Source organism: Trichosurus vulpecula, chromosome 4 (genome assembly GCF_011100635.1).
Source record: "Trichosurus vulpecula isolate mTriVul1 chromosome 4, mTriVul1.pri, whole genome shotgun sequence".
Taxonomy (NCBI): domain Eukaryota; kingdom Metazoa; phylum Chordata; class Mammalia; order Diprotodontia; family Phalangeridae; genus Trichosurus; species Trichosurus vulpecula.
In genome coordinates, this window is record NC_050576.1 from 149,463,865 (window position 1) to 149,528,303 (window position 64,439).

At 37.7% G+C, this 64,439-nt stretch overlaps 1 protein-coding gene across 1 annotated transcript; it reads left to right on the forward strand.

Moving 5' to 3' along the window:
* Positions 1 to 43,428: 43,428 nt before the first annotated feature.
* LOC118846855 (adhesion G protein-coupled receptor E1-like) lies at positions 43,429 to 46,053 on the forward strand. Its single transcript, XM_036755553.1, is given in 3 exon segments — positions 43,429 to 43,494; positions 44,684 to 44,728; positions 44,731 to 46,053. Coding segments are annotated over 3 exon segments (1,434 nt in total).
* Positions 46,054 to 64,439: the final 18,386 nt, after the last annotated feature.

Consider the following 64,439-nt stretch of genomic DNA (forward strand, 5'->3'; position numbering starts at 1 on the left):
TATTTCACCAAGATTTTCAAATTTATTGGCATACAATTGGGCAAAATAGCTCCTAATTATTGTTTTAAGTTCTTCTTCATTAGTGGTGAATTCACTCTTTGCATTTTTCTAAGCCCTCTGATCTTTTAATGTAGAGGCTGCAATGTCCTACCTAAGCTTGACTGTGGTTCCATTATATTTAAATTGTTTCTTTCTGGCTGCTTGCAGTATTTTCTCTTTGACCTGATAATTCTGTAATTTAGCTACAATATCCCTTGGCTTTTTCAGTTTGGGATATCTTTCAGGGGGTGACCAGTGAATTCTTTTGATGTCTATTTTACCATCTGGTTTTAGGACCTCAGGGCAGTTTTTTCTTGATAATTTATTGCAAGATGCTGTCCAGGCTCTTTTTTTGATTGTGGCTTTCAGGTAGACCAATAATTTTTACATTATCTCTTCTGGATCTATTTTCTGGTTGAGTTTTTTTTTTTCCCAATGAAGTATTTTAATTGTTTTTTTTTCCATTTTTTCATTCTTTGGATTTTCTTTGATACTTGATTTCTCACAGAGTCATTAGGTTCCACTTGTCCAATTCTAATTTTAACAAGTTATTTTCTTCAGTTAGTTTCTATATCTCTTTTTCCTTTTAGTCAATTCTACTTTTTAAGGAGTTCTTCTGTTCAGTGAGTTTTTGTGCCTCGTTTTCCATTTAGCCAATTCTACTTTTTAAGTAATTGTTTTTTTCAATGTACTTTTTTCCATTTGACCAATTGTACTTTTTAAGAAATTGTTTTCTTTCTTTTATTTAATATATTTAGTTTTCAGCATTGATTTTCACAAGAGTTTGAATTACAGATTTTCTCCCCATTTCTACGCTCCCCCCCACTCCAAGATGGCATATATTCTGGTTGCCCTGTTCCCCAGTCAGCCCTCCCTTCTGTCACCCCACTCCCCTCCCATCCCCTTTGCCCTTTCTTTCTTGTAGGGCAATATAAATTTCTACACCCCATTGCCTGTGTATCTTATTTTCTAGTTGCATGCAAAAAAACTTTTTTTTTTTTGTTTTTGAACATCTGTTTTTAAAACTTTGAGTTCCAAATTCTCTCCCCTCTTCCCTTCCCACCCACCCTCCCTAAGAAGTCAAGCAATTCAACATAGGCCACATGTGTATCATTATGTATAACCCTTCCACAATACTCATGTTGTGAAAAACTCACTATATTTTGCTCCTTCCTAACCTATCCCCCTTTATTGAATTTTCTCCCTTGATCATATCCCCTTTTGAAAGTGTTTGTTTTTGATTACCTCCACCCCCATCTGCCCTCTCTTCTATCATCCCTCCCTTTTTTTTGTCTTCTTCTTCCTCCTTTTTCCTGTGGAGTAAGTTACCCAACTGAGTATGTATGGTATTCCCTCCTCAGGCCAAATCTGATGACAGCAAGATTCACTCATTCCCCCTCACCTGATTTCTCTTCCCTTCCTACAGAACTGCTTTTTCTTGCCACTTTTATGCAACATAATTTACCCCATTCTAAATCACCCTATCTCCCTCTCTCAATATATTCCTCTCTCATCCCTTAATTTAATTTTATTTATTTTAGATATCTTCCCTTCATCTTCAACTCACCCTGTGCCTGCTCTGCCTGCTCTCTCTCTTTCTATATATATATATATATATGTGTATATATATATATACATATATACATATATATACACATATACACACACACATATATACATATATACATACATATATATGTATATATGTATGTATATGTATGTACATACATACATATATATACACACCTGCACACACACACATATATACATACATACACGCTCACATATACATATATAAACATATATATATATATATATATATATATATATATATATATATATATATATATATGTATATATATGCACATTCCCCTCAGTTACCCTAATACTGAGGTGTTACAAATCATACACATCATCTTCCCACGAAGGAATGTAAACAAAACAGTTCAACTTTAGTAAGTCCCTTGAAATTTCTTTTTCTTGTTCTTTTTCTTGATTACCTTTTCATGCTTCTCTTGATTCTTGTGTTTGAAAGTCAAATTTTCTATTCCGCTCTGGTCTTTTCACTGAGAAAGCTTGAAAGTCCTCTATTTTATTGAAAATCAATATTTTGCCTTGGAGCATGATACTCAGTTTTGCTGGGTAGGTGATTCTTGGTTTTCATCCTAGCTCCATTGACCTCTGGAATATCATATTCCAAGCCTTTCGATTTCTTGATGTAGAAGCTGCCAGATGTTGGGTTATTCTGATTGGGTTTCCACAATACTCAAATTGTTTCTTTCTGGCTGCTTGCAATATTTTCTCCTTGATCTGGGAGCTCTGGAATTTGGCGACAATATTCCTAGGAGATTTCTTTTTGGGATCTATTTTTGAGGAGGTGATCGGTGGATTCTTTCAATTTCTATTTTGCCCTGTGGCTCTAGAATATCAGGGCAGTTCTCCTTGACAATTTCTTGAAAGATGATATCTAGGCTCTTTTTTGGATCATGGCTTTCAGGTAGTCCAATAATTTTTAAATTATCCCTCCAGGATCTATTTTCCATGTCAGTGGTTTTTCCAATGAGATATTTCATATTGTCTTCCATTTTTTCATTCCTTTGGTTCTGTTTTATAATATCTTGATTTCTCCTAAAGTCACTAGCTTCCACTTGCTCCAATCTAATTTTTAAGGTAGTGTGTTCTTCAGTGGTCTTTTGGACCTCCTTTTCCATTTGGCTAACTCTGCCTTTCAAGGCATTCTTCTCCTCATTGGCTTTTTGGAGATCTTTTGCCACTTGAGTTAGTCTATTTTTTAGGGTGTTGTTTTCTTCAGTGTATTTTTCACCATTTTTTTGGGTCTCCTTTAGCAAGGCATTGACTTGTTTTTCATGGTTTTCTCTCATCCTTCTCATTTCTCCTCCCAATTTTTCCTCTACTTCTCTAACTTGCTTTTCCAACTTCTTTTTGAGCTCTTCCATGGCCTGAGACCAGTTCATGTTTTTCTTGGAGGCTTTTGGTGTAGGCGATTTGACTTTGTCGACTTTTTCTGGCTGTATGTTTTGGTCTTCTTTGTCACCAAAGTAAGATTCCAAAGTCTGAGACTGAATATGGGTGAGTTTTCACTGCCTGGCCATATTCCCAACCAACTAACTTGACCCTTGAGTTTTTCAGCGGCGTATGACTGCTTGTAGACTAAAGAGTTCTACGTTCCACGCTTGGAGGGATGCACCAGCTCTGCCACACCAGCACTCCTCCTCCCCAAGAACCCCCAACCTGGACTGGACTTAGATCTTCAGCAGACTCTGTACTCCTGCTCTGATCTGCCACTTAATTCCTCCCACCAGGTGGGCCTGGGGCCAGAAGCAACTGCCGCTGTACTTCTGTAGCTGCCACACCTCCGCTGCCTCCAGGGCAGTAGCCAAACTGCGAACTCCTTCCACTCATGCAGCTTTTCCCACTAACCTTCTCTGTTGTCTTTGGTGTTTGTGGGTTGAGAAGTCTGGTAACTGCTGCAGCTCACTGATTCAGGGTGCTAGGGCACACTCCGCCTGGCTCCTGGTCTGGTTGGTCCACACTGCCCAGACTGGGCTCTGCTCTACTCCACTTGGCTCCCAGCTCCGTGTGGGATAGACCTCACCCAGAGACCATCCAGGTTGTCCTGGGCTGGAGCCCTGCTTCCCTCTGCTATTCTGTGGGTTCTGCAGTTCTAGAATTGGTTCAGAGCCATTTTTATAGGTTTTTGGAAGGACTCGGCAGGGAGCTCATGCTAGACCCTGCTTTTCAGCCCAAGAAATTGTTTTCTACAGTCAATTTTTGTCCTCTCTTTTCCAAGCTATTGACTCTCTCTTGCATACCTCGCATTTTTTTTCCCAATTTTTTTCTACTTCTTTTATTTTACTTTTAAAATCCTTCTTGAGCTCTTCCAAGAAGGCTTTTGGGGTTTGAGACCCCTTTTAGGTTTCATATGTGGATATATTGACAATGTTGTCCTCTTCTGAATTTGTATTTTGATCTTTATGGTCTCCGGAGAAAGAATAGAGATCATGCCATATGAGAATTAGCTTAAAGAACTGGGGATATTTGGCTTGGAAAAGAAATTCTTGTGGGAAGGGGAGAGAGGATGATAGCCTTCTTGAAGTATTCAAAGGATTGTCACATGAAAAGGATTCAACTTTTTCTACTTGGCCATAGAGCATAAAACAATGAGTAGAAATTACAGAGAGGAAGATTTAAGCCTAATGACAGGAAAGACTTCTCAACTACAAGAGACACCTTAGTCTGGAAAAAGCTGATTCAGAAGGAAATAGAGTCCCCCTCACTTGAAGTCTTCAAGTGATAGCTAGATGATGACTTGTTGATTGGGACAGCTGATCTCTGTGGTTCCCTCCAACTTTGAGATTTGGTGATTCTCTAAAATCTCTCCCAGCTTTAACATTTCACAAGTCTGCAATAGTAAGCTCACTTTGTCCAGTTGCTTTGTTTCAAGATGATTTTATTAGAGTGAATGTTTTCATTTCTATCTAGCAAACAAGCTGTCTCTATCCATATATTAAAATAATTCAGGATTCTTTGAAAGATATAAAAACAGAAATAAGCTAGTTCAATAATCCTCTTATCATAAACATTAGGCAAAATATAAAACAGGAAAGAACATATTCCACAAAGATGTTTAGCACTTTGATGGAGGAGATCCAATACAGAGGCCAGGTTAGTGAGGGATTCCCTGGCGATTATCGGTGTCAAACTAAAACAGAAATGGATCCTTGCCACTGGATATTGACTTAGAAAACCATAAATAAGCATTATCTACATTGTATTGCATGTATAATTATTTTCTTAAACATTTCTCAATTACATATCAATCTGGTTCTACAACACTTAGGAGTTTTGTGGACTTTGAGTTTGACACCTCTGCTTATGGGCAATGAGTTCCCTTAAATGTTCCTTTTTACAAATAAAATTGTCCTGACTTCATCAAGGCTAGGATATTGCAGAGGCTCATAGAAGAGATCTCTAATCACTCTAAAGAGTCTGATTTGTCCATCCACCCAGGGGAAAAAATGGGTGAAGAAATCTATTTAGACACCCTTACAGCTCATCCAACTGTAGATAGATATAAAGATATATATGAATGAGTATGTGTGTATGCACATGCACATATATACACACATATGTATGTGGTTGTATATATATATATACATATATACATGTATATACACATCCTATGAATTATACCACTGACAAGTTTGGATTGCATGACATGATCTGTGAGTAGCACCATAATAGATTTTCTAAAAGAACTGGTGAGTAAAGGGGATCAGCTAAACAGCATGGGACCCCTAAGACATTCCTCTCCCCTAAAGGTGTGATCTTGAGCAAACCACTCAGCCTTTTTCAGGCTCCACACTCACTTTGGTAAAATAGTGATGATAATTCTTGCACTGCCTGTTTCATAATGCTGTTAAGAGAAGGGTCCTTGGTAAAACATAATTTTTTGTTATTGTTGAAGCCTTTGGTTGAGTATTTATATGGTATCTGGAGGGCAATGTGAGGTCTTTGGAGGATTTTTTTCCACTCAGGTGCTCAGCATTGCATATGTATTTGTGTACTACCAGGCTGCTAAGCCCTAGAAGAGGGCTCAGGTACCTAGCTTGCTTTGAGCCTGACATATGGAATCATTATAGACTAAATCTTTAGGGGTACAACATATGTCTGGACCTCATGACAATTTAAACTCCACAGACAAATCTTTAGAATATATATATTCCTGATTGCCTATCAGTGATTAGGCGATAACCTAGGAGTATGCACACTGCAGACAAAATGTTTCAGAAGCCTGGGTCTCAAACTTCCCCACCATTCTGAAGACTTGTCCCTTCTTTCCCTCAATTTAGATTGTCCTGTGACTATATAATTTTGAGAGCTAACCCATGCATGAAGCTAATTCCATTAGTCTTTTATGTTTAAATGTAATGGCTGTACATAACCTTACTGTGAGTGGGAAAAGATGGTTTGCTGTTCTGTTGCAGATCTTACATCTGCTCCCTTTCCTACCTTATGGTTCATCTGAATTGCCTTTCCTACTATGTTTATCATTTGCTCTGCAACGTTTTGCAAATAATTACATTCTGGTTAAATTTGGCCAAGATGAAATGTAAACTCAATTTGTGTGTCAGTGCAATGGGGAAAAAAGTGGGGTCATACAAGTTTTCAAGCGATCAACATGTTTTTTAAACTGGATCTATCTTTCCCAGGCTGAAAGTATAGGGTCACTCACAGGCCTGATTCCACTACAACTGCCAAGAGAACATTAATCTGCTCTGTTTCCAACCTGGGCTCACTCCTTAAACATATCTTCCACACCTAAGGACCGACCATATTAATATTGACCTTACTGTGAATGCCTGTTCAGTTTAGCTCTCTGCAGCCCAGAACTCCCAAGTTTAAAAGATCTACTACCCTCAACCCTACCTAGTAGCAGGGAGTATAGACATATGCTACCATAGCGAGCCAAATATATATATTTTTAGACAAATTTTGTATATAGATAAAAATTGAAGAGCGATGTGATTTCACTGAGTGAAGACTATAGTTCAAAGAACTATTAAATGAATTCTAATTAGAAATAGTCAAAGCAGCATATTAGAAACACAATTTTATCAGTAATGTGCAGAAGATATCAGAACAAGAAGTCTTATTTAACATAGAGTCCATAGTTGCCATGGAAAATAATAAAGTGACAAGAGTAGTGGAAACCTTTCCCTCTAAGGGAAACTAAGGAACAAAGCCAGCCATGGAGAGCCTTACACTCACATAAATCCCTAGATTCAGTGAGTTCAGAATTAAAATAACCACATAGTACTGACCCCTTAAATTATTGAACCTTGAACCTCATTTCTTTCTAGCCACTTTGGATTTGGCTATGATCAGGGGAACTGCTATAGGAAAGGTGGGGCCAGCATGAATCAGTTTACAAGAATCTGTCTTTAAATTTTCAGTGTGAACATTTCAGAGCACTTGGGAAATCAGCAAATGCTACAAATCAGGGTTTGATTTATTGCTTTGCTGTCTAGACTTTTAAAATGGAGAAAATGGTAATAACATAGATTAGATTGAAAGGTGTGTCTTGTGTACATTTTTCCCCCTGACATCTGGTTGTTAAACATTTACCAGTACAACACTCACTGGCTACGAGCCTGGTTTTGATCAGGCTCCTGCCCAAAACACAACTAATATTTCTGATCCTTTAGACTATAGAATCCATAACCTCTACAAATCACCATGGCTTCCACATCACACACCATTGCAGTTTCTAGGTGCTTCAGTTCCAAAATGCGTATTATCCTCAGATATCTATCTCCTCTAGTTCATGATATGGTCCTATAAATTCTTAATAGGCTGATCCAAAGAGAAAATACTGGGGATGTTACCTGATTGAAGAATCTATAAGACAAGATGACCAGGATTTAAAAAGAAACAATTTAGTTTGATAGATGCCAAAGGAGTCTAAGGAAATAGTACAAAAGTCGAGCCTAACGGAAGTTTACAAAAGAAAAGGGGAAAAAGTGGATAAAGAGAAACATTGGGAGAGGTAGTAACAGACAGAATTTTGTCCAGAATTTCAAAGAGTACAAGCAATAAAGAAAAGAACTTTACTCCTTTAAGATACTCCACTGGAAAAAAGAGAGAGTAGATGTATGGCAGACTAGTACAAATCAAAATAAGACCAAAAATCAGGGCCTGGATCCGGGTTTCTTAACCTGAAATATGTGAACTTTTAAATTCATATATATATATATATATATAATTACTTTCTTTTGTTTGCTTCCCAAAGACTGCCAAAGAGGTTCCTGACACAGAAAAAGCTTAAGAACTCCTGGCCTAGATGAATGTTAATACCCACAAGGCATACCTAGACCTGTTTAATGACTTAAACCTCTCAAATTAACTGAATAATGTAATTCTGTATTGTGAGCTATCTTAACACTATGCCACAGTAACCCTCATACTACAGGCAAATGTAAAGTTGTACAAGGAACCAGCTATCATGCTGGACTACAACAAACATGGTGGGGAGAAAGAAACACCAGTGTAGAAGAAATGGGGCGCAGTAAGATTCTAAGGATACATTATTGGGTGCAGAAATCCTCCACTCTTTTTTGTTCCATGTGATTTTGGAAGTAGACATTTAAGGCTGGAATATAGCAAATGATTGACCAACAGAGTCATAATAACTGTGAATTATCATACCGGGGGCAAATTCTTTTAGGATGAGGAAGAAAGAGAAAAAGGAGCCATGGCCCAAAGGAAAGTCAACCATGGGCATGTGCACCCCACAGTAGGGGGCATCTATGATCTAGAGACAGTCTAGTCCTTGTGTATTCAGGTATTAGTGGAGAGAAGGCAGACCAAGGTTATATGCACCAACTGGACAAGCAAAGTCAGACTGCCGCATAGGGAGTAGCAAAAGATATGAGAGCTGAACAGCAGAAAGCAAAAGCTAATGAGTGCCATCTCCTGGAGGACAATGAAATTGTCAGACTGTGGAAGACAAGATGATCAAACAAGAATTTAGCTACTTGAAAGCATGAAGGACTGCAAGGAAAAGATGATTGCCCCCTTCTGGGGAATTTTAACAACCTGGGATAAAAGGGCAGGACAATTTGGCAGAAAAATAGGAACCACAAACATTTCACTATATCTTGAAAGTCTCCCAACTACCTGGTGGTCTAATATAGGAAAATTCCCAACCTTGATATGATGACATGGTAAAAAGGATTGTCCCCTCTACTGTTGTAACAACTACTTGCTATCCTTGGAAGTAAAAAAGACCCTGCAGTTTTACCTAAAAGGACTGCTTTCACAATTGTAAAAGTATTTAGTTTCTTGCCCTTGTTTCCTGTCTTGACCTCTTAACCTGAAATAAGTGAGCTTTTAAAATATATTTTGACAATTGTATTTCAGTATAATTAAGAAGTCCTGGCCTAGATGAAGGTAAATGCCTGTAAAGTACAGCTGGACCTGCATAATGATTTAAACCTTGAACAGGGAATGTTGTCTTACTCTAATAAAAACTCATTGCCACTTGCATTCCAGAGACTCCCCTTTTCTCTTGACTGATCCCCTGCTTTGTCTATCCTTCCCTCTCCTATGAGCTATTTTATCTTTCTATCCCAAGTTGCCACAGAATCCTGATAATTGACTGGATATTCTAAGAAGACCTTAAAGGTTATCAAAAACAAAATCTGTACTCTAGGAACCTGAATTTACTATTTGTGAGATTAGATTCTTTAGCATGCTAACAAATCTCTCTACTTTCATTTTGGCCTCCTATCTTTGAACCACAATCAATAGCCTACCTCTCCCTTGCCCTCCTCTGATAGTTTTTCATCTACCTAGAGGTGGAAAGAATTCCTTAACAACAACTAGGCTTCTTGGAGTTGTGGCCCTAAAGAGGCAGTGTTACATTCAGATGGGGGTCCATGATTTACTACAAGGCAATGTTCTGGGATGTTGGTCCCTACAGTGAGCCAATCCGGGATGTTGACACCCTGCAAAAAAATCTAATTTTTCTCATGATAGAGATTTCTCTTTCAGTCCATTGGGCATCTACCCACTTTCTTCACCTTGTCTCTTCCATTTTCCAAATAGCTCCTGTAACACTGTGCATATCACCATGAAACAGCCAGCAAGGCCAACACAGTCCCCTACTCGTACCCCTCCCACTATAATTGGTGAGGCTGTCAGAGGACAAGGTTTGTGAAAACTGATCTATCCCATTGATCGGTGTAATAAGGGGAGAGAAACAGAAGCACAAAAGACAGAAATAAAATTAAGGCATGCCTTACCAACTGCCATCACAAATAGAAGGTCATTATTTTTGGTGGGTGGTTTGATTAGTTAGTTACTTCAGCAAATTTCCTAGATAAAGTATTAAATGTTATAAGAAACCTCCCAAAGAGTTTTTACTCTGACACTATCTGAAAAGAGCTAATTCTCCACCAATTTTTTTTGACAAATACCTTCCTTTTTTTTCTTCTCATTGATTGTGTGGCCTCTCTTACCTACCATAATGATAAATTTGGTGCTGTCATCTCTAAAACTTGCATCCTGAGACATTGAACATAAAGATTTTCAGTAATTCCCAATGGCCTATGAAACAAAATTCAAATTACTTTAGCTTAGTGTTTAAGGCTCTCTGCAAGCAACTTATCCTGTAGCTATGCCTGCTCTGTAAAATTGATAAAGATGATTCCAATCACAGAATTGTGAGGAAAGTGCTTTGCAAAGTATAAAATGCTATTGAAATTGGAATAATCATTAACCTTTCAAACAACAGTGTAGTTAGCTTTGTACATGTGATATCTCTCCTGCTGGATGATGAACTCCTTGAAGGAAAGAGCCTCGTCTCACTGATCTTTGTGTAACCTATGCCAGAGGCCCTCTCTTGACTTAAAGAACTTCAGGGACCACTAATTTCCCTAGTTTATTGCTATCTTCTTTTCTTTCTCTTCCCACCCCCACCTTCTCTGTGTCTGTTTGTCTCTCTCTCCCTCTCTCTCCCCTTTCTCCCTCTCTCTCTCTCCCTCTCTCCATCTCTCCCTCTTTCCTTCTCTTTCTTCCTCCCTCTCTCCCTGTCTCCCTGTCTCCCTCCCTCCCTCCCTCTCTCTCTCTCTCTCTCTCTCTCTCTCTCTCTCTCTCTCTCTGATGATCTGGGAATTTCAGTATTTGACACCCCCCAGGGATATTCCCCAGTTCTCTTTATAAGCACATAGTCTCATAAGTCTCAAAACATGAAGAGTTTTATTTGCAATTTAATGGGGGGAATAATGATGGCACTTACATTTGAGCTGATAGAAAGAAACAATATACCATAGAGTAAAAGCAACCATGCCTCTGAAATCAATACAGTCCCATGACTTACAGTCCTCTCCTGAGTAGACTCCATTCTAGAAGGATGGAAATCTATTTCCCTGAATTGGTTGCCTCTGTTTCATATGGCTTGTTTCTGGCAGCTCTGGCTTCCTTCCTCTCTGTGCACATCACTAGTCAGTGTTCCCTCTCAGGCTGCTGGCTGCTGTCCACCTCTGTGGCTTCGCTGGAGATCTCAGTTCCCGAAAGGTGGCAATCATTGTTTCAGAGGGGTGTTCTACAGTGTCTCCTTCATGCAGGTTTTTCTTCTTCACTCCACTGTCCTCTCTTCTGAGCTTTGGTACCTTCCTTCCAATAGTTTAAAAATGTCATTGTCAGATGGAACTCATCATCCTCTGTTTCCTGCCATTCTTTTCTCACACCTTTTGCAATTTCCCATGGTATGACAACTTGACTTTTCTTTATCAGTTGGCACTTGTAATTTTCCCAGGGACTAGATCTCTTGTAGGGATAAGTCTTTGGAAGTGTCTCTTATAGTTATATACATATATCTGTATGTGTATACATATATACATAGATATTTTTACATATATATTGTTATTGTCCTGTCATTTCAGTTGTGTCTGACTCTTTGTGACCACATTTGGAGTTTTCTTGACAAAGATACTAGAGTGGTTTGCCATTTACTTTTCCAGCTCATTTTATAGATGAGGAAACTGAGGTAAATAGATTTAAGTGATTTGCCCAAGATCACACGGCTAGTGTCTGAGGCTGTATTTGAACTTGGGTCTTCCTGACTCCAAGTCTGGTGCTCTCTCTATTGTTCCACCTAGCTGCTCTTTCAAATATATTCACATATATGTATGTAGATATATGTATATATACACACATGTGTATGTATATTATATATATATCATAAATACACACACAATTTGATTATTTCAAATCTGTCTTTGCATTTTTTTCAAAATAAATATCTGACCCTTCCCCCTTCTCCCACATTAAGAAAGCAAGATAAATAAAAATCACCTGTTAGTAACATGTATAGTAAAGAAAAAAAATACCTATTTGGCCATGCCCACAAAAATATGTCAATATGCATTCTAATTCCATCACCTCTCTATTAGGAGATGGGTAGTCTCTTTCATCACGAGTACTCTGGAATCTTGGTTTATATTTGTGTTGATCAGCGTTCCTAAGATTTTGAAAATTTATTGTCTTTACAACATTGTTATCTATTAAACAGATCGTTCTCCTGGTTATGCTCATTTTATTCTGCACTAGTTCAAACAAGACTTCCCAGAGTTCTCTAAAACTATCCCTCTTATATCTTACAACACAATAGTATTACCTTACATTCATATACCATAGCTTGTTGCTTCTTTGCCACTGCAAACAAAGCTACTATAAATATGTTTGCACATATTGTATCTTTTCTTCTTTCTTTGTTCTCTTTGTACTCAGTATAGACTGAGTAATGGTATCACTGCATAAAAGGGTATACACAGTTTAATAGGTTTTTGGGCGTAGTTCCAAATTGCTTACTAAAATGACCAGACCAGTTCACAGCTCCGCTAACAGCATATTAATGCACCTGTTTCTCCACAACATTTATCATTTTTCTTTTCTAATCCTACGGGAGTGAGATGGAACCTTAGAGTTGTTTTAATTTACATTTCTCTAATTATGAGTGATTTAGGGCTTTTTCATATGGCTATTAGTAGCTTATATTTCTTCCTCAGAAAACTACCTATTCAGATCCTTTGACCACTTATCATTTGGGGAACGGTTCTTATTCTTATAAATTTGAATCAGTTCTCACTTACAAGTGAGACCTTTATCAGCTTTCCCCTCCAATTACCTGCTACTCTTGTAGTTTTACTTGTATTAGTTTTGTTTATGCAAAAACTTTTTAAATTTTATATAATCAAAACTGTCTATTTTACCTTCTGTGACCCTATCTCTTGTTTGATAATGAACTCTTTTTCCTCCATAGTCATAATAGATAATTTCTTCCTTGGTCCTTTAATTTGTCTGTAATATTATCCCTTATGCCAAAATCGTGTGCCCATTTTGAGCTTGTCTTGGTTTATGGTCTGAGATATTAGAATACTTAGTTTCTTTCAAGTTGCTTTTCACTTTTCCCAATGCTTTTTGTCTAGTAGTGAGTTGTTGCTCCAAATAACTGGTATCTTTGGGTTTATCAATCACTAGGCTGCTGTGCTCATCTATTTCTGCATTTTGTGTACTTAATCTCTTCCACTGATCAAATTCTCTGTTTCTTAACCAGTACCCAATCATTTTGACGATTATTGTTTCATAGCATCGTTTGAGATCTGGTACAACTAGACTCCTTTCTTTCTCACTTTTTGCCATTAATTTCTTTGAGATTCTTAGCCTTTTGCTCCTTTAAATGAATTTTATTATCATTTTTTTCTGGTCTTATGAATTAATGCATAGGTAATTCTAAGCTTTAGTCCCCAAACTTCATAGAAGATCTATATTGTGAGGGGAAGAGGTCCCTTTAGGAGCCCTTCTTGCACCAATCAAGCAAGCTTCTGTCTCCAATAGCATACAGGCTTATGGTGAATTATTAAGTTGATTCTATTATCTCAAGCCCAAGAGTATGCCTCTGTCAACACTACCCACTGTATCTGGAAGTTTGGGGGACACAATTTCACTCTCATCTCTTTATTCCCCAGCCTGACCAGGGTAGCTGGGCTAGGTTCTTAAAATGACCTAGGGCTGCTTCTTGAAAAACATCGAAGCAGACTGGGAAAGCACTGGAAGGATCTGTAATCCTGATCTGCTACATCTGTAACGCTAGTTCCTGCCTTGTGTACTTCTATAGACTACATGCTAGTGGAGGAATCCTACAGGTAAAAGAAAATACTCCACAGTGAAGCTCTGAGCATTAACTGTATGTTTTGTAAGCATCTTAAACTCAGCATTTCCAAAATTGAATTCATTGTCTTCCCCCCAAACCTTCACCTCTTTTGAACTTCTTTATTAATGTAGAAGGCCCTACAATACTCCTAGTCACCCAATCTCACAATCTAGGTGTCATTCTCAATTTATCACTCTCTCTCCCTGTTTCTATATTCAATCTGTTACCAACTATCAATTTTCCCTTCAAAATATCTCTTGTATACATCCCCTTCTCTTCATTGACACTGCCATCAATCACACTGGTATAAGTCCTCATCACTTCACAACTGTAATATTGCAATAGTCTGCTATTGGTCTCCCTGTCTCAAGTCTCTCCCCACTACAGTCCCTCCTGCATTCAACTGGCAAATGGATCTTCCTAAAGTACAGATCTGATCATGTGAACCTAGTACCATCTGCCCAAAATTTCAGTGCCTCCGTATCACCTACAGGATGAAATATAAAATTCACAATTTTGCATTCAAATCCCTTTATAACTTGGCAATTCATCTCCAAACTTTGTAGTCTTCTTACACTTTACTCTCTTCCACTGATCCAGTGACACTGGCCTCCTTGCTATTATTTGTACCTTATAGCTTGGTACAGAACCATTTGCAATATTTCTTTCTGCTCTGGATGACCCGAGTGCTCTAAATAATATAAAGTTAAATTAAAAGGAATAACTGTGCTATTGCCACTGGTCTCTTTTGGTGTTTCTCTGCTTTCATGCTATGATTAATACAGAAAACTCATTTCTTTTATCAGTCCCATCACTTTGCCTTTATGAAACGATGTAATCTTTTGCAAGTTCATGCTGTTTATATCTTGACTTTCATAAAGCTTTGGGGACTTACCAATATAAAGTTTATTAAATATTAGTTTATTATGAATGTCTACAAGGGCACAAAGGCTGAAAAACTGATCTCACCTTTTTCCATGCAACACCATTTGAAATTGCTGTAAAGTGACCATATTTTTAAGCCTTTCCATCTTTGCTGGTTATCACATTCTGTAACTGTACACATGAAAGCAATATGATTTACATGCTTGGAGACATTCCAGATTTATGAAGCTTTTACTCTGAACAGCCAAGAGCTTTGTACTTGTTCACTACAAAGAAAGCCCTGATAGTAGCTGAAGTGACTCAGTACTGTGAGAACTGCTAGTTTCAAGCCAGTCATGAAATGACAGAAGTCATAGAGAACTGTCTCCTCCAACTAACAAAAGAGTCAAATTTTGTTTGTTTTTTAGGTCTTGAAAAGAAAGTCAATATTAATCTTGCAATATAACACTATATAGTAGATAAAGAGCTGGCTTTGGAGATAAGAAATTCTGGGTTCAAGTCCTATCCCTGACATATACTGGTTGTAAGATTGTAGCCAAGTCAATCTTTCATGCTCTAGATAACTCTTAGACTCTAAGTTGCATATAAGGTGTTGACCTGCTTGGGTAGAAAGAATTTCTTCCCTCAGTGTTCTTTCTACCAGTAAAATCACAAGTCTAGTACCTATCTTTGTGCTTGGAATTTTATTTAATTAGGAGCTATAAATTATATCATACACTTTAAAATGCCCTTGAAGTAATTACCAAAACTGATGTATAATAGTCACAGTGCTTTGACCATATTTGAGGCATCCCGCATGACCATAATGCCGGTAATGAAGAGGGATGAGAACTGGTACTCATTTCAGGAACCATGATGCTACCCAGTCATAATGAGAAGTCAGAATATTGTAAGATTTTTACTGGAACTTGGGGATTGTGCCAGAGCAGACAGACCTGAAGAGAAGATAGAAGAGAAAGAGAGAAGCTGATGCCCCTTGTCATGATGGTATCCATTACTAGAATGGTCCCATAACCAGAGTTGTTCTCTAGGCCCTAAGTATACTGAAAAAGGCAGAAGTAGAAAGAGAGCTGAGGATATTGTCTGAGAAGTTCTTGGGTTAAAGTTACATTCAGTGCTTATAGACCAGAGCCTGAGATAACCTAGGAACCTAGGAAATTGACTCCACATGAAGACAGCTGGTACTCCAAAGGCAACATATTGATATGTTGATACTAAAGCCCTAATTTTGACCACTAGTGGCTTAAGCTGTCATGGGAATATAGTTATTTCCCCAATAGTCTGGGCAGTATAAGAGAAAGTATTCATTTGTGTATAAGGTGAGGCAATGATTGCAGACTATTTTATTACCAATTCTCCTATCGATTGCCTTGCTATGTTGTACCAGGTTAAATTTTTCTATTTGATTTATGGTTTCTACCTGATCTGAGAATAGAGAGATTGATTGTGGAGGAGGGTGGGGTTGGAATGAACCGTGATTTCTATGATGTGTACCCCATAGGAAGCTAAGGCAATGAGGAAGTCCAAAATTTTGATTTACCCCCTCTCACACTCAGATTGAATTAAAAGGGACTACCTTGCTACCTCCACTCATTTTACAGATAAGGCAAATCACATCCTAAGAGGATGAGTGACTGACCCAAGGTGACATGGTTCTTAAGTGACTCATTCTGGCATTGAGATCACATGTGCTAATGCTAAACCTAGGGCTCTACCATACCATGTTCAACATATTAAAAACTGTATTCAAATATGTCTCATTTTAGGCAAGCAATATATGCCTATAAGGCTGTGTGCTTCCATTGACTTGCATTAATATTTCCAACAATTTTTTATTCATTTCTGATTGATTTTCAGTTACCAATTACTCCTTACATGCCTTAAGTTTCAGTGAAAATAGAGAAGCTTAGTCACTTTTCCAAAAAGTCAAGGATGAGTCCTTTTTATAGAACAAATAATCATCTTCTTAGTTTTTCTGTTTATTACATGGAGTCTCTGAATGGGGTTCTCCATAGAGATACACCTCTAGCTTTAAGAGAAAACGAAATAACATATGGGTATCAGCTGAAGCATTTTCTGCTTTTAAATTTTTGGAATGAATTTAATTGTATCTTGTTAGCCTTAATGAATAGGCTCAACTGAGAGTCTTTTTCACTTAGTGGTCAAAGCCAGACTTCTAGGATTTCTTTTTGATAATAAGTATTAACCTTGATAAGAAGAACTCTTTCATTCTATCTCAATCTTGCCAGTTTGGGAATGTGACTACTTAGCACTTCTTTTTCAATTTCAGGAGCAAGTAGTCCCTGCAAACTAAAGAATTCATCACTTGCTAATGGATGGAAACTTGCGCCTGACAGCAGACCTTTGGCAACATTTCAGACCTTCAACTAAGATCATTTTCTAGATAACTTGTCTCTGTGTATAGTGTTAACACGCACAGGGCAGCTCAGTTCCAGGAGGAAAAGTTGCCAAGAAGGCGGAGACTGATGTTATGTGGTTCTGCAAGTCTTGGTTGGTGGGGAAACAATCAACCAAATTGACCTATGGCTATGACAGTAATATGAGTTTTGAATAGGGAAAAATCCTAAAATAAAGACAGTAAAAATGACCCAGCAACATAATTGTCTTTACTAATGGTTTTCAACTGAAAATGAGTATAAGTGTATTGAAAGAGAAAGATTGGTGACCATGTGAATCCCCAGTAAAGGATGGTAGTAGGCAAATGAAAATAACTGATACAGTATATAGCACTTTGAAATATACAAAACACTTTCATTATGTCATATGAATCTCAGAAGAATGCTGAAACAAGTATTAGTGTCCCCACTTTACTGATGACAAAACTGAGGCTCACAGAGTTAAATGATAAGCCTGTGGTTATACAACTAGCAAATGTCTGAAGCAGACTATGAACTTATTCCAAATTTAAAAATACTCCGTCTCCTAGCCATACAGCCTCTCAGTAATCAGTCTTGATCAATGGTATAATCTTAATATTATGAATCTTGTTTTCTTAATTTTTTATAAATAGTATTTTATTTTTCCCAATTACATGTAAAAAAATAGTTTTCAAAGTTCATTTCTATAGGATTTTGAGTTCCAATCTTTTTTCTCCCTTTTCCCTCCCACCCCTCTTCCCCAAGATGGTAAACAACCTGATATAGGTTATACAGGTACAATCATGTGAACATATTTCCATCTTAGTCGTGCTGTGAAAGAAGAAATGGAACAAAGGAAAAAAACACACACAAAAAGATGAAAATAGTATGCTTTGATTTGCATTCAGACTCCATCAGTTCTTTTTCTGGATGTGGATAGCATTTTCCATCACGAGCTTTTTGGAGTTGTCTTGGATCATTGTATTGCTGAGAAGAGCTAAGTCAATCACAAGTTGATCATCAGGCAGTGTTACTTTTACTGTATACAATGTTCTCCTGGTTCTGCTCACTTCACTCAGCATCAGGTCAAGTAGGTCTTTCCAGATTTTTCTGAAATCTTCCTGCTCATCATTTCTTATGGGACATATTCCATCACATTCCTATTTATTTACTTGTTTGTTTGTTTTTAGTTTTCACCAGTCACTGTTATAAGATTTTGAATTCCAAATTTTCCACCTCTCTTCCCTGCCCCCTCTCCAAGATGACACATAATCTGATGTAGGCTATATATGTATATACATATATATTTTATATGACTTTATATATATATGACATATATATAAAATCATATTAAATGTACTTCCACATTAGTTATGTTGTAAAAGAAAAATCAGAACAAAAGGGAAAAGCCACAAGAAAGAAAAAGCAAAACAACAAAACAAGAGAAAATAGTATGTTTTGATCTGCATTTGACTTGTTCATCATTTCTTACAGAACAATAGCATTCCATTACATTCATATACCACAAATTGTTCAGCCATTCCCCAATTGATGGGCATCCCTTCAATTTCCAATTCTTGGCCACCATGAAAGGAGCTGCTATAAATATTTTTGAATATATGGGTCCTTTCCCCTCTTTTATGATCTCTTTTGCATATAGACCTAGTAGAAATATTGCTGTATCAAAGGGTATGCAAAGTTTTATATCCTTTTGGGCATAGTTCCAAATTGCTCTCCAGGATGGTTGGATCAGTTTACAATGCCACCAACATTGCATTAATGTTCCAATTTTCCCACATCTCCAAAATTTATCATTTTCCTTTTCTGTCATATTATCCACTCTGACAGATATGATGTTGTACCTCAGAGTTGCTTTAATTTGCATTTCTCTACTCAATAGTGATGTAGAGCATTTTTTCATTTAACTATAGATAGTTTTAATTTCTTCATCTAAAAACTGCCTCTTCATATCCTTTGACCATTTATGATTTGGGGAATGACTTGTATTCTCATTAATTTGATTCTGTTCTCTATATATTTAAGAAATGAGGCCTTTATCAGAGATACTTCCTGTAAAGATTGTTTCCCAGTTTTCTGCTTTACTTCTAATCTTGGTTGCATTGGGGTTTTTGTACAAAAACTTTTTAATTTAATATGATCAAAATTATTTATTCTACATTTTGTAATACTCTAGAGAGTATTGTTTGGTCTTATTTGGTCATGAATTCTTCCCCTCTCCATAGATCTGACAAGTAGACTATTGCTTGCTTGCCTAATTTGATTGCTTTATTGTCTATTGCACATTTTAGCAAGATGTGGTTTCCTTCCTTATCTTTTAATTAGATGTATTTTGGCTTTTACTTTTTCTAGGATCAGAAATGCTACCCCTGCTTTTTTTTTTTAACTTCAGCTGAAGCATAATAGATTCTGCTCTAGCCCATACTCCGTGCGTGTTTCTCTGCTTCAAGTGTGTTTCTTGTAAGCAAAATATTGTAGGATTCTGGTTTTTTATCTACTCTGCTATCTGCTTCCATTTTATGGGAGAGTTCATACCATTTACATTCACAGTTATTATTACCACATGTGTATTTCCTTCCATCCTATTCTTCTTCCTGTTTGTCTTCTGTCTCTTTTCATCCTTTTCCACCTCACCAGTGTTTTGCTTCTGACTACCACTTTCCCTTATCTTCCCATCCTTTACTTAATCTTCTTTACTTAATCTTACTTAATCTTTACTTAATCTTCTCCCCTCCTGCTTCCCTGTCAGGTAAAATAGATTTCTATAATCAACTGATTGTCTACTCTATATTATTCCCTCTTTGAGCCAATACTGATGAAAGCAAGGTTCAAGCAATGCCTATCACCTACCCTCCCACCTTCCCCTCCACTGTAATAGGTCTTTCTCACCTCTTCATGGGAGAAAATTTACCCCCATTCTACTCCTCCCTTCCTTCTACATCCTTTGGACTCCTCTTTCACATCCCCTAATTTTTTTTATTTCATTTCCTCAAATTTGCCTTGTTCTTGTATCATCTATCTGTGTTGTTACTCATACAATTTTTAAGAGTTACAAGTATCATCTTCCTGTGTAGGAGGGTATAAAGAGTTTAGCTCTATTAAATCCCTTATATTTTCTTTTCCCTTTTACCTGTTTATATTTCTCTTGGGTTTTGAAATTGGAGGTCAAAATTTGGGCATTCTGGTCTTCTCCTTATGAAGGCTTCAAATCCTTCTATTTCATTAAATGACCATTTTTTCCCTTGATGTATTATGCTTAATTGTGCTGGGTAAGTGATTCTTGGTTGTAGTCCTAGCTCCTTTGCAGTCCAGAATATCATATTCCATGACCTCCAGTCCTTTAACATTGCAGCTGCCAGGTCCTCTGTGATCCTGATAGTGACTCCCTGAAATTTGAATTGTTTCTTTCTGGGCACTTGCAGTATTTTTTACTTGAACTGACAGTTCTAAAATTTAGCTATAATATTCCTTGGGGTTTTTATTTTGGTAACTCTTTCCTGAGGTGACTGGTGGATTCTTTCGATGCCTATTTTACCCTCTGGTTCCAGGACATCAGGGCAGTTTTCCTTGATATTTTCTTGAAAGATGCTGTCCAAGTCCTCCTTTTGATTATGGCTTTCAGTCCAATGATTCTGATATTATATCTTCCAGATCTATTTTTCAGGTCAGTTATTTTTCCAATGAGGTATTTTACATTTTCTTCCATTTTTTCACTCTTCTGAGTTTGTTTGATTGATTCATGATATCTCATAGAGTCATTGGCTTCCACATGCCCCATTCTAACTTTTAAGACATTGTATTCCTCAATAAGCTTTTGTATTTTCTCTTCCATTTGGACAATTGTACTCTTTAAGGAGTTGTATTCTTCAATGGATTTTTGTATCTCCTTTTCCATTTGACCAATTCTACTTTTAAAGCAGTTTTCCAGGCTGTGGACTCTTTTTTCATATTTCTCTTGCATTGCTCTCATTTCTTTTCCTAATTTTTCTTCTATCTCTCTTATACGATTTTTAAGTTCCTTTTACATGCTATTCCATGAGATCTTTCTGGACTTGAAACCAATTCCTATTTTTCTTTGGGGTTTTGACATTTGTCCTCTTCTGAGTTTGTATCTTGGTCTTCCCTGTCACCTTAATAACTTTCTATGGTCAGATTCTTTTTTGTTGTTGTTGTTTTCTGCTCATCTCACACCCCTCCCTTTTTTGGCCTTTTTCCTTTCTTTTATTTTGAGTTCTGCTCCCAAGGTAGAAGGGGCATTGTCTCCTACTTCTTGTGCTAGTGGCTACAGGCCCTGGCAGTTTACCTGGTGCTATACTGATGTTGTCCTGATGCCCACAGGAAACCCTTGTGTCTAGTGCTACACTGCAGGGGTGGGGTAGGCACTGCTAGTAGCTGTAGGGTTCTGGCAGCTTACCTGGTGCTGCCCTGGGGTCTTACTGATGATGTCTGGCATGTGCTGAGGTCCAGTGGGGGTATTTTTGCATTTCCCATTGGCTACACTGAAGCATGTGGTCAGGCCTCTGGAGGCTGTCTGTTTGCCTGGGGCTATGGTGAAGCACATGGTGGTTCTTGGAGCTGGAGTCTGCTGGTTTCCCTGGCTATGCTAAGGCATGTGGGAAGTCCTGGTTTTGGGACTCAGAATCTTCTACTGGTTTCCTAAGATGGGTCTTGCTGCTGGCTTGTTGAGACACTTCCTGTCCTGGGCTATACTCCCCTCTCACCCACATAAGGTGGACCTTTCTTGTTGATCCTCCAAGTTTTTTGGGCTAAACGATTGTTTTACCCATCTTTTTGCTTGTTTCTAGGATTTGTTTGTGGGTGCTATTTTATGGTTGTTTAGAGCTAAGTATGGGAGAGTTGCAGCAGCTTACTACTTACTCCACCATCTTGACTCCTGGACTCCAATAATTGTTGATTAACTCTCCTTGATCTATTTTCCAGGTCAGTTGTTTTTCTAAAGAGATATTTCACATTTTATTCCTTTTTCCCTTTTTAAAATTTTGTTTTATTGTTTCTTGATGTAGCATGGAGTCTTTACCTTCAAGTTGCCAATTCTAATTTTTAAGGAATTATTTTTTTTCAGTGAGCTTTTGTACCTCTTTTTCTGTTTGTCCAGTTCTACATTTTAAGTAGTTCTTTTCTTCAATAAATGTTTGTACATCATTTTTCACTTGGCTAAATCTGCTTTGCAATTAGTTATTCTCTTCAGTGAATTTTAGTACATCTTTTACCACTTGGCCCAATCTGTTTCTTAAAGTGTTGTTTGCTTCAGTATTTTTAGTGCCTCCTTTACTAAATTGTTTGTTCTTTTGTCATGATTTTCTTGAGGGATACCTCTCATTTCCCTCCAAATTTCCCTCTACCTGTCTTATTTGATTTTTAATCAATTTAACCTTTTTGAGAGCTTTGAGAAATTCTTTTTGGTCCTGAGACCAATTCACTTTATTTTTCTATTAGGCTTTTCACGTAGTTGCTTTGATATAATTTTCTTCTGAGTTTGTTTTATTCTTTCCTGTCACTGTAGTAACTTTCTATGGGCTGTTCTGTTGTTGTTGTTTGCTCATTTTCCCAGCCTATTTCTTGGTTTTTAACTTTATGTTAAATTTGGGTTCTGCTCCCCGGGGGCTGAAGAAACACTATCCTAAATTTCAGGCTTTTATTTTTAGGGCTAGGTCTGATGATCTGTAAGTTTTCAGTTCTACCAAGGTGGTGTGATCTAAGGAGAGGTATGGTCACTGCTCTTCAGTCTCTAGAGTACTAGTGCTCCTTCTTGCCCTGTGACTACAAGCAGGGTAATGTTACAGAGTCCTGCTTCCAGGGTCAGCAAAGGGTTCCCTGTTATGTATTTTTAACCAGTTGTCTGACCCTTTGTGGTCTGAGAGCTCTGAAAGACCCTGATACGGATTTAGTTGCCCCCCAAACCCGCTGCTGCTTGCCAGGTGCAGACTGGAGTGTACTTCATTCTCATCCCAGTGAGATAGAATTTTCCTTTTGTTATTGTCATGTTTTTCAGTTGTGTTCAACTCTCTGTGACACTATTTGGGATTTTCTTGGCAGAGATACTGGAATTGTTTGCCATTTCCTTCTGTAGCTCATTTTACTGAGGCAAAGAGAGTTAAGTGACTTGCCCAGGGTCACACAGCTAATAAGTGTCTGAGGCCAGATTTGAAATAATGAAGGTTGAGTCTTCCCGACTTCAGGTCCAGCAGTATATCCACTTTTCCATGTAGTTGTCCTGAGGCCTTCTCAAATGACAGTCTAAGTTGTCTTTGGCTAGAAACTTTTTTCACACTGTCCTTTTGTGGGTTCTGGTAGTCCAGAATTCATTTTGAGGCATTATTTTGACCTTATTTGCAGAGGAATTCAGGAGAGCCCAGGAATGTCTCTGCCTTTATTCTGCCTTCTTGGCTCTACTCTCTCTATACTATCTGTTTTGTTTTTCAATAGGACAAAGAGGAGATTGGACAGCATCTTATAGGGAGTTGTATATACTTAAAGGAATCTAGAAATCAGAGTGGAAACAAGTATTTGGGTAAGAATCAATGAAAGAAGACATGAAGGCAATTTTGCCATTGGATCATATCACAGAACAAGAAGACGAAGAGGGAATGAATGAGTAACTTGGGAAACAGATCACGTCTGGTAGAGATGATGTAGGAGAGAGAAATTTCAATTCCAAATATCATTTGGAGCTCTCTACCAAAAACAATGTAAGTAATTAATAACCATTTTTTCTTTCATTTATTCAACAAAAATGTATGAAATTTCTACTATGTGCAAGGTACTATGCCAGTTATTGGGGAGAGGATAGAATAACTTAGACCATATACCTGGCCTTTTGAAGCTTATAATCTAACATTAGGGATGTAACAAATATAGAGAAACACCTTAGCTGTATTTTTATATAGCTCAACTAGGATCCAACTTTTCAGTGTGGGTCATCTACCATTAAGGATTGCAACCTGTTTATACTTTCTTATCCTGTATGATTATTGTTTATATCTTTCATGATTTTTTCATTGCAGCTCCTAACTTCTTGACTTGCCTTAATAATATTTTTGCCCACTGTGATACCAGTGGAAAGATGTTGGCATGTTATGACCCAGAGGAGTCCAGATAGTCCCAAAACGCTCTGCTAAGGATCTAAAAATGTACCAAAATGAATGATCATGGAGAAAATCAATGGGAATCATCTATAAGCTATTCCCTTCACTTAGAAATGCATACAAAAGACTCTCAGAATACTAAACAGACCCTGAACGAAGACAAGCCAGGGTAGATGGAAAGTACACTGCAAAGCAGGCTGGTTCCACACTGAGGATAACTCCAGTGTTCCATAGGACAAAGGCTCCCAGCTATACCTCAAACTGGGCTGCTTTGAACCCTCTGCTGCAACAAGAGAGAGACCCAAATAAACATACCAGCAATCTGTGTCCAGGCAGCCTTGGCCCATTCCATCATCCAGGCAGCCTCATGCAACCCAGAATCCAAACAAAGTGAGCAGAACCAGAATAATAGCATTTACGCAATAACAACATTACCAAAAAACAAATTAACAAAAAAACCTTTGAAAGACTCTGATCAAGGCAGTCATGCTAAATAGTGTGCTAAAGCTGAAGTATTCTATTTCCTGCCTGACAGAGAGGAGATAGACACAAGACACAGAATGAAACATATGTATTTGGGCATTTCCAGTATGATTTGCTTGGCTGTGAATATTTGGCATGGAGTTCTGTTCTTGTTGGTTGTGCTATTGCTTAACTGGGGGTTAGGATAGGGTGGGAGGAAGAGAAAATAAATACTCATTAATTTTTTAAAAAGAAAACAATTTTAGAAAAGATTTTGTCCTTCAAAAAGTAAAAACAAACAAGGAAAAATTCTTTACTGAATATAATTGTCACTAACGTGGAAAAATTGGCTGCTGTGCTGGAAATTACATATTATGATAATTTAGTCCTACCTATTGGGATTTCCTTCTAAACAACCTTAGGAAGAAGTAACCAATCCCACCTAGAGTTCATGGTAGAGGAGAATAAAGACTGACATAGTTTGACATGCACCCCAAATTTTGGGAAAGCAAATTTCAAAGTATAGAAGCAAAATAGTCATGATCCCTTGGCCCTGAAAATTTCACTTCCTTTTTGGACTGTAGAATTTTATTTAACTTGCAGAGTAAATATTTTTTACAACCACCACCACCAGCAGCACCTGCACCACCACTACCACCACAACAGCTAGCATTTATATACAGCTTTAAGTTTTGCAAAAAGCTTTAAATATGTTAACTTATTTGATTCTCACAATAACCCTATAAAACACATGCTATTATCCTCATTTTGGAGAAACTGAGATCCAGAGATGTTAAGTGACTTTCCCAGGGTCACACAGCTAAGAAGTGTCGGAGGCAGGATTCAAATTCATACCTTCCTGACTTCAAATCTCACATTCTCTCTCCCCAGTGGCTCTTTGCTGGCTGGACATATCTGCATATATATAGATATCGAGGATATGGAAACTTGTGCCAAAATAAAATAACTGTTCCTTTACAATATTTACTTTGAAAACTGACTGTGCTAATTACTATTTCTACCACTTATCACTGTCTGTCCTGTATATTAATCATATTGCTGTGTCAAGAACTCTGAATTGCAAGTCAGGAGACCTAGTTTTGAATCCCTGCTTCACCATTAACTGTCTGATTATGAACAAGTCGTTTAGTCTCTTATTCTTATCTTCCCCATCTGTAAAATTGGGATAATAATAGTTCCTACCTACTTTACAGGATTGCTGCAAAGAAAGCACTTCATAAAACCTTATGTAAATGTGAGTTATTTTATTAGCTTAGTTATTTTTATACCCCTCATCTCATTCCTAGGACAGTAAGATGCTTGAAGAATCAGGATGTCTTCTTAGGCTTTGTCCTTCCCCAACACTTAATTCAGTGCCATCCTTTGTGAAAGCACTTGATAAATACTAGAAGAATTTCCTAAAAGCAAGGGCTGGACTTCCCCATCCTTACCTCCCTGCTCCCCACCCCCACCTCCCATAATGTATTCTTATCAGAGAAAAAACCTTTACTTCAAATTTAAAATAGTAGACACTTTTCATGCTCTGAAACAACCCACCCCTGTTTTGTTCTAAACTTTTTAAGTAACTCTGAAGAAGATTCCATCATATTTTATATTCACTCAACAGCCTTTGGCCAAAAGCATTCAAGTTCTGACCTTGGCCCACAAAGCCCCAAATACCCATCTTTAAAAAATTGCCAACTGGGAGAGTTATTTATTTGATGTCTGTCAGTTCAACCTGGGGCACAGGCTATTACTATTCTTAAATGGACACAATGCCTGAGGTAAAGAATGAAAAAGGACTAATATGTTATTCTAACCAAGGAATCTCTGGGCCATCTAATTCAAACCATACCTGAACACAAAGCCACTAGCTCCCAAGGGAGTATTTTCTCCTTTTGGAACTATCTAAGTGTTGAGAAATTTCACTTCCTACTGAGCTGAAGTCTGACTTCTACAACTACTGATGAGTTAAATACAAGATGGTCAATTTTGCTCCCAGAGAATAATGAAGTTAACTCATTTCCAATGTCAAGGTAAATATTGTTGAGCCCTTTAAATGAAACCCTTCATGTACACAGATGTAAATGCAAATATACTACTAAAATGTATATTTGGTAGTGCTGCTGATGGTTGTTGTGGCATGTTTATTGATAGTTTTCCTAGCTTCCATTTCCTAGTTTAATTGAGAAGCTTTGTGATATAATGGAAAGGACATAGTAATTAGAGCCAGAAAATGTAGGTCAAATCCTTGCCGCTTCACTAACTGTTGTTTAACCTGGGAAATTAACTTTGTCTAAGACTCAGTTTACCTTTGTATGAAATGGAGACTAAAAATACTTGTAGTACCTACCTCACAGCTTTTGTGAGGATCAAGTGAAATAAAATATGCAAAAATTCTTTGTTATCAATGAACAAACATTTATTTGGCCCCTATAATGTGTCAGGTACTATGCTTGGTGCTAGAGGATACAAAGGCAAAAAATGAAGCTATCTCTGCCCTCAAGGAACTTATATTTTATTAGGGGATAAAATATGTATATGTGTATACATGTATATGTTTATATTTATATACACACATAAAAGATACATCCAAAACAGAACAATGTAACCTTGGAGAACAGACACTATAAAGTATCATTTAAATATTGGCTATTATTATTAAGGTCTTTGGGTTAAACGAAGCATAGTCAATAAGCATTTATTAAGCATATGCTATGTCCAGGCACAGTACTAATTGCTAGTGATACAAACAAAGGCAAGAAATTTCTGCATTGAAAGAGCTAATGATCTATTGCCTAGAATTGGGCAAAGAACCTGTGGCTTTAAGGCCATAGGTTCCCCCCACCCCTGGTCTAGATTAATGCATAGTTCACTGTCCCTAGAGGTTTTTGGAGTTCAACTAATTTTTTTTTTATTTCATGACACCTCTTTTCTCGGGCAGGTAGTATGTGTGTTTATATGCATATATTTATGTGTATGTATGTATATATTTAACCTAGAATAGAAGTGGCATTCTGAAATGAATGTGAATTTCTTAGCACTATGGGACCTAATTAAAGGTAATCTGGAATATCACAAAACCAGACTGAGGCATGAGTTAGTCTGAGTTGTTCTGCGAATATTTCTTCTTTAATTTCTTAAATATTTTTGCTTTATTTTTATTTTTTCCAATCCCAAGAACAGTATCTCCAAAGTATGCCAGGGACCAGCAGTAATCAGCTAGCATCATAGATAATAGATTTATGAAAACCCCAGGTCTGTTCCAATAAAGCATGCCAAGTTATCAGAAAATAACAATCTAGTTACAGGAGGAAGATAGATTTTTGCTGCTTGCTTTTTTGTTTCTCAATAAATTCTTTAATAAAAAGGCCTCCAACAGTTCCCTAATTCAATAGGGAAAACCAAAGGGGGCTTTGAAATGTCCAGCTAATGCTCTTAGTGATTTCCAGATGATTAATTAGATTTTGAAGTTTAGAGAAAAGTAGTTTCATTTCAGTTCAGCAAATAACTTCTACAGTCAACAATTTTTAGCCTACTTATTTCTAAATACTTTGTGCTCAACAGTTTTTAAAAAAAGCTTTCAAATAAGAAAAAATATTTTGCTTTAGCCATAATCATTAGTCATCATGAAATACCTTTTCTATTATTTTTCTTTGGACTATTCAGAAAAGTAGGAGAAGGGAGAAGAAGAATAACTGTACTTATTTTATATACTTGGGTGGGGGAAGAGAGCAAGCATTCATTTTTCATAGTATTTTATTTTCTCCAATTACATATAAAGACAATTTTCACATTAATTTTTTATAAAATTTTGAGTTCCAAATTTTCTTCCTCCCACATATATATGTGTATATATATATATATATACATATATATATATAATCATGTAAAACATATTTCCATTTTAGATGTGTTGCGAAAGAAGACACAGAACAAAGGAAAAAAACACACACAAAAAAAGGTGAAAATAGTATGCTTCGATCTGCATTCAGACTCCATCAGTTCTTTTTCTGGATGTGGATAAAATTTTCCATCATGAGTCTTTTGGAATTGTCTTCGATCATTGTGTTGCTAAGAAGAACTAAGTCAATCATAGTTGATCATCACACAATGTTGCTTTTACTGTATACAATGTTGTCCTGGTTCTGCTAACTTTGCTTTGCATCAGTGCATGGAAGTCTTTCCAGGTTTTTCTGAAATCCGCTTGCACATCATGTCTTATAGCACAACAGTATTCCATTACATTCATATACCACAACTTGTTCAGCCATTCCTCAATTGATGGGCATCCCCCTCAATTTACACTTTTTTGCCACCACTAAAAGAGCTGCTATCTTTGTGTACATGTGGGTCCTTTTCCTTTTTGATGATCTCTTTGGGATATAGACCTAGTAGTAGCATTGCTGGATCAAAGAGTATGTACAGTTTGATTGCCCTTTGGGGTAAGCATTTATGGAGCATCTACTATGTGCCAACTGCTGTGCCAAGCACTCTCCAAATATTTTCTTACTTGATTCTCACAACCACCCTGGGAGATGGGTAGTACTATCATTATCCTCATTGTATAGTTGAAGAAACTGAGGGAGGCAAAAGGTTAAATGATTTGCCCCAAAGAGTCATTCAGTTAATGAATATCTGGGGCTGTATTTAAACTGAAGTCTTCATGCCTTTGGCCCAGGTCTTTAGCAACCTGCACCATCTTGCTGCCTCTTTGGGCCTTCTGCTCCAACAGAATGGAAAGCTCACAGGAATTTGGGAGATATGTGATGATAAATATTGAGGGAGTGAAGTAAGATAAATGTAGAAAAAGGGGAAAACAGGAAATTCATATGCAAAATTTTTTTGAAAGATTTAAAATTCTTGAAAGATCATTTAAGAAAACAAATTAGATGACAGAATATTAGCACTACAAAAGACCTCAGCTCTGAATCAGTTTCCTAAACTATAAAATGGGACATTTGAACTATGTGACCAGAAAAGTCTTCTCTCATATGATCTATAATCCTACAGCTTGAAATGGGGGAAAAAATTCTGTCCTCACATGCTTGCTGTAAAGTAAGTGCTTTGTAAATAATATAAAACGAGCAAGGTACTATGTAAGTATGAGTTATTAATATCTGATCAAACCCCCTCCCCATATTTAATATGAGAAAACCCCACAGAGGTGAAGTGATTTGCCCAAGGTTACATGGCTTAATTCTGGCTATGATTCAAGGTTGGAAAAAATATTGACTATATTATTATACTATAATTATTCTTTAATGCATTATAATTATTATATAACAATATTATGTTTATATTATAGGAATTTATAATATCCTATTATAATATTAGGAGATAATCTGATAAAATACTCAGTTCAATCAATGATCATTTATTAAGTGCCTAGAAAGGGCAAGGCACTGTAGTAATGAAGAATATGGGCTAGGTATGGACAATTTCCACTCTGCCTTACTTAAATCCAATTCACTTGCAAGTCAAAACATTGCCCTCCTGATGGCACTAGTCGTCTTTGAGAGTGAAGGACCAACAAAAACAATCCTGGATACCTGTATCAGTAAGGCAATAATAACAATGTAGATGATAATTGTCAAAATGTCTCTGTGGTTCTGTATCGCAAAGTATACGAGACTCTCTACCCACATAGAAGGTAGAAGAGGTAAACCATTTATTCAGACACCAGAGAACCATATCCCCCAAGCCATTTACCCAATCTATCAGAGCAATAAAGCATTCAATACATAATATTACAACATTGAGCCTCGCCATCCCAAAACCTCTCTGACCCCTGCTGGGGTCTTCCCAAAAACAAACTCATAGTACAGCTAAGTCAGTCTGTTCAGTTCTATCACAACAGCCATGAGCAGCCATAACAGCTCCCTCTCTCTGCATTTCCTGTGACATAATTTGCTTTTCCTGGCAGGAAGCTCCTCCCACCACATGTGACTTAGACTTCCTGTGACATAAGCAGGTCACATGGCCTATTATTGGATGGGAAAGATCTTCAAATCTAAATTGCTACTACAACACCTCTGTTGAATCAGTCAATGTGTAAATCATCTCACCCCAAATGATGTGGGTGAAGAAAGGCCAGCCTCTATTGCGTTGAAAGTGTCAGGATGGCACGAACAAAGCAAATATACGGGGATTGGTTGAAAAGAATTAGATACCTTTAGCTAGATGTACTAGAGAGCAGAAAGAAGAGGGGACAATGAACCCAGAGGGAGTGTCACGGTCCCCAACCCCCATCAACCATATTATCGGAGAGAATGCACAAGAAATAAACTACATCCAGCTGGGAGCTAAGAAGGGAAGCTAGACAAATCAGAGAAATGTAGATTCAGGAATCTCTAGGGGCCCTGACAGTAGCTGCCCAACAGGGAACTACAAAGGCCTTCCTGAGGATTCCACAAAAGAAGAAAAGGACTTCCACCAATCAAAGGTGGAAATCTCTTTTGGAGTTTAAAGTATGGCCCTGTGACTAGATCCAAACTTCACAGAGTAAATCCCATTAATAAAAGGATTTGTTCTATTAAACTTAGACTCAGTCAAAGGCTGCACCCCAGGATCTAGAAAGCCACATGTAGACTCAAGGTCACATTTTTCCCACTCCTGGAGAAGATAGAACCAGCAAAATAATTATTAAATGCCTAGAAAGGGCTCTTTCTCATGGAGAGTTGCTGAGTTTGACTTTATCTTTTTTTAATGGGGCCTCCACCTTTTTCAGAGAAAAGTCTAATTTTCTCAACTTCCTTAGACTGGCAATTGGAGACTATTAACCAAAGGCCCTATACAAACAGCAGCTGATTATATGAGATTACATTTGGCTAAGTACGATTTAGGATTCACATATGGAAACTCCCAGCCAGAAGATTTAATTAATCCAATAAAATTACTATTCTTCCCTAAAATTCCTACCTTCTCATTAGTTTTGGAAAATTGGATCATTTGGTTTTCAATTCAACATGGAATAGGAAAAATAATAGGTTGGGGGGTACAGGAGACTTCAGGAATACAAGGCTAATTGTCAAAATGGTAGAGTAAGTAATATAGGGACTCACAGAAGAGATTCTCCTCAAGTCGAAATGGCAAAGGAGGTTTTCTTTAGATGTAGGGTTTGAGCTGAGTCTTGAAGGATGGGTAAAAATTAGACTGGTGAAGAGGAAGGAGAGGGCATGACATGTGGAGAGAAAAGTATACACTAAGGCTGAATAAGCTGAGATTTCTGTCACAAAAAATGGGAATTCCATTTAGGTAAGAGAAGCTGGGTATACCGGAACAATGTCAATTTTTTAAAAGGAGGTGCTAGAGGAGCAAGAGAGCTTTTAAAAAAAATGGTCTTTGATTTTTCAAAGGGACAGCATTCACTGTAGTTTCTTTTCTAAAAAGCTGTGATTGATATTTCCTGTTTCTTACATTACGTGGTATCCTAGAGAGCCATCCCATATGACAATAAGCATTTTTAGAGGGGAAAAAAGTCACCACAACTGATCAATGCATTGAAAACATCCCTGAACATGTGCAATGTGCAATACTTTTGGATCTCCTATCTCTAATTTCCATTTTTCTTATTATTAATGTTCATTGTGGTTTATGTAAAGCTCTTTAAAGGCTAGGAATCTAAGTTCAGTAGAGAGGTGTGAAGAATGAAGGCTTATACTACACATAAATCGTAGTGGTTGTGCCTTGATTTTATGTGCCTTTCCTTCAGCAATAACTTTCAGTGACATTCATCACCTCAGTTCAATAAATTGCCTTACACAGTCTACACTCTTCTTCCTCCTTGCCGACCTATATTTAATCCTATGATCCCATTTTACAGACTAGGAAACTGATTAACTACGTGAGGTTGTATAGCTAACACATGAAGGAGCTGGAACTAGAAAACAATAATATTTTTATGAGGTCCATTTGCAAAAGGAAGGAGTGACTCAGAATAGATTACTGATGCTGCTGCTGTTGTGTCAGAGGCATAGACACACAAAACAACAGGGAGGAAAGCACAAGGATCATAGGGTCAAAGAGTTGGAGCTGGGAGGGGACATAGAGGTCATCTGGTTCAACCCCTTTATGTATTCATTATGCCATGCTTCCTGTTTCTCCACGTCTTCTTATACTCCTCTGAATTGTTCATATTTATCAATTATAGCACAGTAATATTTGTGTCCCACAAATTTGTTAGTCATTCCCTGATTCATAAGCACTTACTTTGTCACCAAGTCTTTTGCTACCACAAAAAGTATTGTTACAAATATTTTGGTGTAAATATGTGATTTTTCTTCCTGTTTGTGACTTCCTTTGGGTATATATCTAGCAACAAGATCTCTAGTCAGTGTATATGGAGGTGATATAGTATACAGGGATGTTCACTGGAGTCAGAGGACCTGGGCTCAAATTTTATCCCTGCTACTTAATATCTGTGACCACGGTTAAGTCACTTAACCTTGTTGGGACTCAGTTTCCTTTTCTATAAAATGAGAGGATGGGAATAGGTAGCCTCTGATATCTTTTCCAGTTCTAGATCTCTATATAACATTTTAGTCTTTCTATGAGCATAATTCCAAATCATTTTTCCAAATAGTTGGACCAACCGACAGTTTATAGTGTGCCTGCCTTTCTACTGTATCTCAAACAATGAGAATTTCCATTATTTTTATCTTTGACAATTTCCCAGATATGAGATGAAGCATCATAGCTATTTTAATTTGTACTTCTCTTATTAATAATCTGGAGCAATCTTTCAAAGAGGTATTAATAATTTGTAATTCTTCTCTTGAAAACTTTCTTCATGTCTTTTGACTGCTTATCCTTTGAAGAATGCCTCCTCACATTGTATATTTGGTCAGTGCCTTATATATCTTGGATATCAAAGTATCCTCAGAGATGTTTGATGTATAGACTCCCCTATTCCCCCAGCTGACAACTTCATTTCTAATCCTAGCTGCATTGCTTTTGTTCTTTAAAAGGCTTTGCAATTTCATAAAACTGAAATAATCAGTTTTATCTCTTGTTCTCACCTCTGCCCCTTGTTTGCTTCATAAATTTCCTCCCAGTCATCATGTGGAAATTACCTGATTTCATTCTCTTTGTTGATGCCTGCCCCTAACTTGAACTTGCATTGCTTTCCTTATTGTGTCCTCCCAGGTCTCCCACTCTAGTGTCATTTCCACTACAGCATGAATGCCTGGGAGCTGGATTTTTCCCATTTTATCTTTTAGACTCCATAGCCTTGTCATTCATGGCAGATGTTCTAACCCCAACACACCCTCTAGGAAGTCACGGTAAGTTCTCAGGCTCACGGCTACTTCAGCGCCTTGGCATCTCTGAAGTGGGGATGCTCTTCTTACCATGCTTAGATTATTCAACAGTATGTGCAGCTTGTTTTCCTGAAGGAAATCTGTTCCTTATGGGACACAAGAGCAGTTTTTAGGGGGGGTCATTGATAGGGGGTATGGTATTCCAAACAGGGCCATTCTGAGGTAATAATGTAGAGCAATGGTGTCAAACTCAAATAGAAATAGGGATCACTAATCCATACATAAGGAGCCCTATGGATCATATATTAATTTAGTTTTAAAATGTAACTATGCATATGTATGTATATGTGTATACATATATACATATATATGTATAGTTGTATTTTTATTTTGTTAAATATTTCCTACTTACATTTTAATCTGGTTCGAGCCCACTCAAGAATATTGCAGCCACATTGTTTGACACCTCCAATTTAGAGGTCTAGGATGTATATTAATATCATCATGTGATTGAAGTGGTAGAACATATATAAAGAGAGAACAAAACTTAGAAGGTACCTAACGTGCAAGGGTAGAATTAAGTTCATTTTGGGGCATGTTCTTGAAGCACTCCATTGTGTTCATAAAATCCTGTTATTTATAACTGGAAGAAAAGTTTTAAAGGATATAATCCAGGGACAGTGAGGTGGTAAAGTAGACTGGCCCTGGAGTCAGGAGGACCTGAGTTCAAGTCTGGCCTCAGACATTACTAGGTATGACCCTAGGCAAGTCACTTAACCTTGATTGTCTTTAAAATATGTGTGTGTGTGTGTGTGTGTGTTTGTACATATATACACACATGCACACATACATCTTCCCAAACTCATGGTCTTGCAACTGATGAAACTGAATGGAGAAATCTCTGTCTCTCTTGCCCCCCACCCCTCCCTCCCTCTCTCTCTCTCTCTCTCTCTCTCTCTCTCTCTCTCTCCTTCTCTCTCTCTCTCTCTCTCTCTCTCTCTCTCTCTCTCTCTCTCTCTCTCTCTCTCCCTCTCCCTCTCCCTCTCTCCCTCCCCCCCTCTCCTTCCCACCACCGCTCTCTCTCACACACACAAGCACACACACATACTTTATGAGCGTGGCAGAAATGGAATTCAACCCTAAGTCTTCTGCCTCCAAACCCATCTCTGCTTGTCCCTGCTACTTTGTTTCTCAGTAGTTAACTGTATTACCTCCCCATTCCTTTTTCACCTGTTTAAGTCCTTCTTTCTCTTGGTGCCTTGTCCAGAGATCAGTCATGTGGGGTTGACTATAACACTGCCATTTAGTGTGGAGGACAACATAACTTAACAAGTTTCTGCAGGGTCTAAAGGTTACTTGTTAGACTTTAAAAGCACAAGAAGAAAGTAAAAGGACTGATTTATTTAAAACAAATATATCAGAATTTACGTGATGACGTTTTGTAGAGCTCCACCTGAATAACTTTGTGTTCATACTGTGTTGCAGCCTGCTCACATCCACCATGCACCCCTCTGTTGCCCTCTGGGTGATTTCCAGCTTTGCATTGGAGACCAGTGTGTTCCATGACTCACAACCACATAGTATCACCAGAATAACAGTTGTTACAAAAATGGATTTTTGTTTCGAGAAGAGTCATGGAAAGTATTGCAGGCAGCAGGCAGTAAACAAGTATTAGGGGAAAAAAGGAACAAGCATTTATTAAAACACGTACCATATTCCAGGCACTATGGAAAGCGCTTGTTTATATCAAAAGCACATATATTATTTCATGTGATCCTCACAGCAATCCTGGGAGGTAGGTAGTATTGTTATCCCAATTTTACAGATGAGACCAAGGTTAAGTGGCTTACCCAGGGTCACATAGCTAGTAATTACATGAGGCTGGATTTGAATTGAGGTCTTCTTGACTCTAGGCCCATAACACTGTCCACTGTAGCACTTAGCCACCTCTATTGATTGTTTGTTATATGTCAGGCTGTATGCTAAGTACCGGGAATACAAAGGTAAGCAAAGAGAAGGACAACCCCTGACTTAAGGAGATTACATTCTAATGGGCAAAGACAATCCATTAAAGGGAGCTATGAAGCTGGAGAATAGGGAGAAGGTACCCATGTGAGAGTCATAATGTTGAAGGCTGAAGAGCCAGAGGCATAGTCAGCAAGGGAATGAAGCATGGTTGATCTGGGCCTATCACCAACATGGAATCCTCAGAAGAAACTCACCAATAGACAGAGAGGGCCATTATGGTGGGAAAATGTTCCATCATGAGAAGGTCCCAGATACTTAGGGAAGTTCTAGGGTGAGAAGGCAGTAAGTCATGGTAGCAAAGTCAATAGATTCAGAAACACATCTTGGAGAGGAATTAAGAATCCTCTGCAATGCAAAGGTTGTCTTCTAAGAAACGTGTGCTATAAAAGAAAGACGATCCAGTCATATAATCAATACTGTATGACAAAAGAGGAGAAAGAGTCAGAGATATCTCTGAGTCCCAAACCTCTGTGAATGGAATTACAACAACAATAATAAGGATGTTAGGATGAGGGATAGGTTTTAGTAGAAGGGTAGAAAGTAGAAGAAGAAAGAAAAGTAGAAAGCAAGTTCTTTTTTGGACATGTTGCATTTGGCATGCCTTATGAGACATCCAGGTGAAGATTTCTTCAGGCAGATGATGAACCCTGAATCTGGAAGACTAAATGTATAGCATGAGGAACCAGGAGTTCTGGGTCTTGCTAAACTTTCCCTGCTATTGCTATGAGTTGCCTAGAGCAAGGCTTCTCAAAGTTTTTGCACTTGTGACCCTTTTCGCCCAAGAAATTTTTATGCAACTTTGGGTATATAAGTATATAAAATGGGGATACAAATCAAACATTTACTGATAATAAATCATAAAGAAATTTGTTTTAAAACAATTCTTTGGTATACGCATAATTTTACCATTTATTAAAGATGAAAGCAAATTTGCCTACTAATGAGGTGGATGGGCTTGTTTATTTTTACACAAAGATTTAATCTTAGCGGAATATTTGATACTGCAGGAGGTAGAGCATCTTCAACGTTTTGCAGTGTTGATCAATATTTTGATTTTATTATCATCAATGCTGAGAATGCTGCTTTGCATAAATATATAACTATATAAATACATAGTACAAAATGGCAGAAGTAGGTTTACGGCCATTTCAGACATTGTTGGAAATTCTGTCCTAATCCCAAGCCAAGATTCATTTAACAACTATTTATATACAGTAAAAACACTGCAATTCATAATATACAATAGTCTCAAATCTAAGCCAAGATGTTTCTGGCAACATTCGTTGGCATTACGTGGCATGATAGTATACACAGTGCAAAGTGCACATGTTGTATGTTCTTAACCAATGCTGCAGGGAAGTTGCGCGATGCAACATGGGCAAGTGCTGCCAGAAAACACCTCAGACTCATTACACATTTGATTTTGAATTAATTTCTGGTTTTTACTTTTACCGTTGTCAAATTTTTCACAATGCCCACATTGAGTTTTGTGACTCCACGTGGGGTCGTGACCCACAGTTTAAGAAGTGCTGGCCTAGAGAGCGAAAGTCTGAAGTGAACGGGGAATGCTTACTCAGCAGTTCCAAAAGTGTCTTTATCTTCCTGGAGGCATCTCATCAACTGAATGTTTTAATTTTCCACATTTGCTCCTAGCCTCCTATAAATCCTTTACATCAGAGAATTTTGGGTGGTGGGTGATTCATATATTGTCCATTTAATGATTATGGGGGAGGTGGTAATTCTGTTACTCATATTTAGGGAAATCGAGATCCAATTCACACAACTTTATTTAGAAATTTTCCTCCAAATGAATCTGCAAGGTGGGGTCATAAGCTAGAGAGAGAAGTTGACCTTTTGTGGAACACAGGTTTAGACCTCCTCCTGGGAATGAACCTAGTCTGAGTGAATTCGGTGTCCTGAGGTGAGCACTGGACCATGCATTACACTTATTTGTCTTGTGTTTTAACTCCCTATTAGTTAACTGCTTTATCATTTCTAGTCCAAACCGCATTCTCCTTGGCAGAGAAGAGAGAAGTAACATAAAAGTAAAATAAGCCTACCTTTTTATATTTTTCATTGTTATCATCCTATCCTACCTAAACAAAATATTTTCTTTCTTTTATCCTATGTCATTGAAATAAGGCAAGAATTTATCAGCTCTTCTACTTTTGGCAGAGATTTCCTACAAATATATGGTTACATAAAATATCCCTTAATCCTAATGTATCATGTGGCCATTCCAGATTTTTAATGTGTTAAATGAATTTCTTGTCAATTTTTGCCTTCTGTTCATGTGGTCTATAGTATGCTCCCAGAACACAATTGTTTCTATTCTCCTACAAATGATCCTTATCCAAATTTATCCATCAGCCTTTTCTGTCCAGTTACACACACACACATACATACACACATGTATGTATGCATGGTTCTGCTCCTTTTCAGAAGTGGACATTTGGATGTCTTGACTGGCAGAAAAAGCACAGCACTACAGGAAAACCTGATAAGGTCAACTGGAAAAGAATGCTCCTATGATTAAATGTTGAAGAGAGACACTGACTGTTATGGGGAACATGATAGAAAAATGTCTCTCAGGTGAATATATTTAAAGGACCTGTTTGAAGACAGAGATATGAAAGAAGTCACGATGACTTCAGGGCATTGTGGCACATGAGGTTAGTTGCATGTAAATATTTATAAAGTTTTAAAAGTTGTAACTGAGAAATAGCATGTCAAATAACCATTGGGAACTTTGAGAGGGTTATACAAAGACCACTGGGATCATACATGACAGAAACAAGGAATTCTCTAGTTTCACAACATTAGAAGAGGAAGAGGATAAGAGAAAGAATAGAAAGAGAAATAGAAGGAAAATGAAGAGGAGAAAGGAACAAGAAGAGAAGGACAGAAGACATTGAAGGCTATAGTAGGAGCTGATTACAGAAGACAGGTCTCTAGAAGGCGTCAGGGGATGAGTCAACTGAGAGAACTAACTAAAGCCTCCTGATGGGCTCCTTAACTCTTGGAAGTTCATAGGAAGACAGCTGTGGAGACAGCTGTTTGGGTTTATTGATCTAGAGTCCACTACATCACCAAAGAGAAAAAACCTCAGGGGATGCCTGGGTTGCCCTCTACTTCCTTCCCTGGTTTGAGAGGGTGAAAAAAGGAGAAAGGCTTTGCATCTGTTTTGCAGTGAGAAGGGGGTTGGTTTTGCTTACAGCTAATTGGATAAAATGGTATCCTTGACTATTTTAAGAGATGACTGGGAAAAAGCTGTCTTGAAAAAAAAAAATTCCTAAGAGCCCCAGAGAATATTTGACAAGTTTGGCACATGTCCAACTTGTCACTGGAGGAACATAACATTTGTTCAACACCCTACCAAGAGTCAGTGTGTACTACAATAATTTGTGCTTCAGTGAACCAAGCATAACACAGAGGAAGCAGCTTTACCTAGCAGGAGTGTGAAGTTTTATTGCTGGCTCTCTTCATGGATTTTATTTACTGTGAATTACTGGTCCTCTCTTTTATTCTTCCTATATTGTATGTGCTCTATGACATCTGACATGGCAGATATATGTGAGAAGCTTTTTCCCTGCCCCTTTCTTTTTCAGTCTTTTTTTAAAACTGCAGAATGATTTTCTTAGGTACATTATAGGTATTTTATGGTAGTAATGCTCTCTACCCTCCCTCCAATGAAGAAGCTACTGCAGCTAATGGCAAAAGAAACTCAGTAGAAAAGGAGCAGTGTTAGAAGCAGAGAAGAAGGACAGGCCATGAAGGAACAAAGTGACAATCATAAAGGAAAGGAAATGTAAGAGGCAGAAATGAGGAACAGCAAGGAGGTAAATCCAAGAGGGATATTCCAGTACCAATGCAACCGTAAGTGGGAAAGTATGTGTTTTCCAAAGAGTGTCCCTTTCCCCCATTAGTGTAGGAGTTGGTAGGAGATTGATTTTTTGTGTGTGTATGTGTACACTGGGGAGGTAAGATTGATCTTGCCCTTTGATTTTTTTCTTCCTATTTGCTTTGTTATTCTGTCCTAATTAAATGCTTTGCTATTTGATTTATGGTTTCTGCCTGGTCCGTTTGAGCATATTTACATAATCTTGATTACAGAAGAAAATCCCACGCTGGACCTCAAATTGCAAGGGATTCCAGAATTGTATTTGTTAAATTGAGTTTAACTGAATAGCCTTGGAGGTAATGAAATAAATTGAGTCTATTGCAGTGATTTGATATAATGATTCTTCTTCATTTGTAAGGATTTTGTGAGCCAGTTCCCCAAAGCAATATGCCATCCAGAAAATGGAATGGTGTTTTCTTGGTACAACAAAAGCTACTTTGAAGAGTTTATTGAAATAATCAGAGTATAGATTGCCTTATGCATAATGTTTCTAAATCAAAATAACTCAAGGCCATAGAACTCAACTTTTGTAAATCATTGTAAAGTTTACAGAGCTTTTTTCCCCACACCAGCTCTGAAGTGGGTAGTCTATTTTGCAATTTTATTCCGTTCTGCACATGAGAAAATAGAGGCCCAGACTTTCCCAGGGCACAGTGCAATGAGACAATCACCACCATATCCCTGGAAGGAATACCCCTATTAAAGATCATATTGGTCTTTTTTTGGACTGTCACAGGGACAGACATGATCCTTATTAAACATTTAGTCCACTGAAATCACCAGATCCTTTTTTCAGAACTTAGCTCTGTCTATTCCTTCTTCATACTGTATTTGTAAAGCTGATTTTTTATATACAAGTATAAGAATTTACATTTGTCTCTATTGAACTTCGTCTTATTAGATCTGGCCCAACGCTCTAGCCTAACACTGTCAGCTCTCAGCTATTTTTCTTAGTTCTGGGTCATCTGATCATTTGATGAACATTCCATCTTTGTCTTTCTCCAAGTCTTTGATGAGAAAGCAAAACAACATATTGCCTTTAAGATAGACAAGGGCTGTCCAAAATGCTGTCCGCAGTGTGATTTTATGTGGCCCGCCTGTGGCTTTTAATTTTCATGAGCAAAAAAAAAAACAATAATTTGCATGGAATGCCTATTAGAGTTTTTAATTCCATCACTAATAAATAATCTCATTGATGTCAATTTTCTTTGGTGTTTTTAGGCAGTGTTACAGACAGAACATATCACACGGAATTTTCAATCGATCTGTGGGGATGCATTCCGTCGGTACCATGCAGACTAGTCAGTATGCGCCTACCTTTTTACTGTTGTGTTGTCATTTTGTTGTTTTGTGTTTGCTTTCGTGCTTCATGCCTTAGCCTGTCATATTGATGGCACATTCCCCACACTTTCTATTAGTGTACTGTATTTTTTATTCTGGGTGCTGCCCTTGATTAATTATTTTATTTTAATGGAGCCCTAAGATAACTTAAGATTGGACAGCCCTGAGATAGACTCTTCTGCTCTACATTTAAAGCTATTCTCAATCTTTAGCCTATCATTTTCATATTATTCCCCTTCGTGACTCTGTGTTCTAGACAAACTGGCCTGTTTCCCAGAAACAAAATTCCGTCTTCCATTTCCATTTTGCACATTTGCAATTTTGCACAGACTGTGTCCAAAATACAGAAGGGTATTCTCACTTCTGCCTCTTGGAACCTCTGGCTCCCTTCAAGCCACAGCTCAAGAGCTCCTAAAAGAAGCCTTTTCTGATTCTCCAAGTTAGGCCTCCTCTCACCCAAATCATTTTCATTTTGGATGTATAGTGTTTTTATTTTTCTTTGAACATTTTATATTCCCTCAGTAGACTGTAAGCTCCTTGAAGGCAAGAATTTTTGCTTTTATATTTGCATCTCTAGTGGCTAGCATAGTGTCTAACACATAACAGACATCTAAAAATATTTAGTGGTGGATTGATTTTTTTTTCTGAAGCATTTCAATTATAAGACTGGTTTAAGGTCCTACAATAGACAAAGTAGCCTCTTGAGATTGCTTCTGCCAATAACTCCCACTTCAATGTTGGCAACCCAAGTGAAAGAAATATCATCAAGCCTAGCTTTGAGGCAGAGTGAGGGGGAATCCCAACTCTGTGTAGGGATCCTTCGCAAGTCCTAAGTATTAAAAAAAGACTACTTTGACACAGAGAGAAGAGATGGTCCACGTCCATCTTTGTCCGTGTGTTTTAACTAAAAGTCATTTTTTTCCTCATCTCCCTATGCTTTGTCTTCTCTATTTGTAAAAATGGGGCCAGCAGTATTTTCCAGATATTTTCTTGTAACAAGTGTGTGAGATTTTTTTTGATGATAGTGCCACTAAGAAGTTAAATATGCATCTCCTTTCCTCTTTTTTCTGGATTTTTAGCTTCAGCATTTTCCTTCCTTTTAGGGAAGCAGTTGTGTACCCGACATGTGAGATGGACACTGAGAGGCAGATGGCTGATTCTACTGATAAACGTTCTATTGTGATAATAAATACAGTTAGGAAAGTTGTGCAATCTGTCTGCATTATATTGTAGCAAAGTGATACCCAAAGAATGAGTTACATTTATGTGGAAGTCATTGCTTCCATTATGTCTGTGATTCCTATTAGAATCCACTATGGAACTGAGGTGATAGATAATTCCTTGAATAATGATGTCTAGGGTCTTTTTTGAGCATGGATTTCAGGCAATCCCATAATTCCTAAATCATCTCTCCTTGATCTATTTTCCAGGTCAGTAAATTTTTAATGAGATATTTCACATTTTTTCTATTTTTCATTCTCTTCATTTTCTTTTATCATTTCTTAATGTCTCATGAAATCATTAGCTTCCACTTGCTCAATTCTAAGTCTTAAGGAATTATTTTCCTTAGTGAGCTTTTATATCCTTTTTTCCATTTGGTCAATCATTTTTTAGGGAGTTCTTTTCTTCAGTGAACTTTTGTACATCTTTTTCCTTTTGGGCAATCCTATTTTTTAAGAAATTCTCTTTAGTGGATAATTGTGCCTCTTTTACCATTTAGCTTATTCTATTTTTAAGATGCTATTTTTTTTCTTCCATAACTCTCATTTCTTTTCCCAATTTTTCTTCTACCTCTCTTATTTAATTTTTAAAATCCTCTTTGAACTTCTTCCAAGAATTCCTGGGCCTGAGACCAATTCACATTTTTCTTTGACACTTCACATGTAGCTGTTTTGATTTCATTGTCTTCTTTTGAGTTTGTGTTTTGAGCTTCCCTGTCACTGTAGTAACTTTTTACGGTCAGGTTCTTTGTTGTTGTTCTTGTTGTTTGCTCATTTTTCCAGTTTACTTCTTGATTTTTGACTGTTAAAGTTAGGCTCTGCTCCCAGGGTGGAGGGGGTACTGTCCCAAGTCTCAACATTTTTGTGCTGCTATTTTCAGAGCTAGTTCTGGCGGTCTATAAGTTTTCAGTTCTTTCAAGGTGGTATGATGTAGGGAAGGGTGTGGTCACTGTTTTTCTAGCCTGTGAGCAACCACAAACACTCTTTTCCACCCTAGAACTTGCTGGGGCCTCAAGCTCTACTGTGCTAGTGCTCCTTTTCTCCCTGGGACTATGACTGTGAATGAGATATGCACAATTCAACAGAGTCCTGATCCCAGTGGTAGCCAAGGGGTCCCTGTATTTCTCTTTCTAACTAGTTTACTGACCCCACTCCCCACCCCTTACTGTCTAGAGGTGAGGCCTCTTGTTACCCCAAGGCCTGTTGCTAGTTTGCTACCTGCATTGGACTGAGCTCCACTCTCATCTCTGCGAAACAAACCTTAATTCAGACCTTCTGAGTTGTCTTGAGCTGGAAAATTGTTTCATCCTGTCCTTTTATTGGTTCTGCCACTCTAAAATTCATTTTGAGGTGTTATTTTAAAGTTATTTGGAGGAGTATTGGGAAGATCTCAGGTGAGTCCCTGCCTTTAATCTGCCATCTTGGCTATATCTTCTGTTTCTCTGTATTCTAAACTATTTCTTTTCCCTGAATTTTGTTTGATAGTCATTTGTGAAGACTTGTATTGCTTGTCTGTATCCTTAGCCTGTGCCTAGAAAAGAGAAATGGAGAAAACAATGGGTTAGCAGGAAATAATGCAAAATTCATATTAAGGTAGAGAGTTAAACCTCTAAATTTGAGAGATTTCCCTAACTGAGTAGGAGGGGTCATCTGATTTACTGTGATTTTATTAATAAATTTTATCAAATATAAATGCAACAAAATAGCAGAAAAGAGGGCCATATAGGTCAGGGGGACATTATGTATTGCTCCCAGGCTAAAACTGAGTTAATTATTGTAACTTGTAAAATCTCCAGCCTCCTATCTAAAAGGTGGAAGTACTTGGATGGGGGAGGGGGAGAGGAACTGATCAAAGAAAAGGTTACATTCCAAAATGACCTCATGGGAGGACAGAGGTATGGCCTGGGAGGATTCAGCCCCTAGTCCTTCCCTTCCTCCTTCCCTCGCTTCCTCTTCCTCTCTCTCTCCTCTCTCTCTCTCCCTCTCTCCCTCCCTCCCCCCTCTGTCTTTCTCTCTCTCCCTCCTCCCCACTTCCATCTTCCCCTCCTATTTCACCTCTAGTCCTCTTTTTCCCTTTCATAGAGGTAATGGATTATATTGGAAGTTGACCAGGATTGGCCTTTGGGATGACAGTGGAGTCAGAGGAAAGCAGGAAGAGGATGAATCCCTTCCCCTGTCCCTAAGAGTCTGTTGCCTTTCTCAGTGGCCAAGTTTAGATGTTGCTGAGTGGACTTTTGTGCACATTTGAGTCTCTCATTACATAAACATCAGTAAATGTATACTGAGAAAAGTCTTCTCTTCTGACAGAAAGCTGCTGAGAACTTGGCATCTGTCCTTGAAGAGACATCCACATGGCACAACTTGAGTTGGAGGGGACCTCGGCCATAGCAACAGCTTTTCTGGACAGTGTGGAGAGTGTCACATTGGCAGCTTTTGTTAGTCCCTCTGAGAACACGAGTCAGACAGTGACGAATGAATATCTAGAGATCAAGAGCAAAGTCATCCAAGACGACTGCCTGGTGGAAAATCTAGTCTTGACCTTGTCAGCCAAAGGTGATTCCATGAAGATTGAGTGCAGCACCATAAATGAATCTGTACCCTCGGGCACATTATCAGGTATCACGGGAGTAGCTTTCACCTCTCTCCTGGGCATGGAGTCCATTCTGGATGAAAAGTTCTTCTACAACCCAGAAGCTAACTTGACCAGATCTCCTTGGAAGCTTCAGATGAATTCTCGAGTCATAGGTGGCATCATCACCGGTGATAAGAAAGACAACTTCTCCAATCCAATCATCTATACTCTGGAGAACCTCCGGACAAAGAAGAGGTCGGACATATCCATCTGCATCACTTGGGATCCAGAGATTGAGGGTGGGCAGTGGACACCTACAGGCTGTGCGACACTGAACTCCAATGAGAAAATTACCACATGCAGCTGCAAACACCTGGCCAACATGGCTGTTATCATGGCATCTGGGGAGATCACGGTGGATTTTGCCTTGTTTTTGATAAGCCACGTGGGGATGATTCTTTCATTGCTGTGTCTTGCCTTGGCCATTGCCACTTTCCTGCTCTGCCGCTCCATCCAGAATCGCAACACCACCCTCCACCTGCACCTGTGTGTCTGCCTCTTCCTGGCAAAGCTCCTCTTCCTCGTAGGAGTGGTCAAGACAGAGAACAAGATAGTGTGTGCGATCATTACTGGCCTGCTGCATTACCTCTTCCTGGCCTGCTTTGCCTGGATGCTGGTGGAGGCTGTGATGCTATTCCTGATGGTCAGGAACCTTAAGGTTGTGAACTACTTTAGCTCCCGAAATATCAAGATGCTCTATCTCTGCGCCTTTGGCTATGGTCTTCCAGGGCTGATCGTAGGGGTATCTGCAGGAAGCCAGTGGGAAGGCTACGGGATGCATAACCGCTGCTGGCTGAATACAGACACTGGGTTCATCTGGAGTTTCCTGGGACCTGTTTGCACAATAATAATGATTAATTCAATCCTTCTGATGTGGACCCTTTGGATCCTGAGAAAGAAGTTGTCCAGTGTCAACGCAGATGTATCGACCCTCAAGGACAACAGGTTACTAATATTTAAAGCCTTTGCTCAACTCTTCATCCTGGGAAGCTCTTGGATTCTGGGAGTTTTTCAGATTGGTCCCATAGCAAGCTTAACATGGTAATGCAGCAGTGGTCAGGTACACAGAAGACACCTGAATCACCTGTATCCCAGTGTGATTCCCTTTGCCCACTTGGAAGTGATGACTTCTGCTCCAGAAATCCAAAGCCACTGGGATAGTTAATTCTTCTCTCTTGGGGGAGCAAAGGCCACATTTCCTGAGTTTGGTCAATTTTGTTAACAAATATTATTTCTATTTCTTAATTTATTCTTTGCAAAGTATCTTCCCCCATCCAAATATCAAACATTTATTTTTTCCCTTTCCTTCCATTTTCTCTCCCAAATGAAAAAAAATAAAAATCTTGCAGTAAAAAAAAAAAATAAAATAAAAAATAAGGAATGAAGGAATAGAAAAGGGCCATTATAAGACAGCTCACTTTACCTTTTCTAGCAACATCTAGTGGTTATACAAATAGACTTATTAAACTAAAATATTAATATTAAGTATTTATTATTTACTTTTACAAATCAACGTTAAGAAAATATATGTCATTTAAACAAACATAATAGAATATCACTTTCTAATTTGAACTTTTTCCAATCAGAATTTAGTTAATTCCCAGTTTTAGTGTTAGTAGAAGTGATCAGGGAGGTAAAAAAAAATACACATTTTATATGCCCTTATTTCTATCTCTTGGCTTTCTTTGATGCTCCATCTTTTTCAAGGAAATCACCACCTTTGCCTCTTGAGAGAAGGAAAGAAGGTTAGAGAGAGAAGGGAATAGAGCAGGGGAAAGAAAGGAGAGGGAAGGCATAGGGCAAAAAGAATGAAGGAGGTGAGTGGCGGAAAGGTGATAAAGAATAAAGAAACTAATTCCTTCTCACTCTTAAGTCTAATTACCTCTTCAAGTAGATTTCCAAGCTGTCCATGTTTACCATGGGCACAAAAGATAATGCTGCTTTCTTCTTCCCAACTTGACTAAATCCTTATGAGTTGTACTTTCTAGGCCCAGTATGCTTAGCTGGTGACTAAACAGACTATAATCCCTACTCTTACCTTTGTGGTTTTCACACTTCCCACTTGCCCTTAAATCAATTAACAATTTATTAAATGCCTATGACAGGCATCTTGGCACAGTAAAAACAGAGCTGTCCTCAGAGTCAAGAAGACCTGTGTTCAAATTCTGCTTCTGACACCAACTGACTATGTGACCTGGGCAAATCACTTTACTTCCTGGTACCCCAGGTAGCTCTTTAAGAATGCTAATTACAGGAAAGATACCATTTTCAATCTGTATTGATAAGGAAAAGTTCCTCACCAGGAGCTCCATATAGAAATGAAGTCACAGATCCAGTCTGGGAGGGTGGAGAAAGTGTTGAATTGATCTGAGTGACTAAAATCACTTAAAATCACCTCCTTAAAAATAATGTCATTTACATAAAAATTATACTTTTATTGAAACAGACACTCTCAGAAAAATGTCTGGTGCAAATCACAAACCAACTTCATTTGGTTTTTGGTTTTGTTTTTAGATCTTCTTTGTTTCTGAATCTGAGTTGTTAGAGGGATTTTCTTCTTTCTTAGAGAAGTTCTCAATGTATTTCGAACACAGAGAAGTCCTTTTAGATACAATTATACCATAGTTTCCTCATGGTATTTAATGCTGCAGATAATTCTAAAGAACATACATAGCTTGTACAAAACAGATAGAGACAATATAATTGTTGGTTTGATATGCTGACAGCTAAATATTGCACAAATACATAAAGGAAGCCATCATTGTTTCAGTCTAAGCAGAAAAGCACTTGCACCTATTACAGCAGAAACTGAATTTTCTTTTGCTCTTTGAGTTAGTCTTCAAGAGGGAGTTGGCATTCTACGAGTTATTTGACTAAAGGGAGGGAAAGGTCTTAGTAAGCAAGGGAAGAGGATAGCTCACTCAGCCACAGAAGGAAAGGAGTCATGGGACCTTAGATGTGTCTGTTTTTGAAAGTAGACCTGAGTTTAAAATATATAGTTTGGATGGTCTCCTTCATAAAATAGCAGTTTGGGGGTCTTTTAATTGACTTTTAACTTAAAATTTAGAGGGATTTTAAACTAATAGTTGCAGTTATAGTGAAAAAGAATGGGGAATTGAAAACAAATTCCTTTGACTATTTTTCCACAATTGCACCTGCAGACACACAAGCATAAATACTTCAGCATTCTCATATGAAAAGAAAAGGCAGTTGGAATAGTGTCTTTGAATGAAACGAAATGCCTGCTAACCATCAGTGCCTCTCTGCAGCATGAAATAATCTACAATGGATTGCTTGATGTGTTTTCACACAGACTTAGGAAATCTGGTGTTCAGATGGGTAAACGGGAGGAGAAAATTGAGGGGGAGACAGTAAGATCAGGAAAGGATAAAGGACAGGGGAGAAATTATTGTATTGTTAAAAACCTATAGGCACCTTCAGTCTTAACCATAGTAGTTGCTCAATAAATATTAAAACCGATGAATAATTCTTTTATGATACATAATGGTGGGAAGCCTGGAGACCAGAGGGAAAACTACTTAAATAAAATTGTTCATATTTCATTCTACCATATATTAAAAAATACTAATTTATATCTACATAGCATTGCTCAATTTTCAAAACACTTTCATAGTTACTATTAGAGAAACAGTATGGTACTCTGGAAAGAGAACTGAAATCGGAGGTGGAATGTTTAAATTTTTGGTTACAAGGAATGTTGTCTTTGACGCATCCAGGTGGCACAGTGGATAGAGTACCAGCCCTGGAGTCAGGAGGATCTGAGGTCAAATCCAGCCTCAGACACTTACTAACTGTAAAAGACAAATAAAAAAACCCAACAACAACAAAAACCAAAAAACACAACACCGAGGAATATTGTGTTGTCCCTGAGTTTCCTAAGACAGTAGACATTCCTGATCATTACATTAGAGGCTCAAAAATCTAGAGTTTAAAGGGGATTTAGAGATACCAAGCCATTCATTTTACAAATGAAGAAACCAAGGCCCAGAAAGATAAAGTGAAGAATCTCTAATCACATGGTTTAGTGAGAAGGGCCAATTTCTAACCTATGTCTTCTGACTGCAGATCTTGTGGTCTGTTCCTTACACTATTCTGCCCCTAAAGGGGGCCTGTTTTTATCTCCTATTTGTACACTGCCTTTTAGAGTCTTTAGCTTCCTTCAAGTCTCAGTTCACATTCAGTCTCTTCCATGAAGGATTCCCTGATCTCTGATTTTTAGTACTATTTATCTGTGTACATGTTATGTATTCCCAGTATACTGAGCTCTATTCAGTGCCCTTGTTTTTTTTTTTATCCTCAAGCACAGTGCTTGCCACATAGTAGGTGCTTAATAAATGCTTCGGGGGGAGGAGTGAAAGATTACTCTATTAATGGCTGGAGAGAACCAGGAATCTGGCCCAAAATATTTAGTTTATAAGAGGCATCTGTTTAAAGTTAATAGTTTATAAAAGAGATTTCCCCCACCTGAGCTTTCCTGCTTCATTTGTATATGGTCCCCCTCCATTACATTGTAATCATGAACTGTCTTTTTTTTAAGTGTATTCTCAGCACTCAACACAGTGCCTAGAGCACAGCAGGCATTTAATAAATGTTGGCTGGATTGGATTGAATCGATATTTCTCAGACTAAGCTGATAAGCTCTTATTTGAGGGAGAGAGAGTAGCTCTAAGGTTTACCCTATCTCTTCTCCACATGTATTATACCAAGGGAAGATTTACTTGATGAGATCTCTTCCTATCATGTGGTTCAATGAGTCTTCAGAATGATCATATTGGTTATGTTAAAACTCCCTAGAATACAAGATCCCATCCCACATATCCGAGGAATAAATTCTCCTTTGTTTTTTGCTTGCTTGCTCCGGGTTCCTTAGAACATAACCAATTGCAGGATCACCAACATAAAGCAATGCCTAGATGTTGAGTCATATACCCTGCCCTAAAGCTTGATGAATGAACCTGGGAAGACTTGCTCCCAGCAGCCTGCTGCCTTCTTACCTCACGTTATTAGTTCCTTGTAGAAGGCATGTCATCCCTATCACCTAAGCGATATCCAGTAGGAATACACTATTTCTCAATTGTGGGCCTCTTGTCCTTGATTGGCCTTCACTTCCGTGTATTTGCATTCCCAATCAATTGTCATTTCTTGGTGAGACTGGCCATTGTAGGTTCAAGTTTCTCTATTCTGCCAATTATTTCTGCTATCGTTGTTGTTGAGGCATTTCAATCATATCTAACTTTTCAAGGCCCCCTTTTGGGGTTTTCTTCTAGAAAATAATGGAGTAGTTGGCCATTTTCTTCTCCAGTTCATTTTACAAATGAGGAAACTGAGGCAAACAGCATTAAGTAACTTGCCCAGAGTCACACAGCTACAGTCTGAGGATGGATTTGAACTCCAGTCTTCCTGCCTCTAATGCCAGTGCTCTTTTTCTGCTATGCAGCCCATAAATTCTGCTCTCACAATTCTCATTTCTCTTTTAAACCACTCAGAAAATGTATACTGGGGTTCCATGTTTTCCTCAAGTTCTGCAGGGTTCTCTGTCTCATCAAGTGTTGAATCATTTTCCTTTGTTTTGCAGTATTTGTTCACAGATGCCTGAAGTTTACTAGATCTGGAGGCAATATTTCCTTCTGCTTTTAATATTTTCCTTGTGGATTTATCTGCTTGTATTCATGGTCTTTGAGTTTTCCTCCAGAGATATTTGGTAATATCACACTCCTCCCCCCACCCCAATTATCTTCCCCTATTGCTCACTTTCTGATTCTCTCTCCTCTGTATAGTGATTTCCTGGGTGACTGGATATCAAAGTGTCTTAGCCACCTTTCCTATTGAGCAATTTATGATTTAAAAGTGACTTTTGGGAGACAGAACTGGCTCTTCTTTCAGGCTTAATAGAGCACCACACACACACACACACACACACACTCTCTCTCTCTCTCTCTCTCTCTCTCTCTCTCTCTCTCTCTCTCTCCCTCTCTCTCTCTCACTCCCCCACACCTTGTTTCTTCTCAGTTCTCTGCTTGGGTTGATTTTTGTCGTTTGCAATTTGGATTCCCTAGCACTGAGAGGAGAAGGGTGGAGAGTGGGAAAGATATCAGAATGTGGAGTTGAATTCTATTTCAAGCCCAGATACATACTCTGCCCCTTTCTCCTCTTTTCCTCCTCTCTCCTGTAGAAATCTCTCGTAGCATGGAACGTTGCCACTATGGTGCTAGCTATTCAGACCTCAGCAAATTTCTGTGGTTTGGAGCTTGGACCTCCATGGCACTAGAAAGGAGGAGGGTGGAAGCCAGGGTGTGGAGTTGCATTGCAAAGGAGCTCCTCTTTGGCATTCTTTTGTGGGGTTTTATACCTTCTTTTGAGTTCCTGGTGCCCTAAACCATGGAGGCAGTTGAAGTTGTTTTATCTTTGACACATTATTTCTGCTTTGGAGAGGTTACAAAGGTTGTGAGGATCAGAGAAAACGTCTAGTCTTCCATCTTCCATCACTTGACCCGAAAGTCCTCAACTGTGCTCCATGAAGGAAACCTTCCTTCTAACCTACCTAGTCTATCTTGCTAAGAACAATTTTTCTTTGGCCACTACACTTTTTGCTGAAACATAAATCAGTGTTTCTGTTTGGTAATAATTATGATCCTGAGGTATTTGAAGAATACTTGGTGGTGCAATGGATAGAGTTCCAGGCCTGGAGTCAGGAAGACTCCTCTTCCTGAGTTCAAATCTCAGGAAGTGGCCTCAGACACTTACTAGCTGTGTGACCCTGGGCAAGTCATTTAACCCTACTTGCCTCAGTTTCCTTATCTGTCAAACAAACTGAAGAAGGAAATGGCAAACCACGCCAGTATCTCTACCAAGAAAACCCCAAAAGGGGTTAGGAAGAGTCCAACATGACTGGAATTACTAAACAAATCAATTCCCTTCCTGTGACACCTGGTTGTTCCCCTGCTTCCCTCCTGTTTAATTGAATAATTTTGCAATGATTTGCATTGAGTGTGTAACATTTATATTTCTTCCATGACTAAATGGCTGTTATCTATATTCAAAGTGTGGGTTGGTATCCATTCTAGAATAGAAGGTGGAAGAATTCAGAGTGATAAATGTGAAGAGACCGGAGATATCTGTCTCTGGCAGGGATGCTAAAAAAGCCCAGAGATTTTGTTACAGGCGAGTATACATAAAGGCACGAGATTAACATAAAAAGCTAAGGTGGAGGCATAGCTTTAGGTATCTTAAACATAACATGTTTTGTATGTACTTATACTAAAAGCTAGCATTTATAGAGTGCTTTAAGATTTGCAAAGTTCTTTATAAATATTGCTTCATTCAATTCTCACAGCAACCTGGGAAATAGATGCTATTATGACTATTCCCATTTTACACATGAGGAAACTGAGGTAAATAGAAATGAAGTGGCTTGCCCAAGCATCTGAGGCTGGAGTTGAACTCAGTCTTCCTGATTGCAGGCCTGCAGTCTTTGCACTGCAACATCTAGTTGCCTCTAGCTGTACTAATATGTGTACATATTGCTTATACACATATACTCGTTGATGGTAGGGACAATGTCATAACTGTCTTGTATCCTCAGCACCTAACACGTAATAGTTATTTAATAAATTCTTATGAAATTGAGTTTCACCTAGATGTCTTGTTTTCACCACCAGGTCTATTTGCATGTCAAACAAGGGCACTACGGGGACTCACAGTTCTCCTTGCATAACTAAAATGATCTTATAATGAAGAGTTCAGGTCGGGGGAAATGGTCTAATTTAGACTAGGTTTAAAGAATGTTTTGATATTTGAGTTTTATCAAAATTCTATATTTTTAGAAATGTATAAGTTTAGTTTTAGTTCAAATTAGTTCTAGGTAATCTTTTAAGTCAGTTCTTAAGTAAAGAACATTTGAATTAAGTTGGAGAGCCAGCAAATTTTTTATCTTAGGGTCATAATTTTATCAAGTTGATGATTACTTAGAACACAAGATCAATATCAGGCATTCTTTATTAGTTGCTACAAAAGCCAAGGTGGGAATATGCATCCCTGCAGATAAGCCTCTGAGGCTTCTTCACTTCTTCCATGTGCCAGGGAGAATTTGGTTGTGTCCTGTCCCTTTCTCCCCTTCCCCAATGCCCCAATGCAGTCCTATAACATGTTATCTTTGGTACCTTCACTCATTAATTTACCTATTTTTAATCTGTGATATTTTCCAAACATCAGATCCATTCACTATTTCAAGATCTGGCATTTGGGGGATGCTTTCAGGGTTGTGCTGGAGTCAACTTGTACTAGCTTAAAAGAGTTGATTGTTAGATTTTTCAGTACCTCCAAAACTATAAAATGCCATAAATCAGGGCTCGATTTATTGTTTCGTTGGTTGTTTAGACCAAGGGGTCAGCAAACTACTGCTGGAGGACCATAACTGGCCAGCTGCCTATTCTTGTACATCTGAACCAAGAGTGTTTGTTGTGAAAACAAAATGAAACAAAAAAAACTGCATATCCAAAACTGACTACAGCAGAATTTGATTCTCTGGCTATAGTATGCTGACCCCTGGTCTAGGCTTGATCAAGTGATTGAGAAAATATTAACAATGCAGGTTAAACTTAAAAATGTGTCAAGCATACTTTTTTTGAGAACTGGTTGTTAAACATTTACCAGTATGCTCAAGTGTTTTCACCAGTTTACAGAAAATCTTAATCAGAGTATAATATCTTCTATGTTCTGTCTGAATTCTTTAACACATTATTTAGAAGCCAAGTGGTAGAATTCCATCCTGAGAAACAAATCTGGGGTGTGCCACTTAACCATGTCAATGTTGTTATCAGGACTTCAACCTTGAGGATACTCTGTAACAACAGTGATGATTCATTCCTGTAGAATCTGAAGCTGAAAGCACTTTCCAAATGATACTCAAAACCCTCATGATGTTTTCCTCATAGCCATTCACTGTGTCAGTCATCCACCCAAGAAGAAAATTTGAAACTCTATGTTTCCATTCCTATGCCAGATCCAGTAGAAATAAGTACATAAATACAAAGTCTAATTGTTATCAGAGAAGAAAGCTAACAAAATAGGATTGTAGCAACCCAATTGAGCCTTTGTATCCTTATCTCCAAAATGAAAATGGTAATACTTGCTGCTTCAAAGTTATTGTAACTAAGTCACACATCCTTCACCCCCCAATTCAATAAACTCCAGTGACTCCCTACTGCCTCTAAAATAAAATATAACATTCTATGTTTGACTTTCAAAGCCTTTCATAACTTGGCCCCTTACTGCCTTTCCAGTCTTACCATACTTCTCTTGATGTATTTATTCTACGATCCAGTGATGCTGGTTTTCCTGCTGGCCCTTGAATACATGACACTCTGTCTCCTGAGTCTGAACATTTTCACAGGCTGAATCCCAATTACTCCCTGCTTGGAACTGTCTCCCTCCTTATCTCCACCTCTTAACTTCCCTGACTTCCTTTAAATCTCAACTAAAATCCTTTCCTACAAGAAGCCTTTTTCAATCCATCCTAATCTTAGAGCCTTCCCTCTGAGCTCACCCTCAATTTATCCTGTATATATCTTCTTTGTACATAATTGTTTGCATATGGTCTCCCTGAATAGGACATAATGCCCTGAAGCACTAAATAAGAAATTATATGTGAATCAAAATGATACATGAAAAGAGTCAGATGAGAGGATGGGGCCTTAGAAGTTTCATGGAATATGTAGCATTTGGATTCAGTTTTAAAGAATAATTAGAAACTGAGATTAGAGACTGTTTTCTTTTTGCTGTTTTGTTTTCATTATTTGTATCCTCGGCATTTATCTAGCACATAGTAGGCACTTCATAAATGCTAGTTAGCTGACTTAGAATGCATGCTATATGTAAATCACATTGTAAATATAATGCATTATGTAAATGCAAGATATTTATGCAGTTTTTACTAATATCCTCCACAGCATTCTATTTTGTGCAATTGAGATTTCCCCAAGGTTCTCCAAGACATTATCTGCAGAGTGCAAGGTCTAACAGTATACCAAGATGGAAAGACAATGAATATTTATATAATGAATATTTATAAGCTCTCCAAAGGTCCACACCCCAAAGTGCAAAGAACATCACCACCAATTGAAATTTGGTCGCCAGTTAATGCCAAGTGGACAAAAATGCAAAAATGCAAGTCCTTGTCTTGGTGGTAGTGGAATGAGAAAACATAGGGAATCATGAATCAAAGACACTGGACCATGTTTTGTGACAACAATTGAATTATTAGTATTGTTAATTAATTGTGCTTGTCCAATGATCAATCTTATTCGAGAGGAAGTGAACCACATTTGTATTAACAATCTTATAAATGAAATCCTTCTGATACAAAGAAATCACAGCTTTATGGAAGTATGGTTAACATATTCTTTTCAGAGAGGCAAATAAAGGAGTTCGTTTCATCATTCATCTAAAAGCAACAAAAACAAATATATCATGGGGGACTTGGTCTGCTTGCCTTGCAAATTATGAGAATAAACAAGATGAACACCTTTACCTACATAACTGAACCTCCTGAGACAACATAGATCATAAAGAATTGAGTAGAAAAAATCCATGAAAAGCCTGAAAGGACCCTCCCATAATAAGGCAAGGTATAACTTAATGCTTGGCCACTTCAAAATCAAAGTGGAAGTTACACAGAATGGCCAAAGTTATATTAGAAAATATGGTTCTAGAACAAGAAAGGAAAAAAGTCAAGGACTGGCTTACTATTCACCTAGGCAGCTGGGCGCTCCAGTGTATAGAGCGCTGGGTTTAGAGTCCTGAACTCAGGAAGACCTGAATTCAAATCTGGATTCAGATATTTACTAGATGTGTGACTTTGAGCAAGTCACTTAACTTCTATTTGCTACAGTTTCCTCAAATTATATTTCTTAGTGAATATTAACAAATACAAAACAATTACTATAATAGAGAACCCAAAAAAATCCCATAAACCACCTGACATAGCACTTATTGAACTTTGTTGCCAAATAGAGATGAGGAAACCAAGATCTAAATTTATTTACAATACAAGATAATATGGAAAACATTGCTGAGGAGGATGGCAGAGTAATGTAATTTAATTAAAAAGAAAAGGAGCCTTTAGAGAGTTTAATGAGAAATTCAGTTGTCAGTCTCTACAGCAATTGTAAATGATTATTAGGCTATCCAGTACTCTTCTTTTTTAAAAAATTTATTTATTTAATATATTTAGTTTTCAGCATTGATTTTCTCAAGAGTTTGAATTACAAATTTTCTCCCAATTTCTACCCTCCTCCCCACTCCAAGATGGGGTATATTCTGGTTGCCCCTTTCCCCAGCCCTCCCTTCTGTCACCCCACTCCCCTCCCATCCCCTTTTCCCTTCCTTTCTTGTAGAGCAAGATAAATTTCTATGCCCCATTGCCTGTGTATCTTATTTTCTAGTTGCATGCAAAAACTTTTTTTTTGTTTTTGAACATCCATTTTTAGAACTTTGAGTTCCAAATTCTCACCCCTCTTCCCTTCCCACCCACCCTCCCTAAGAAGTCAAGCAATTCAACATAGGCCACATGTGTATCATTATGTATAACCCTTCCACAATACTCATGTTGTGAAAGACTAACTATATTTTGTTCCTTCCCAACCCATCCCCCTTTATTGAATTTTCTCCCTTGACCCTGTCCCCTTTCAAAAGTGTTTGTTTTTGATTACCTCCACCCCACTCTGTCTTCCCCTCCATCATCCCCACCTTTTTTATAATCTTCTTCCCTCTTCTTTCCTGTGGGGTAAGATACTCAATTGATTATGTGTGCTATTCCTTCCTTAGGCCAAATTTGATGAGAGCAACATTCACTCATTCCCTCCTCATTTGCCCTCTCCCCTCCTCCCACAGAACTGCTTCCTCTTGCCACCTTTATGGGAGATAATCCACCCCATTCTATCTCTCCCTACCTACCTCTCTCGATATATTCCTCTCTCATCCCTAAATTTGATTTTATTTCTTTTAGATATCTTCCCTTCATCTTCAACTCACCCTGTGTCCACTCTCTCTATATATATACACATACATACATATATACATACATACACATTCACATATATATACATATATATATACATACATAAACATATATATATGTACATACATATATGCAGGTTCCCTTCAGCTACCCTAATACTGAGGTCTCATGAATCATACACATCATCTTTCCATGTAGGTATGTAAACAAAACAGTTCAACTTTAGTAAGTCACTTGTACTTTCTTTTTCTTGTTTTATTTTCTTGATTACCTTCTCATGTTTCTCTTGATTCTTGTGTTTGAAAGTCAAATTTTCTATTCAGCTCTGGTCTTTTCACCGAGAAAGCTTGAAAGTCCTCTATTTTATTGAAAATCCATATTTTGCCTTGGAGCATGATACTCAGTTTTGCTGGGTAGGTGATTCTTGGTTTTAATACTAGTTCCATTGACCTCCGGAATATCATATTCCAAGCCCTTTGATCTCTTAATGTAGAAGCTGCCAGATCTTGGATTATTCTGATTGGGTTTCCACAATACTCAAATTGTTTCTTTCTGGCTGCTTGCAGTATTTTCTCCTTGATCTGGGAGCTCTGGAATTTGGCGACAACATTCCTAGGAGATTTCTTTTTGGGGTCTATTTGACGAGGCAATTGATGGATTCTTTCAATTTCTATTTTGCCCTGTGGCTCTAGAATATCAGGGCAGTTCTCCTTGATAATTTCTTGAAAGATGATATCTAGGCTCTTTTTTTGATCATGGCTTTCAGGTAGTCCAATAATTTTTAAATTATCTCTCCTGGATCTATTTTCCAGGTCAGTGGTTTTTCCACCGAGATAGTTCACATTGCCTTCCATTTTTTCATTCCTTTGGTTCTGTTTTATACTATCTTGATTTCTCCTAAAGTCACTAGCTTCCACTTGCTCCAATCTAATTTTAAGGTAGTATTTTCTTCAGTGGTCTTTTGGACCTCCTTTTCCATTTGGGTAATTCTGCCTTTCAAGGCATTCTTCTCCTCATTGGCTTTTTGGAGATCTTTTGCCATTTGAGTTAGTCTATTTTTTAAGGTGTTGTTTTCTTCAGTATATTTTTCAGTATGTTTTTGGGTCTCCTTTAGCAAGTCATTGACTTGTTTTTCATGGTTTTCTCTCATCCTTCTCATTTCTCTTCCCAATTTTTCCTCTACTTCTCTAAACTGCTTCTCCAAATCCTTTTTGAGCTCTTCCATGGCCTGGGACCAGTTCATGTTTTTCTTGGAGGCTTTTGTTGTAGGCTCTTTGAATTTGTTGACTTCTTCTGTCTGTATGTTTTGGTCTTCTTTGTCACCAAAGAAAGAATGCAAAGTCTGAGACTGAATCTGGGTGAGTTTTCGCTGCTTGGCCATATTCCCAGCCAACTATCTTGTCCCTTGAGTTTTTCAGCAGGGTATTACTGCTTGTGGAGTTAAGAGAACTATGTTCCATGCTTGGAGGGATGTGCCAGCTCTGCCACACCAGCACTCCTCTTTTCCCAAGAACCCCCAACCCTGACTGGACTTAGATCTTCAGCAGGCTCTTCACTCCTGCTCTGATCCGCCACTTAATTCCTCCCACCAGGTGGGCCTGGGGCCAGAAGCAACTGCGGCTGTACTTCTGTAGCTGCCACACCTCCGCTGCCCCTGGGGCGGTAGCTGAACCCGAACTCCTTCTACTCCTGCAGCTTTTCCCACTAACCTTCTCTGTTGTCTTTGATGTTTGTGGGTTGAGACGTCTGATAACTGCTGCAGCTCACTGATTCAGGGTGTTAGGACACACTCCACCCCACTCCTGGTCTGGTTGGTCCGCGCTGCTCACACTGGGCTCTGCTCTGCTCTGCTCCACTCTGCTCTGCTCCCAGCTCCGTTCGGGATAGACCTCACCCAGAGACCATCCAGGCTGCCCTGGGCTGGAGCTCTGCTTCCCTCTGCTGTTTTGTGGGTTCTGCAGTTTTAGAATTGGTTCAGAGCCATTTTTTATAGGTTTTTGGAGGGGCTCGGCAGGGAGCTTATGCTAGTCCCTGCTTTCCAGCTGTCATCTTGGCTCTGCCAAGATGATGATGTGGTGCTAGTGATTAAAGGTCTTTCCCACACTCTTTTGCTAAGTAGATGCTAAGCCTTAGGACTACATCCTTTTGCTAAATAGGCATTAAGCTCCAGGGCCCTAAAGAGGGTATATATTCTCTGAGGTTGGCATTTTGCTTTCGGGGCACACACATTGGAAGAGTGTTGGTGATTTGGCCAGATGAGACTCTGGGTAGCCATTGGAGCCCCCTGGCTTTGAAAAACCCAAATGTTGGTGCTTCTGACTCTTGTAACTGTGTATGTATTCCTGTGGTCACACAGAAACCAGTCTATTGATCTGTTTATATTTTCTCTGTATTTGCTCTGAAGTTCAGGGTGATGACTTTTCCCTTGAACTAAATGAATGATATGTATATGTTTAATTAAAGTAAGATTATTAACCCCTTAAATTTGCTTTCCTTAGAAAAGGAGATCAAAGAATCTGTGCTAGCATCCCTCCTGTGTGCTGGTGTTATTGGCCTTACACAGTCACAGTAGCAACAAATAGTATTGTTGTTACACTCAGTTGTTTCATCATGCTGTTGAAAGGGGAGTGCATGAGATGTTAACAAATTTTAAAATTAGATTATCTGTCAAAGTCACTATTTAAAATTTGTATGCATTCTAAATTTTGTTTCCCCAGAAGCAAAGTCCTAGTCTTCCCACTTTCATTAAGGCTTTATAACCCATTTTGAGGTACAATGAGTATATGACCCAATTGGGTCTGTTGCTTTAGGATTTTTATTATTATCATTAAAAAGCACTTGATTTGGTAGACTAGAGATGCTGCCTCCTCAAATAAGGTGACTCCCCTATACTCACCAAAATTATTAAAACTCTGTGAGAGGTGTGTCTAACAGGACTAAGTTCATTCAGTGGTATTCTTAGTATTACATAAAGCACAATGTAAAATAGGGAGGTATATGAGTGGGTAATGTGTTTGTCAGTCATGGAAGTTATTCTGTGCAGAATCTAAATAGAAAAATGATTTTCTATTGATGGTGAGATTCTCCAAATGCTTCTATTTGCAGATGACATTGTACTAATTGCACTGGGCCCTGAAACACTAAAACATATTCAATGAAATCCATAACAGTATGAAAGACTGTGCACTCTGGAGGAATGCAGTGAATAAAAAGCACAAATGATCCAAGCATGCAGGTTATATGGGTGTTGGAGGGGTCCCCTAAACTTGGGAGAATGGAATGAACACACACGCCTACACATCAAAGGGTAATGAAAAGAATCACTGAACTTGGAGTCAAGAAAGGCAAATTCAAATCTTGTCCCCTATGCTTATCAGAGATTCAGTTCTTTTGTATGAAAAATGGGGATAAAAATGGACATAGTATCTAGCTTACATGATGTCAAAAGGTTCAAATGAGATAGGTAAAACTATATATACATATACATATATATGTGTGTGTGTGTGTGTGTGCATATACATATATATGTATATGTGTAGATGTGTATGTATGTATGTGTATGTGTGTATATACATACAACCACTGTGCTACCTAGCTGCCCCACATAGATACATATGTATGTACATGTACATGTATAATATATGTACATATTTATGATTTTCTTTAAAATATTGCACAAGTAAATAAAATTATTGGGATTTTGTAGTGGATAATAGGATTAGGCTCTAAGATCATTATTTGTAGGCTCACTGAAAGCATCATCAGTACATCTCCAGTACCAGACAAGACAACATGAAGGTTATTCATCCAGGAGTGTTGCAAAGCCCAAATGAGATAATGGATATAAAGGGTAAAGGAATAAACGTTTATATAGTGCCTACTATGGGCCAGGCATTGGGCTAAGGACTTTTTACAGATGTTATCTTATTTGGTCTACACAACACCACTAAAAGGTAGATGCTATGATTATCCTTATGTTATAGTAGAGGAAGCTAAGAAAAACAGAGGTTGTAACTTTCCTAAGGTTACAAAGCTGTTAAGTATCTAATGGCCAAATTTCAACTCAGCTATTTCTACTCTAGGATGAACAGTCCCTCCACACTGAATCCATTCATCTGTCTATCCATTTATCCATCCATCTATCTATTCATCTATCCATCTATCCATCCTGACCTAGAAAATAGGTAAAGATAATCAAAAAAACCATTGGTTATGTAAATCATGCTCTTTCCCTGGGGGAAAAAGGCCCATATAATATTTTGGGGTTTTTCAAATGATAAATGAAGATCACCCAGTATCTCAAAACTAGAGAGCTAAGTGAAAATAGAAGGAATGCACTGGTCACCTCCTGAAACCACAAAAGGAAAATTCTCAGGAATATCATAGCCTGGGGTTCTGGGTCAAAAAAAATTTTAAGAGACAAAAAGAAATAGGTCAAGTAGCCAGGATTAGATTTTATACAAGACTTGACAACTACCATTCTAAAGATAAGAGCTTGGATGATAATATTTCAAAAGATAAAGGCTTATGATGAAGAATAAACTACCAGGCAAAATAAAAATTAAAAAGATGAACAAAAGTTTAAGCAAAAATCCATTACATTGATAAAAATAGAATGTGTTTAAAACGCTGATAAGTAAACAACTAATCTGATTTAAAAAAAAGAAAACTAAATTATTCACATCAAAGTAAAAATGAGAATTCACAACAATTTAAGAAAAAATAAAGGAAACCACCAGAAACTATTTTGACTAATTATATGCCTGAAATAAACTGATAATTTGGATGACATGAACGGATACTTACAAAAATATAAACTATTCAAATTAATGAAATTGAATGACTTAAGTGAACTCCCAAAGATAAAAACTATAGGATCAGATGGATTAATAAGTAATCCTTTGAACGTTTGAAAAGCAATATATTCCAGTATTACAGAAACTGTTTGCAAAAATAGGAAAAGAAGGGACTCTTTCAAACTCTTCCTTTGGTACAAATATTTTCTTGATACCTAAACCAAGTAGAGGCAAGGCAGAAAAACAAAATCATAGACCAATATCCCTAATGAACATTGACACAAAAATATGAAATAAAATGTTAACAATAGACTACAAAAACATAATTTAAAAGATTATACTCTCACATAAGATTGGATTTATACTGAGAATTCAAAGTTCATCCAAAATAAAAAAAACTATCAACATAATAAAGCACATAAATAACAAAAATAAAAACCTTATGGTGATACCAATAGATACTGAAAAGGCCTTTAAGAAACTACAATACTAATTATTGTTAAATACTCTAGAAACATAGGAAAAAATTAACTTTTTTTAATATGTTAGGCATTATCTATCTAAAACCAAGATCAAATGTTATATACAATAGAGAAAAAATAGAAGTCTTTTCATTAAGTCTTCAGCTAATTAGGTATAGGTTTACTATTCAGCAAAATCTTCTATGAAAACTAGCAGGTAATCAGGTAGAACTTAAGTTGGCACTAGTATTTTACATTTTAAACCAAAATAAGCTCTAAATGGTTACATGATCTAGGATCTTTTTAAAAATGATATCATAAACCAATTAATGAGCAACAAAGATGATTCTATTAAGATCTATGGACAGGGGAAGAGTTCATGACCAAATTAATGATAGACGTGAACACAGGAAAAAAAAAGACAAAGTTTAAAAGTTTGCACAACTAAAACCGATATAAAATTTAAAAATTTTGCATGAGTAAAACCAATACAATTAAAATTAGAAGGGACAACGAACAGCTAGAGACCAAAATCTTCACAGCAAATTTCTCTGATAAAGATCTAACATCCAACATGCATAGGAAACTGATTCAAAATTGTGAGAAAAAGAACCATTCCCAAATAGATGGTCAGAGGATAGGAAGAGGAAGTTTTCAAATAATGAAGGCCAAGCTGTCAACAGATATATGAAATCAATGCTCCAAATAATGAATAAATATTGAAATACAAATTAAAGCAACTTTAAGTTTCTACCTCACACACAGCAGATTGTCAAGGATAACAGAAAGGGACAAGTTTTGGAAGACTTGCAGGAAAACAGGCACACATATACTCTTGGTGAAAATGAATAGCTCTAGTCATTCTGGAAAGCAAAGTCAAACTATGTTCCAAAGGTCACTAAACTGCGTATACTTTGATCAAGCAATATGGCTACTAGGTCTATACACCAAAGAAATCCAAAGGAGAGGGAAATGATACCTATATTTGAAAACTAATCTTATAGTGGTTCTTTTCATAGTAGCAAAAAACAGTAACCTAAGGAGATGCCCATCTATAGAGGAATGGCTAAGCAAATTGTAATAGATATAAATGTCATATTATTGCATCATAAGAAATGGTGAAATAGATAGTTTTGGAAAAAACTGAGAAGACTTGTATTAACTGATGCAGAAGGAAGTGAGAATAACCAGGAGAATAATTTATACATTTTCCAATGAAGAAAAACAACTTTGTAAGACATGAGAAACTCTGATCAGTATAATAACAAATTCCAATTCGAGAATCAAAAATGAAACATGCTATCCACCTCCTAAGAAAAGAGGTCATGGGCTTTACACACAGAATAAGACATATATTTTTGGAAGAAGTCAGTGGAGAAATTTGCTATGCTTGATTATGAATATTTATTATAAAGATTTCCTTATTATTTGTTATCTTTGTTGTTCAGTAGGGGTAGATGAGAGGAAAAGAAAATAAAGACCTGCTTGATGTGCCTTGCCTGAAGAAGGCAAAAAAAATCTTTTTAAAGTACTATCTTTACCCGTTGGTTCATTTTGACTTCTGAATATACATTTGGAATTCAATCTCAATCTTTTCTTGGCATATGTAAAGAATTTTATGCTTGTTTTATTTATTTATTTTAATAGTATTTTATTTTTTCCAGTTACATGTAAAGACAATTTTTAACATTCATTTTTTATAAAATTTTGAGTTCCAAATTTTCTCCCTCCCTTCCCTTCCCTTCCCTCTCCCTAAGATGCTAAGCAATTTGTTATGGATTATATATGTGCAATTATGTAAAACCTATTTCCATATTAGTCATGTTGTGAAAGAAGAGTTTCCAAAAAACTACAATTTGCAAAAGGAAAAATACCCTGAAAAAAATAAAGTGAAAATAGTATGCTTTGATCTGCATTCAGACTCCAACAGTTCTTTCATGAAATTTATGTTTGTTGAGTGCAAATGACATTTTGGTATCACTAAAGAAAGATTGAGGGAGTTATTAAATATGTTTTTAATTGGGATTATGGAACTTGATTTCATCTATGTACATGAAGTGATTAATAAAATGTTTTGTTTCAACTCCCTTTTTAATGTGGAAGCAATGCTTAGTTCCATTTAGGAAAGATGATAATA